The sequence below is a fragment of the Eleutherodactylus coqui genome, chromosome 3 (assembly GCF_035609145.1).
Source record: "Eleutherodactylus coqui strain aEleCoq1 chromosome 3, aEleCoq1.hap1, whole genome shotgun sequence".
NCBI classification, from domain to species: domain Eukaryota; kingdom Metazoa; phylum Chordata; class Amphibia; order Anura; family Eleutherodactylidae; genus Eleutherodactylus; species Eleutherodactylus coqui.
The window spans coordinates 107,399,568-107,471,656 of record NC_089839.1 but is presented as its reverse complement, the minus strand read 5'-3'; the positions used below and the strand labels follow the sequence as shown (position 1 = coordinate 107,471,656).

At 46.2% G+C, this 72,089-nt stretch overlaps 1 protein-coding gene across 1 annotated transcript; it reads right to left on the bottom strand.

Moving 5' to 3' along the window:
* Positions 1 to 21,406: 21,406 nt before the first annotated feature.
* Positions 21,407 to 66,646, bottom strand: RAB32 (RAB32, member RAS oncogene family). Its single transcript, XM_066595946.1, has 3 exons — positions 66,320 to 66,646; positions 24,680 to 24,960; positions 21,407 to 22,543 (listed from the first exon to the last, which is right to left on the bottom strand). Exons 1-3 carry the CDS (start codon positions 66,531 to 66,533, stop codon positions 22,394 to 22,396), a joined length of 645 nt encoding a protein of 214 aa, XP_066452043.1. The 5' UTR covers positions 66,534 to 66,646; the 3' UTR covers positions 21,407 to 22,393.
* Between the last annotated feature and the right edge of the window lie 5,443 nt (positions 66,647 to 72,089).

Sequence of the window (72,089 nt, the reverse complement as noted above, 5' to 3'; positions counted from 1 at the left end):
ACAGTCGAGATATAAAAGAGGGACTGAGGAAATAGCTCTTGTTCGCCTGAGTCGCTCTCTCTCTCTTCCGCTCTTCCTCGCACCCCAACAGGGAGACGAGGATATGCTTCTGTAGTCAACGCCCGGGGTCCAGACCGTCCGCAGCTATTGTTTTCCAGTGATAATAGGGGTTATCGTCTGTTTCTGTGCTTTGCAAAGCTAACTTTAATATGCTTAGTGATCCTTCCTTGCCTATCTCCAGGGATGCCAGGTTAAAATAAAATCTTCGTGAGTGCCCCTAGCCCAACTTGTTAGCTCTTCCATACTACATATCATGTCTACTTTTTCTCTCCACTGTGAAACGGAGGGAGGTTTTTGTTGAAGCCAGTTTAGGGGAATCAGCAGTTTCACGGCGTCTAGTAAAAATGCTATTAGTTTGTTTCTCTACGGCTGGAAGTTGGGGGAGGGCTTCCAAAGGAAAACCATTTCCGGTAGAATTGTTATACTTGGCAAGAAGACTTTCAAGTCCTTTTCTATCACTTTCCAGAAAAGGGTGATTCCCGGGCATTCCCACCAAATGTGGAGATATGAGCCAGTTGCAGCATTGCATCTCCAGCATTTATCATCGGGGGCTAATTTGTAATTGTGTAGCCATTGGGGGGTTTTGTACCATCAGACTAATAGTTTGTAATGACTTTCCTGCATCAGGACACATGGGGACAAGCCATATGCTAGCTTTAAGATTAGCTTGGTGTCTGCCGTAGATAGGGTGATTTTTAATTCCTTTTCCCAGGACATTAGGAAGGTTGGTTTGTAAAATAAGGGTGGGGTTATGAAGTTCTTCCTGATATTAGAGATTCTCCTAGCGCTGGGTTTGTCTTCTAGTAAGGCCTTTTCGAAGTTTGTCTTTGGCCTAACAGATTTGTGTTTGGTTAAGAATTCTTTTATCACTTTTCCTACATGTGCCAGCTGCAGGAATGATAGCTTGGGATTGGTGGTCAGCGAGGTCACAATTTCTTCTGGTGTTTTGTGGGCCTGGGTCTGCAGTTCTTCCACTCTGCTTCCATGTAACTGTTTCCAGATACTCTGGGAGCCTGGGTCTGAGGGAATTTCTAGTAACCTACATAGGCTTCGAATAGGTGTCAGTGGGGAGGGGGTAGGGGCCAGTGATTCTCTAGTTTTATCCCAAATTTCACATGGACCCTTAAGGAGAGGGTTGAATCCCTTGGCTCTATATAGGCTCTTTTTTGGGAGCCACAGATCTTCCATCAAAGATTCCCTATGTGAGGCAGTCGCCAGATCATATAGTATTGGGTCTCTCGATGGACGGGTCAGGTCCATCCAGTATCCGATTTGAGTAGAGTAGTAATAGTCCTGGACATTTGGCAGATCCATCCCCCCTCCGATTTCCTCTTGGTCATTAGATTAAACGCCAGTCTGGGCCTTTTTTGCCTCCACACGAAGCCCGAAAAAATTACTCGTAGGGATTTAAAGAAGGCTAGCGGAAGGTGAATTGGGATCATACGAAGCTTGTAAAGTACAATAGGTAGGACATAAGATTTCAGGATATTTTTCCTTCCAAACCATGAAAGGAATGGTAGGTCATATTTTCGTAATAGTGTTTTGATTTGGGCATTTAGCGGGTAATAGTTTTTTGAAAAAAGGTCTTCAATTCTTTTCGTGAGCTTTATTCCTAGATAGTCCACCACTGTCTCGGACCATGCGAACGGGGAACCAGCTCTCAGAAGCCTGCAGTCAACTTCAGGGATTGATATGTTTAGAATCATTGACTTCTCAAAGTTAACTTTAAAGTTTGATAGAGAGCCGAAGTCTCGCAGAATTGAGACCAGTCTCGGCAGGCTCCTCTCTGGTTTAGTAATCACAAACATGACATCGTCCGCGAATGCCGCTGACGACAACGTGCCTGACTGAACTCTAAGGCTCGGGTCCTGTCTTACCCATTGTAACAATGGTTCTATAGTAAGGATATATAGTATTGGGGAGAGGGGGCAACCTTGGTGCGTCCCATTTCTAATTTCAAATGGTGGGGATAGGGAGTCATTTATTTTTAGTCTGGCATGAGGATTTGAATATAACGTCAATATAGCCACGATGAGGGCAGGAGGGAAGTTGAAGCGAAGCAGTGTTCTCTCCATGAAGACCCAGTCTACCCTATCAAAGGCCTTTTCTGCATCAGTGCTTACAAAGGCCATAGGGATTTTACGAGCCTTAGCATAGTGAATTGCATCGAGTATAGTCTGAGACAGTTTCCCCTCCCCTCTCTGCCCCTGACAAAACCAGCTTGTTCTCGATCTATTAATGTCGGTATAAACTCACCCACTCTTTTAGCTAAGAGTTTGGCCCAGATCTTAACGTCCAAATTTTTTAGCTAAGAGTTTGGCCCAGATCTTAACGTCCAAATTGATCAGCGAGATAGGCCTATAGCTACCGCACTGTGTAGGGTCTTTGTTCTCCTTCAGGATAAGAGTGATATGCGCTTCTTGGGCTTGTCTAGGTAGAGCGGCCCCCTTTACTAAAGCGTTGAAGGTTTTCGTAGGTCTGGGGATTAATTGTGCTTTGAAAGCTTTGTAATGGGTAAGTGAGAGGCCATCGGGTCCTGGGCTTTTACCATGGACAAAGGAGTTCAGAGCTTCTTCCACCTCTTTCCCTGTGATCGGGGTCAGTAGGGATGCTGCCTCTGTCTCACTCAGTTCCGGTGTTTTTAGGGATCTCAAGAACGCATCTACCCTCTCGGTAAGATTCTGTTGAGCTAGGGTGCTTGCTCTTTCTTTGAGATTATACAATTTTGAGTAAAAGAGTTGAAATTCCCTGGCTATGTCTGGTGTAGAGGAAACTCGAGACCCAGATTGTGTTTTTATTGTTAGAATAGCATTCCTTGTCTTTATCTTTTTGAGAAGCGAGGTCATGAGTTTACTGCCTCGGTTGCCATGGGCGTAGGCTGCATGTTTAAGATAAATATGTTTTTTATTAAATTTCTCTATTAAGCAGCATTTGAGGCGGTGCCTTAGGGAGGTTAGTTCTTCAAGATTCTGTTTGGTCTGAGATTGTTTTGTTGTATATTCAAGTTTGGTAATTTGGGCTAATAATTTGTCAATCTCTTTTTGTTTTTGCTTTTTTACCCTCGAGCCCAATGCTATCAATAGACCCCTAACAAATGCCTTATGGGCTTCCCACACCGTCGGCATATCTACACTTCCCTCGGAGTTATTATTAAAGTATTCCTCTAGATGATCTCCTATTTTCAGTCTCTCCTCTAGGGGGTCTAAGAGGGAGTCGTTCAGACGCCATCTCCATTCGCCTGGGATAAAGCATGGTAAATTGATATCTAAATGGATCGGCGCATGGTCCGAGACAGTGTTGGGGTCTATGCTTGCCCTCCTCAGGTGGGTCAGAAGTCCAGTGGAGACAAGTAAGTAGTCCAGCCTCTGGAAGGAGGAATGGACTTGGGAGTAGTGAGAGAAATCCTTAGTGGAGGGGTGAAGGGAGCGCCACGCGTCCAGGACCCCCAACTCCGACATGGAGCGGTGTAGCCTTTTTAATTTTACCTGTGAAGCTTGTGAGCGTCCTGTTGAGGAGTCTAAAACAGGATTTAGTGTAATATTTAAGTCTCCTCCTAGTATATATCCGATGGCGAACTGCTTAAGAGTATCCATCTGTTTTATCAGCCAGGGGATCTGTTCGGAATTTGGGGCGTAAATATTGGCAATTGTCAGCTTGAAATTATTAATGGAGCCCCTCAGAAAGAGAACTCTGCCCTCCTCGTCTTGGATCTGTGCATCCAATTTAAATGGAATTGACTTATGGAGTCCTATTGTTACTCCTTTAGATACTGAATTTGGGTGTGTGTTGTGGAAATATTTCTGAAACCCCAACCCCGGGAGTGCAAATTGTCTGTCCTTTTTAAAATGTGTCTCCTGAATAAATAAAATTTTTGTCTTACATTTTTTAGTAGGTGGGCCACACTGTGTCTCTTGTGCGGCGAGTTTAGACCCCGGGCGTTGGATGAAGTGAAGCGAATGAAGGTCATGGTGATGGCAATCTCCTACACCGCACCTATATTTTTAAAGTAGAAAAAAGAGAGCGATAAAATTAGTTCCTAATAGGCACAGAAGTATTGTTCCCTTACCAGGGAGCAGTGGGGGGGTGGGTAAATGGGTGTGCTGGGAAAGGGGGTGAGGGTGAGGGTATGTGGGGCGAAATAAGTTTGAAGACAAACCAGAGATGTGTCAGTTGAGAGATCTCCGTAGGTGTAACCGCGGTTGATCCAGTCTTGCTACCGCCACACTCAATATGTAGGCGGGGAGCGTGTTAACTCGACTTTGTAAGTTCTCAACTGAGACATGTTTCAAACAAATGAGTAAACAGTAAGTAACTATTTTAACTGGGCCTGTGCCATGTGGTTGGGCCCCATCACATATGCATAATATGCAGAGATAAAGTTCTTCTTTACTATGTCAACTGACAACTGTAGAGGTTCCATCAAACCTCATCATGGAGTCACTACTCTCAGATTGATAAGATTTACAGCTCCTTTCTTTCTCAAGTGTCCTCCCGTGGTGGGCCATCTTTGGGTTTCTTCTTTTTCTCTCTAGGAGAACGCGAACATCCTTGGATTGACTCCGCGTCCGCGCTAGGTAGTACAGAGAATGTAGGGAGGTCTGGCAACGGCAGCCAACACGGGATCTCAATCGGTTCTATCTCTAGAAGATGCCAACATTTTTGAAGATCTCCCGGGAATTGGATATTTATTCTTCGGCCTCTAAGATTTATTCCTAACCCGAACGGGAAGAGCCAGGAATATCGAATGTCTTTGGCTTGGAGCGCCTCCAGTAATGGCCTCATCAACCGGCGTTTAGCCAAAGTTGTCGGAGCAAGATCTTGATACACTTGTATGGGTGCCCCATCATATTGTAGATCTTTATTGGTTCTTGAGGCGTCCAGTATTGCTTGTGTGTCTGGGTAATTTAGAAGTTTGCATATTATATCTCTTGGTGGTTCTGAGCCTGTGGGTATAGGTCTCAGAGATCTGTGGGTGGATACGCTCTATGGAGATAGTTGATGCTCTTTCTTGACCCACAAGTAGAGTGAACAGTTCTGTAGCAATCTTTGGCAGGACTTCGGACGCCCACGATTCTGGGAGGCGTTTTATTCTTATATTGTTCTGTCTATTACGGTTTTCTATGTCTTCTTGTAGAGTAAGAACTCGATTTAGCTGCTGCTGATGTTCTCTTACCAGCTGAGCCATTTCGGTAGAGTGTTGGATAATCTTAGATGAAGAGGATTCAAGGGTCTCGACCCTTTTACTCATAGCCTTAATTTCATCTTTGATCTCTAGGAGGTCATTTCTGATTGGCCGTAGGGAGTTGGACATTAGTTCCTTCATGAAGCTTTTGGATATTTGACCATTTTCTTCTCCTTCTGAGGAGTCTTCTTTGTCTCTTTCTATGCTTTGAGGAGTAGGAGCTGTTAGAATCGGTGACTTTTTACTGGAGGGGTGCGGGGATCTTGCAACTCTCTCTTTCAAGAATTTTTGCATATCTGATTGACCCTTAGATGGTCGTGGTGTTGATAAGGAGTCGTTGCTTTTATCTCTGCTGTTTTTCCCCATTGCGTAATGGGTTAGATTTCAATCTTGATCATGCGATGGGGCCCCTCACTTAGCCTGCCTTGTTACGGGGCCATTTGGAGGGTGTGATCCCTCAACGATCCGATCAGGTAATTTGAGGAATTTAAGATGCCGGGATAATTTATATGGCACTGGTAAATCGAGTTATCTTGCAGATCGCAGTAACACCACCAGGGACGAGTGGTGCAATGAGTGCCTTGGCGAATTACTGAGTAGGTTTGATCTGGAGAACTGCTGCTTACGGTTCCGCAAAAAATTCAGGCTAGGCCTGTGTAGAGTTTAGACTATTGGTTAGATTTGCAACCAGTGTCAGGATCTGCAGGACAGCAGAAAGTCTCGGTTTAATTGAGAAGCTTTGATCCGCAGAACCGGCACTGGTGTTCCCCAGTAAAGAAAAAATTCAGGCTAGGCCTGTGTGGGGTTTGATTTTTGTTAGGGTTTGTACCTGTGTTAAGGTCTACCAGGAGGCAAAGAGTCTAGGTTTAATTGAGCAAATTTGAACTGGAAAGCTACCAGCTCTCTATTAGGGTTTTATACCCTGTATGCTTTAGTGGGTTGCTGTTTCTCTTGGTATGGATGACAAGTCAGCTCAGGGGAGTCAGGCTGAATGGGGCCTTTCTTGTCTTGGTCCTCCGTTATAGAAAACTGCAGTTCATGTGGGCCAGGGGGGAAGGGGTGGGTGCACACAGCGCAGGTGACAGAGTCTTAGGGGTTAATATGTAGTACCTTTGGTGAGCAGACCGTGTTCGGTCAGTGGCTGCTTATTATTCTTCCCCCAGTCTGTTTTGGAGGTGCTTCATCTGCCTCCCGGCTCTATAGTGCAGCTCTTCACACTTTTCCCACCTCCGGACGGACTGCCGCTGTGCCACGCCTTAAGAGTGGAGTGCCCTCATTACCTCCCACTCCAAACCTGTTCCCGGTGACCCCTCTCCAAGCTCCGGGTGAGTAGCCGACCGCTGGTACTAGCTTGCGTCTGGCTCCCCCCGCGCGCCTCCTGGTCCTCCGGAAATTTAGGTCCCGGCTTCACTCGCGGTTGTTGGCCCTGGTCGATCCCGGCCGCCCTCAGCTGCCCGGAGCGTCTCTTTCTGCTCCTTGGCCTGCAGAGATGCTAAGGCAAGTATTCAGCGGTGTCTCCCTCAAGCGGGTGAGCCTAAAAGTCAGTCTATCCGCCTGGGTCACAGGAGCTCAGCCTCTGTGCGACCGCTTCCTCTGCTGGCTAAGCCACGCCCCGGCCCTGTTACTTTTAAAGGTCACGGGGGTCTCTATTCCTTTAAAGGAGTTGGCAAATTAAATTAAACAATGTACATATCTTGCTCCTCATATATATAAATAATCATTGTATATTCACCTCTCCCGGCAGCTTAAGTGCTGTATCCTCAGATCACCGCTATGGTGCTGTATTGACATTGTGCAACAGCCTATGTATGGGTCATCACATGCGAGCACTGATGTCTGCGATTGGCTGCATCAGCCTGTGAAATCCCATAAACAGGCTGATTGTAGCCTCTCAACACGGACCTGGTGGAGAGAAGGGAGCTGGAACTGCTGAAAGCAAGGAGAGGTGCGTATACAATTATTTTTATACATGGGGAGTAAGAAGTTAAAAAAAATAAGAATTTAAACACCTCTTTTAAGGGGCAAAAAGGAACCTTTATTACTTTGTGCCTCAGAAAAGTAATAATACCCTCCTATGTTCACAAAGTGAGCATTTCTCCTTTTTTGGGGGGGTGGGGGTGGGGGTGGGGTGGGAAGGGTACAGAAGGGAATTACTACCATGTGGGGCATAAGAATTTTTTTTAATCAAATCTCATTTTATTAGAGACTAACAAAGATATACATAACAGAAAAGAGCATCACGTGACTTTTCAATATAGTTGTACAGTCATCACAAACTTCCATAAACATACGTTACAGATATTTACAGGAAATAAAAGAAGTTCTAATAAAGAATAATGGCCATAGCTGATTTTACATCCTATCTGCTAGACACTGTGCCACATATGGTTTCACCTTACGAACCATCAGACCCCGAAGGAGTTGCATATTTCCACGTCAACCCAGGTTACCATAATTTAAGAAATGCATCATGAGACCAGGTCCCCCAGCTGAACATTTCTTCTAGGCAACAAATCTGAGACACTGAGTGTCCACTCTGATCTTGTGGGTGCATCTTTATTCATAGGTATCAGTAGTTTTACTGCACTAATGAGGTGTGTATGCAGGTGTTTTTGCTAATATGTGGGGAGTTTTCTTGGATGGTCACACATCTTGACCATAGGATTTGGTTGGGCATGAGGAAGTTTTATTTCAGTGTGGGGGCACTGTTTCTTGTGATCAATACAGGGGAATTATTACTGTGTGTGAGCAGTATTACTTTGTGAGGCACGTTTACTGTAGGAGACATTGTGAGGGGCATTAGAGGTAGTGGCAGGATGGGAACATTGTGCAGAGACAGTCATAACTTTAAGAAATGTTCATGGCAGTCTGGGCCGCGTAGAGAAGAAAACTGAAAGTGGACAATACCAATGAGAGACTATATCACTTTTGATCGCTGGAGGTGATCGCATTGTAATCTCTATTACTGTGTAGAACTTATATCTACTACATGCTGAGTGCATTATGTAGAGGTTACTGTGTCATAAATGATCTTTTATAGATATGCTGTCTGAATATATATATTTTTTGGGGTAGCACACTGCCGGTAACCATGCAAAGTGACTGCGGGAGGGGAATAAGGTGGCCCTACCCTAGGGTTCACACCTGGGCCCATGAGCCTTTGGATATGCCCCTGGGGGCACACGTCTTCATACATATCAGCCCATCTATGCATCTACAAAGAAATCTGCATTAACTATGAGCTGACGTAAATTTCTGGTATAATGTACAGCATTTCTGTCAGGGTACCAGGGAAAGCAGGAGTCAGGGGTCCCTGCAACGTAGCCCACAACCCCTATCCCTGCCTACTTGCCTCCACTCCTGGCTAACCCCAGGCGGGCAACTGGGCGACGGTCCCTACACTGGCTAGGGGAATGCTGGGGAAAACCACAATCCCTGGAAACAGAACAAATGGACAGACAACCAGAGTGAAGCACAAAGGGAAAACAGCAAACCAGTCCAGGAGCAAGCCAAAGGTCAAGCACGAAAAGTCAGTCCGGAAAACGCAGTTCAGGCAGGAGGAGACGAAATCAGGTCGGGGAAAAGCCGAGGTCAATACACTAATAATCAGGAATGCAGAGTAACGCTGGTGAGTGAAAGGAAGCCTATTTAAACACTGGCAGTGTCGGGAAGCAACTGAGGGGTTTAAATGCTGTCAGACCTCCCGCCCCAGCATCTGATGCTGGGGCGGAGCACCTGACAGCAGCAGGATAATCAGAGTCCTGGGAGAACCTCCCTCAGCACTAGCAGACCCAACTAGGTCAGAGGAGATGCAGCAGGCTGCCATGGCAACAGGTACGCAGCGCCAGGCAGCAGCCGCCACGTTTCTAGCACCTCTGCGCCGTATAGGAGCCGAGTGGCCAGGAGTGGTGACCAGCGTCGGAGTCCCCGTGCGCCGCACACCCGCTGGCAGTATTCCTCACATCGCTGGCGATATTCCGCAACGACCGTGGACAGGGGGCCTTACAGAGTTGCAAACTGCCTCTGGAAGGGATATCAGAAAAGAACTTACATCAGGAGTTTCATGAAATAGTTTTTCATGGTCAAGCAGATTCATACAAACCATAAATCATAATGCGTAATGCCAAGCATTGGCTGGACTTGGGCAAATAATGCCACCACTGACTCTGGAGCAGTGCAAAGGTGTTCGCTGTAGTAAGGGTTTCACAGAGTCCGGAAAATGCTACCTACTGGAAAGCATAGTGCCTACTGCAAAATTTGGTGGAGGAGAGATTATGGTATTTGGCTTTGTCACAAGGTTTGGGCTAGGCCCTGTATTCCCAGTGAAGGGTAATACTGTACTAACATTATAGCATGCAAAGACCTTTCAAACAATTGTATGCTCGTGATTTGAGGAATTTGTTATAAAGGAGCTTGAGACCCCTACATTGAGCCCTTAAGAAACCATTGTACATCTCTGGGATTTCATGGAATGCCAATTATGAACCAGACCTTCTCATCCAATATAAGTTATATCAGTGTGTGACCTTACAAATCAGCTTTTAGTTGAATGGGCACAAATTCCTACAAAACACTCCAAAACCCAGTGGAAAGCCTTCCCAGAAGCATGGAGCTTGTTTAAGCTACAAAGGGGGATACAAATCCATATGATTGTGGCTATATAGTTTATGTACATATCAGCTAGTCAGATATACAAAGTGTCTCTAAAGTAAGTCCCACTTTAATGAATTTATCTGCAACCAATGTGTTGGTAGCTGAGTAATACATTTATTAAAGTGGGACATACTTTCAGAACACCTCCTCTACAGTCAATAGTGCAATAACATGCACATTGCAGAACAAACATGTCTCATCGTTTAGGGCCTAGCAAAAAAATCAACAAAAGATTTAGAACAAAATTAAGCAATCATATGTAAAAAAATCTCTCTTGTACGCCAGCATTATTAACTCCTGTTGGGCTCAATTAGCTGTTTAGTGGTGATCCTGGGCCATTTCCCGTAAACTAAGTGCTTATTCAGATGTAATTCCAAAACAGAAAATTTCTTCCAGCACTCATATGAAGTTAAAAACAAAACTTTAATTACAGCATCCTTAAAAAAGAAGCAGAAGGGAAAAAAAAGGGGGAACGATTTTTATATGTTTCAAGCCTTAGAAACTGGGTTCTTTATTAGATAGTGCTGGAAGAAATCTTGTATTTTGGAATTGGATCCATCCGTGGCTGAGGTGGCTTCCTTCCCTGCACCATGCTACCTAAATTCCAGGATAGTGTCTGGTGTGGGTGAGCTGGTTTCACTTTTTTATTGCTTATTTAAATGTGTCACACATTTAGCACCAAAAACAAGTTCAAGCCAGTCATGGGAATGATAGAAATCTTACCCAAAAATATCTATGAGAAATGTTCTTCACATGTGGTGATATGTATCTTACCCCTACTAGTAAGTATTAGAAAATTATAGTACCAGTGTTGCTGGTGGCGAAATGTGTCACTTACTAATGTAATATAGTGAAAGGGATTGGAGTTGTAAGAACACAGCTTAGTGTGCTAGTTTAGGACCTGTGATGACGTCACCGTCATTGCACCTCTAGGGTGTTTGATAATAGATAGCTCTGCTACATGCACGTCACACAAACACAACTCTGCTACATGCACATCGTACACAAACAATTCTGCTACACGCACGTCTGTCACACACACACAGCCCTGCTACATGTACATCACATTCAACTCTGCTACATGCATTCTTCATCTCATACAATAAAACCACAACCAGCAGAGTCCTGAACACACTGATCACCTCCTAGTCATGTGACCCTGGACTCCTCCCACTCAGGTGACTGATCACATGATGGTCACATCACAGCTCCTATAAGCACACGGCTTCTGTCCGGTATTGCAGGTTTTTAATAAACTGAAGGACCTGTGATTATGTCACTGTCATGTGATCAGGGGGGGGAGGTCAGAACCCAGGTGACTTATCACAGGTCCTGTAAGCATATTTTGTATTTCAGCCGCACTTCAGTAGCGGTGAGCGATTCCAGTGACCTGATTGGCTGTTGGGTACACACCTCCCTTTGGAGATGTGCACGAGTGGCTGGCCCGGGAATAAGAAGCAGCGCAGCCGTAGGAGGGTCGGCAACTAACCCTAACCCCAACCCTAAACCCCAAACCCTAACCCCAACCCCCAGCGGGTCTCGTGAACTAGTACTTATGCAGATCTCCAAAGGGGGGTGTGTACCTAACAACCAATGAGGTCGCTGGAATCGCTCACCGCAACTGAAGTGCGGCTGAAATACAATATATGCGTCCTGTAAGCACATGGCTGCTGTCAGGCTCTGCATGTTTTAGGACTTGTGATGACATCACTATCATGCGATCAGGGGTAGCGCATGCAAGTCACTCATGGACAGGTGGTCGTTAGTATTTTGACCAGCAGACAGAACTATAATATAACCTAGTAGGTCTGCTGTTGCAGTATGCACTGCTGCTGTTTGTAGAAAAAGAAGGTCTAATCCAAAAAGTAAAAAGTTATTCTGAAGCCAATATACGCTTTTGTGAATGCACTCTTAGGCATAATTAAGATGAGCATTTCTGGACGAGAGAACAGTAATTACATTCACTCTTCAGGAAGAGCCACAGATATTAAATTCCTTTACTTGGGTGGGAACGTTTCTGCAGTTATTGTCCCTCCCTACCAAACAATACATTTATACAATCTGCCAGAGACATGAGGGAAGGGTAGGTAAAAGCCAAATGCGTTCTTTAATACCATTCAGTGAATTATCTAAGAAGTCAAGTGTAATATCTTTTCTGGCATTAATTAGAAAATTATTAAATCTTAGGCCGCCTGCAGACGAGCGGGTCGGATCCGGCAGCGAGAAATCTCGCCGCGCGATCCGACCCCAGAGCCTGCAGGGACGAGCGCGTACTCACCCGCGCCTGGCGGCCCCGGCTCTTTGATGTTCCGGCTGCCGCGCAGCCGGCGCATGCGCAGACCGGAGCCGGCGGCCAGGTGAGTGCGTGCCCCGCAGAAAATTAGAACATGCCGCGGTTTGTTTGCCGCGCGAGATTTCGCGCGGCCAAACCGCGGCCGTCTGCATAGGAGTGCGTATTGTAATGCACTCCTATGCAGACTTTCAGCGGCGGAAATCCCGCGGGAAATCCCGCGGCGGGATTTCCGCTCGTCTGCAGGCGGCCTTACAGTGACTATGGGCAGATAAGCCAGAAACTCCCAGATTGGGCTAGGTTCACACTTACTTTCTGTTCTTTTTGGCAGTATGTTTGTTTTATTTAGCAATTGACCTTGCTTAACCAGTTTACATCAGCTCTTGTATGTGTCAGCAGACTTAATTATGAAACAAAACCAATACAGAAGTAGACGTATGACAGGGTTGAGATCTGCACTGTACCTCTGTGCAGAGGTTCAGTCGCAGATCAGGCACGAAAAAATAGATTATACCTACCCGATAATCGGGTTTCCAGTAGTCTCCACGACAGCACCAATTGAGATTGCCTCCTCCTGATAGGACAGGAACATACTGAGAGGTTAAAAGCTCCCCCCCTCTTCCCCACTTTCCTCAGTGGATTCTAACGAATTGCCGGGGTAGGAGCTTAAATTAAATTTTTTCCCCAACTGGGTTTTTTTTTTTTTGAAATTTATATTCTATAATTTCTTTTCTATCAATTTAGGGGGGGGGGGGGGGGGGGGAAGGTACGGGTGCTGTCGTGGAGACTACTGGAAACCCGATTATCGGGTAGGTATAATCTATTTTTTCCCCAGTCGTCTCCACGACAGCACCAATTGAGACGTACCAACTAAAGTCTTTTTCTAGGGTGGGATTGCTGCCGAGAGGACTTTGCGGCCGAAGGCCATGTCCTCGTCCTGCTGCACTTTTACCCTATAATGTTTAATGAACGTGTGGGGCTTCTTCCAGACTGCGGCTTTGCATATCTGCTCGACCGAGGCTGAGCTATGTTCGGCCCATGAGGATGCTACTGCCCTTGTAGAATGGGCTTTAAGAGCTAAGGGGATTTCCTTCCCGAGGCCCCTATAGGACTCTATGATGGCCAGGCGGATCCACCTGGCTATGGAGTTTTTTGCTGCTTTGCTCCCTTTGTTTGGGCCACTGAACTGGACAAACAGGTTGTCGTCCCGTCTCCAGTGGCTTGTCGCGTCTATGTAGCCTAGGACTGCTCTCCTAACGTCCAGGCAGCTTAGGGTTTTTTCTTCTTCGTTTTTAGGCTTACTGAAGAAGGAGGGAATTATGTCTTGTGACCTATGAAAATGTGATACTACTTTCGGCATGAAGGCAGGGTCCGTTTTAAATACTAATTTGGAGTCCGAGATTTTCAGGAACGGGTGGCGAATGGACAGGGCCTGCAACTCGCTAACTCGCCTTGCGGAGGTGATGGCTACTAGGAAAATAGTCTTGATCGTAGGCATTTTTATCGGTAATGCCTCGATCGGCTCGAATGGTTCCGTTGTCATGGCTTTGTCATGGCTCTCCAGGTGTTTTGTTAGGAGTTCCCTGGACTCTGCCATTATGAAAATATCGTCCAGGTAGGGTATTATTAGGATAGACTTCTTCCTCAGGTAGGCAGCTACCTCTGCCATAATTTTGGTAAAAATCCTGGGTGCTGAGGAGATCCCGAAAGGCAGGCATCTGAATTGATGGTGCTCTATTCCTTTGCCCATATCCACTGCGAACCTTAGGTATTTCTGGGACCCCTTGTGGATCGGCACGTGGAAATAAGCGTCTTTTAGATCGATGGATGCCATGTAGGCCCCTCTGGGAATCAACCTTATTGCTGAGGAGATGGACTCCCTTTTGAATTTCCACTATCATCCGCTGTTTCCCCGCAGGGTTTTCTTACTAGGAAGAGCCTGGAATAATGGCCCTGGGTTTCCTCGTTTCGCGGTACGGGGGATATTGCGTTTAGTTGTTGTAGTGCCCGAACGCTTTGCCTTAGTAGGTGTAACTGTTGCCCTGAACCTCCTGTGGTAACGAATTTCCTTCTGGGGAGGGACACCAGTTCTATCCGGTATCCCTGCTGTAAGATCCATGTGCCTTCGCAAATCGCGGCCCATTGATCCGCAAAGCTCCCCAGCCTTGCCCCTATGGGGATGGCGTCAGGGTCTCTGCTTTGGCTCCCCCTGGTGGGGGTTAAAGAGGATATTCCTTCCTCTGCCCCCCTTGGGGTAACTGCAACGTCTTTTCTTGCCCTTGCCTCGGTAGGTCTCGGGCTGTTGCACTGGGGCACGGAAGAAGGTCTTCCCTCTCTGTGGCTTTTCTTCCGGGAACCCCCTCTTTCTGTCGGCCGCCTTCTCCAGGATCTTGTCTAAGTCCGGTCCGAACAGAAACTGGCCGTAGAAGGGGAGGACGCATAGCTTATTTTTAGAGGCTAGGTCGCCTGACCACGACTTCAGCCATAACACCTGTCTGGCTGAGTTAGACCAGGCTGTAGCTTTCGCCGAGAGCTTGACTGTTTTGGCCGCTGCATCTGCTAGGAAATTTGTTGCCATCCTCAGGATAGGGAGCGAGTTTAGGATCTGTTCCCTTGGAGTTTTATTAGTTAAATGTAGCTCCAGCTGTTCTAGCCATACCCCCAGAGTCCGCGCCACGCAAGTGGCTGCGATACCTGGCCTGAGTATGTTTGCCGCTGCCTCCCATGATTTTTTTAGGAGGCCTTCAGCTTTGCGATCCATGGGATCTTTTAATTGTGCGGCATCCTCGAAGGGCAGGGTCGTTCTCCTAGCTACTTTGGCCACTGGGACATCTACTTTGGGTACCTCCTCCCAACTTGCGCAAACTTCCTCCTCAAATGGGTACCTTCTATTTACCCCTTTAGCAGAGAAGGAACCTGCGTTGGGTTTCTTCCACTCTTTTTGAGTAATTCTAGTGATGTTTTTGTGGACAGGGAAGGTATGCTTACGCCTCTCCCCTAGTCCCCCGAATATCTCATCCTGCAGGGTGCGTGGTTCCCTGGGCTCTTCCATTTTTAGAGTAGCCCTGACCGACTTAATCAATTCCGGTAAGTCGTCCTGATGACTCCTCGGCCGCCGGTTCCTCCGACCCGATTGAACTCTCAGAGTTGGAAGGCTCCTCGGGAACGTACACCTTTTTCTGGCGCTTATCTGGCAACGCCATCTGTGACGTTAAGGCTGATCGAACCTCTTCTTTCACCAGCTTCCTAACGTCCTCCATGAATCCCCCCGATTCCTCTTTGACTAGTCTAGCTTCGCACGCCTTGCATAGAGGCCTCTGGTACGTAGCTGGCAGTCCGCTGTGGCTGAGGTTTCCGCTGTCTCTGGGGCTGGAGCACTCATTACTATACCAGTGCTGCAGACACCCTGTGACCTGTAGTGCTGGTCCACCTTCTCTCAGGTTCCTTATTTTGAATTTTCGCGCTCCTGCGCTAAGCCCCACCCCCTCCATGCGTCTCCTGATGCGAGCGTGATGACGTCACCACGCTGGACACGTGACGCCCCGCCCGCCGCCATCAAAGGGCTTCCTGGAGCGCCGCGCTGTGACTATACGAGGAGGAGGGGGACTGAGGCTCCCGCTTTGTACCCCCCATTGGCCACCGCGGGAGGAACCTGGCCGGGGGGCTACCACCCCATGTGGCATCCCGGGAGTTATCTGGCTGGGAAGGGAGGACAGGCCGACCCACTGCCCTCCGATCCGCCCGTGAGTATGCTTTGGCTGGCTTCTCCACCAGCCCCTCTCAGAGATCCTGCCTCCTGGCAGGACAGGAAGACACTGAGGAAAGTGGGGGAGGGGGGGGGGGGAGCCTTTAACCTCTCAGTATGTTCCTGTCCTATCAGGAGCAGGCAATCTCAATTGGTGCTGTCGTGGAGACGACTGGGGAAAAATACCTGCAACGCTTTTTCTACCGGTAAACTATTGTACAACGAAGTGGAAACCGAACGGATCCCATTATAGTCAATGGGGTTTATTCAGCACTGTTAGGTCAGACAATTACCCTTTCCTGCTCCTCAAACAGAACAGGAAAAAGGAACTCCCACCAAAGATATGAAAGCAGCCTTAGGCCGGGCTCATACAGGCAGACTAGATTCTGCCTGCAGGAGGCCCACAGCAGATACCGGCTGGCTATCCTGCATACCCAATTTTCTCATATTGTGGATAGGTCTGTATTTCCCACGAGGTCGCTTAGCGATGACGTGGGTACCCGCAGCCCATTTGCACTATTAATTACGTATGGGCTGACTGTTTAGTATTGACTAAATGGAGGCCGTCTGCACGGAATCCACAGCAAATTAGAACTTGCTGTGATGTTTCAGACGCTCGTGGAATATGCAATTAGTTTCCGCGAGTGAGTGAAAAAGCAATTTTACATACTTTTCATTGCTCGCATTTTGCCACGGATTCTGCAATTGGAAGCCGTCCGTGTGAGGATGGCCCAAAATATACAGTTACAAGAAAGCATAACCGCTTAGTGACCGGCCTATCTTGTTTTTACGTCCTGTATCTCCAGACTATATCTGAAGAGAGATTGCTTGCCGATCTCATTCCATACATACATCGCAGCTACTGGCAATGGCTCCGATAAGCCACGCAGCTTATCTGACCGGTTAACCCTTCAATGACTGCTGTCAATTCTGATGTTTGGGAGTCCCATACAGCCTGCAATGAGAGTGCAGGGAGCTGTGTTGGTGTCATGGCAACCAGGGGCCTTCTGCAAGGGCCCAGGGCTGTCATGGCAGAATTCCTATCAAGCCATGCCCGTGGGTTGGCTTGATAGAATGCTTGCCCAATCGCAGTATGATGCAATGCTATGGTATTACAGCATACTGCAGGAGAGATCAAAGCATTGCAAGTGGTTGTCCCTGTAGGTTACAAAAAAATAAAAATCAATAAAGTTTTACGTATTATAAAAAAAAAACAAAAAAAACAAAAAAACAACTTGTTACATTTATAATAAAAGAATCTAAATAATAAAACAAAAATACATATTTGGTATCGCTGCATCTGTAAAAGGCCACTATCAAAGTAATGAATTATTTACCCCACACAATGAACTGCGTCTGAAAAAACAAAACTGAAATGCGCTTTTTTAGTCACCCTCTCTCCAAGAGGAGATGCAATAAATACAATAAAAAAAAGTGATCAAAAAGGCATATGTATTCCAAAATGGTACTAGCGCAAACTGCAGGACATCCCGCAAAAAAAATGAGCAATCGCACAACTATGTCAAGGGAAAAATTTAAAAATTATCACACGCAAAAGATGGCAGCAGAAAATACATTAAAATAATGTAATATCTTTACAAAAATATACAAGTAGTACAGCAAAAAAAAAATTATATAAGTTTGGTAAGGCAGTAATCGTAGTGACCCATAGACTAAAACTGTCATTTTTGTTGCAGCTGGTGCGCCGTAGAAACAAAGAATTTCATTGTTTTTTTCCATTTCTCTCCACTTAGAATTTTTTAAAAGTTTTGCAGTACATAATATGGTACATTCAATAGTTAAATATTTTTCATTGAACACACGAAGTAAACATACACAGTGCAAGGAGAAAAGGTAAAGGTCCATTTACACGGGACGAATGTCGGGCCAACCAAACCCGACACTCGTCCCTGGGTTTCCTCGCTCCCGTGCCCCTGCACGGGAGCTAGCAGAGCTGGCTTGTTCACAGAACGGCCAGCAAGGGGGGGGGGGGGGGGGGGCGCGGTACAGGAGATTTCTCTCATCTCAATGGAGAGGGGTGGGGGAGCGAGAGAACACAGTGGCCGCTCGATACTGAACAGCAGCTGTTTAAACTGAACGATGAGCTCCTCACAGATCTTTTATGCTGCATAAACGATGAGCTCATCGTTCAGTAGTGAGCGGCCGCTGTGTTATCTCAATAGAGATGGGCGGTGGAACGAGAGCGAAATCTCCTGCACTGCCCCACCTCCCTGCTGGCCACCCTGTGAGCCAGCTTTGCTAGCTCCTCTGCAGAAGCACAGGAGCAAGGAAACACAGGGACGAGTGTCTGGCATCATTTGCCTGACATTCGTCCCATGTAAATGGACCTTAAGTTAACCCTTTTAATGCAATAATCTGTATCACCCGCTTATCACCTCTACCAAATGTTTCCTGTAGCTGCAAATAAGAGTTTTCATAGCACAGAAGGAGAAATGTTCAACTATTCCTACCTGTAATTGTGTTTCAGTTCATCAGTATTTCTGGGATGCCTTGTGTTCACAGCTCTTTTTAGGTTATGCAATCACAGCATCTTAATAAGGTTAAAGTCAGAACTTGGGCTTGGCCATAACAGAATACGATTTTTCTTAAGGCGATTTGTGTGCTCTGGGTCGCCACTTAATATATCACTCAATGTCTTTTCAGCTTGAGGTCATGGACTGCTGCTTTTGCAGTTTCCTGTAAAATGTTTTGATACATCTTTGGGCTTATTCACACAAATCACTGCACCCTGACTCATTGCAATCAACGACACCATTACAGACACGTTTTTATTTATTTTTAAAAATCACGGAATGTTCGCACAGCGTCCGGATCCTGATGCAGCAAAATGGCTCAAAACACTCGTTCCGTGCTTTATAGTTGGGATGAAGTTTTGATGTGGGGCTGTTCTGTTATTTTTCCTGTGAGCATTGTGTTGTGCATTTGTGCTAAAAAGTTCCATTTTTGTCTAACCTCTCTATAGAACATTTCCCCAAAGTATTGTGGAGCCTCAAAGATGTCTTGGGCAAACTTAGGATGAGCTGCAATGTATTTGCGCTAGCAGCAGCTTCCTTCCATGAACAGCATGCATATTCAGTGTTGCTGTAGTTCTTCAGAAATAGATGTGTGGAGTAAAGGGAACTCAAGGCCCTTTTACACAACACGATTATTGTGCAAACTATGCAGTACTTCAAAGAGGTTGCACGATAATTGTAGTGTGTGTGTGTGTGTGTGTGTGTGTGTGTGTGTGTGTGTGTGGGGGAATCTTTTAGGGTGCTGTCACGGTCAGAATCTTCTGCATTCTGTGTCACTAGTCATGGTAAATTAAATGCTGCACGGCCCCATCCTCATTTTGATGCAGAATTAAGAGTTTAAATCAGCCCCCAATTCTGTATCAAAAGCTGCAGTTAACCCGGCAGAGGATTTTGATGCAAAATTCCACTACGTCCCCAGGGAAATATTGTGCCCAGGTGAAAGACCCCTTCTACAGATCTAAAAATCATTGATCTGCTACTGCATAGGCCTGTGTAAACAGGCAATTGATCTATTCACTGAAATCAATGGGACCAGCTTGCTTTTTATTCTGCATGCAAATATAAATTAAAACAAACAAAAACAAATAAAAAAATAAACAAACAGGTCCAGAGACGCAGGGAATAGACAGAGATTCGGTCCGTGAATATGCTGCGTAATTGCAGACCCATACTAAATGCGCTCTTTGGGTGTGTTTGTCTATACTTGTAACAATCAAATCATATTTTATTAGTAACCAGTGTAGGATTCCAGGAAATTTCAAGTAGTTGCATTACTTTCTTCCCCCTGAATATACACATTACAGTGCTGGTGAAGGCAGATGCACTTTGGTACAGGATCGGTCAATGACCTCTCCACATTTGTGAATGAAGTTATGTAACGTGATGAAATACACAGCAATCCAGTACTGATGTAATTATGCTCAGGAACCAATTACCTGATTGTTTTGTCTCTGATGGTTGTCATTCTGCGCATTGGATGAATTTATCTCAGCACATACTTCTTCCATGCTGTGTTTATGGTGAACTTGTGCTTATTCACAGGAGCCAATGTAAAGACGCAAACTTGCTGCAGGGAGGCGTCCGAGTCCAGATAAAATAGCAGGCAGATTCCAGAGTCACAATCCAAACAATGAAGCAGCGCTATAATCACTATTCATAGAGTTGGAATGGAAACCAGGTCTAAAAAAATAAAAAAAACACCCAAGCAGTGCTGACAAAAATAGATGGCATTGCACGTAAATAATTAGGGACATATGTTAACACCACCACTAGGTACTTGCTTTAAACTGGATGTAAACCCTTTATTTTCATCATTTTTTGTGGTTTTTTTAATAGCCAATTGTTTTAAAAAAAACCTTTTACACTTTTTTTTTTTTTTTTTTTTTTTTTTAGATCAGGATTTAAAATGTTAGTGACTAATTTTAGTCAGTGGTACATCTGTAGATGTTGCATGTTAGTTTTTATTACTTCCATGTCTTTTTTATAGTGCATAAAAACAAAAATAGTGTCCAGAACTGCAGCTCAATGTCATTCAGTTGAAGGTCATGTGACTAGGAAACATGATGTCACAAGCCCAAAGAAGAGGTTGCAGCACTTGCCTGAGCAACACAGTCCCTCAAACGACTAATTGACACGGGTGCTGAGAAACAAACCTCCGCCAAACTAATATTTGTGACTTTCCTTAAAATATTTATGTCATAACCCAAGCCCTGAAAACCCCTTTAAAAGGGAACCTCTCAGCTCCCTTATGCACAGTGTAGTGACGGACACCAAATTTCGGCCATGTGTTACCGTTTAACATGCAAGGCTGCTTTTACATGGGATGAGCTGTCATTCGGCAACAGATCATCCCAGCGATAATTGTTGACTGAATGGAGGACTAGTGGCCTGGGAGCATTGCGGCCCGCTCACCTCCATTCACAGCAAGCAGGCCGTAGCTCATAAGTGAACGACTGCTAGTTTACACTGAATGCTTTTGCTAGAATCCAAAAAGGGAATCGTTTCACGTAAAATCAGCTTAAGTTTTCGAAAATCATTTATCTGAATTATGAAACCAGAGAGGAGTCCAATAAGATATGGATTTTCCCCACCCCGCAGTTGCTGATCGTATTATTGTGCATAGGGAGGATCCCAACTAACCTGTTCATCAATGGCTGGAGGGATGGGGGTATAACCTCTGGCAGCACAACGCAACCGCATTCACTTACTCTACTTTGTGTTGTTGCACTACGGGATCTCAGGCCAAGCAATGTGCGTCACGGCCAATGTTGCAATGTAGCTCTACCATTAAGCAGTATCTTCCGCCTATGACAGTTACTGTGTTAATTGAAGCAAAAGATATAGTGCCATGAAGCAGAAAAATTAACCGCTATACAGGACACATATGCAACTTGAATCAACACAGAATTGTGAACTTAGAAGAAAACAAAGATGGAGTAAACTTGTTTTTGATTTTTTTATTTGGAAGATCACCAGTTAATTTACAGAATACTTTAATTGGACAATGCTTGGAAAGACAGAAAAAAAAATATATATCTAAGAAACATCAACCGGTCCAAATGTTTAATTCGTGTTGACCCATTTCTGAGATAAAGAATAGAGTGTGTCTTTATAGCACGTTTAATACCTTTCAGATACAATAATGTTAAACACTGCCATTGGAAGCAACGTCTCTACAAGTCGAATACAACCTACATATTGCTTACATAAGACGCGGCTGCATAACATTGTGGCAAGATACAGATGCCCCCAGCTTGGCTATATACTACTGAATTCATATGTACACCTATCCAAGAAAGCTGGAGTTCCAGGACATCGTATCTGAATACAACCGTATCTGCCAAGAAATAACATTGTATTACAAGGCTTAAATAGCTAATTAGTAAGGGGTCAGATATTTCTCCTCCAAGTTAAAATGGAAATATAAGTGAATGACTACTAGTCACCGCTATACGTCATTTCTACAACCAATACATTATGGAACAGGATCATATGGGCTAACAGTTCTTAACGTGGCAAGCTGTACCGTCACCAATACTGTGGATTACAAATAAATAGGAATGCTTGATACTACTAGGCAACACGATGGCAGTAGTTTTGAAACTGTGTACAACCATGCATAAAATGTGACAATAGATGATGTGCGATTCTATAAAAGGCATATAAAAAGATCTATCAAAAATGTTCTTCAAAAAAGTCATATAAAACAGGCAGTATGTGCACGGCTTTAAGAACATGCTGAGATATGAAATAACGGCTGCCTATGTTTGACAGAAGTATAGAGTTGACCCTTGCCATTCACAAGACCATAACTAAATCCTACATACAGAAGAACCCCCTGTAAACGGCACCATCATTGGGGTGAATGAGGTGATGTCTGGAGATCCGTGGGAGCAGCAGTCTTCTCAGGTTCCTGCTGGTGTTCAGTGTTAACAGCACTGCGACTTACTTTCTGCTTGCAGAGGTTCCTGATCAAGTTGTACATTGCCAACATCATTTTCCTCTACAGGAAAGTTCTTGGAGTTTGCAAGTATGTTGTCTACCAAACAGCGAGCGGCTTCATCGATGTTAACATTATCCTGAAACAAAATGCATACAATAATTTATTCATCATATATTCGGATATCTTTCCAACTATGCAGACAAATCTCAGGTTCTGGCAGTTCAACCCCTCACGTGCCACAATGATCAGCAACTGCAGTATGTAAGCAACGACAATCAGTCATGTGTAAACGGGCCAGCGATGGGCTAATAAATGAGCTACAGCTTGTTCATCAACATAAAGATGCTTGCTGGTTGGCTGCACAACTCCCCATGTGAGCCAGGAAATGCGCAGCTGACCAATGATAGCAGGTATTAACAATCATCTGTCCCCACCTGAGATTGTCAAGCAATGAAGGAGTGCCGATTGTCATGCGCAGTCAGTCAGTGCCGGTTTCGCAAGAAGCATAAACCCAAGCAAAACATACTGTATATAGTCAAGTATAAGCCGACCCGAGTATAAGCCGAGTCAATAACTTACCAAAAAAAAAGGGTAAACTTATTGACTCGAGTACAAGCCGAGCGACACGCGAGAATATGCTGGGTAAACAAAAAAACTCCATACTCCCCTCCCAGCCGGCGTCTGTGTCCTTGGTGGCAGTGCGGCAAGCTGCTAGAATCCTCCCTGCTCGGCTCTGTCATTCCCCGCTGTCAGCGCTGTAATAGGCTGTGAATGATCGAGCGCAGTGATTAGCCAGCGCTCGATCCAATCACAGCACTTCCTTTCACAACGCTGACAGCGGGGAGGATTCTAAAGCAGCTTGCCGCACCGCCGCCAGCTGGGAGGAGAGTATGTTTTTTTTGGGGGGGGGGGGGGGTTAACCTTCCCTGATTCGAGTATAAGCAGAGTGGGCATTTTCAGCACAAAAAAAAAACTCGGCTTATACTCGAGTATATACGGTAAATGTTGCCTGCTGGGCATCACGCTGCTGCGGAGAGAAGCTCAAACTGAAAATCCTGCCACCGAGCAAGTCCAGAAGAGTGCAATATGTTCAAGTCACAGAGCTGTCTTTTTGCTTTGTATCAGAAACTGAACAGAGGGCGAGTCCTAGCAGCTCCCCTTAAACAAGGCAAATGGGAACAGCGCCCTGCAGAACATCATCGTGGCCCAGTGGTGGAGATAAAGTGGCCTCAGGACACCAGGAATGGATGTGCTGGAGGAGTGGGAGTGCAGGAGCAAAGGAGAGCACGTCTGTGGCAGCCAATCAGCAGCTGTGGGCGTTCCCTTTTACTCAGGGTGGCCAACCCATGTCTGCATCCATTATTCTGGTGGAGACATATTACACTAATACCCTCAATCCCTTGGGTGAACAATTTCTGACTACATGTAAAACTACCCTAATCTAGGGCTTTAAAAGAAATCTGTTACCACCTTTTCACCCTCTTTAAGGCTGCTTTCACACAGGCGAGAAAACCGTGCAAGATTTGTGCATTGCAAACGCACAAATATAAATCTTATGGTTTTGAATGGGCTCATATACACGAGCAATTTCTTCCTCTCATCACATTGTGGGAAAAAGTTGTAGCATGTCCAATCTTTGGGCATTTCCTTGGAACACCTCGCCCATTGTTTACAATGGGTCGGGAAACGCATCGCATGGCGTGTGATGTTTCCTATTGAAAACAGTGGAAAACACTTGCCAATCCACTGCACTGGAGTGATGGGAGGAGTTTCACATAAAAACATCTGGCATCTGCAGTTTCACGGCTCACCTGTGTAAAATTAGTCGAAGGGTAGTATAATTTAGTGAAACAAGGATTACAGCGATACGTCTATGTATCTGAGAAGTAGTTTGTTAGAAGCTTCCTTTATACAATTAGTAGCCATAGAGAGGTCTGGAAGTAGTCCTCGATATTCTTTAGCTGCAAGCTAGCCCCACCTTGCAGCCACCGATTAATAGAATCCCAAGAGACAGCAGAGTCATCCAGAAGCTACAGAGCCAAGCTAGCCACAGGGGTGTCTGGTGTCACCTGCAGCTCATTAATCTTCAGCAAATCAGCATTACCTACCTGAATTCCACCCAACCCTCCAGCGCTGTAGGATTCAACAAAGCCACTTTTCTTATTTTAGACCATTGCTTACCTTTGCACAAAATTTTATGATTTTACACAAGCCCTTTAAGAGATCTTTGTGCAGTAAACGTTGCACATTTGTTACTGTTAAAATGATTTACCTTTGCAGATGTTTCAAACCATGCAACAAAACCGTGCTCTTTACAGAAGTGGTCCATATAAGTGGGATTCTGCGTGCTGTTCTCCCTTTTTTGATCACATTTATTGGCAAGAAGAATGGCCGGTATGGGACCGCCACCAGGAAGGTGCACTTTATTGTCCAGGTCAGATTTCCACTTCGTAATGGCTTCAAAGGTAGAACCTCTTGTCACATCAAAGACCACAAAAGCACCCACTGCCTCCTTGTAGTACACACGTGTCATGTTCCCAAACCGCTCTTGTCCTAATGGAAAATGAAAATAAATATTACAATCAGTTGTTTAAAACTCTATTAATTCAATTTGTTCTCAACCCAGACAGGCACTTTTTAGGAAATGCGTGTCGGGGTTTTTAGGCTCCATTTTTTTCCTCCAGCTACCAAAATTTTTGCTGCTCTTTCCCCCCCCCCCATGACATGACAGAGCTATTTTATTATATCTTTCTTTTTTCACTGACTTTCTCCCCCCCCCCGTTTTTTTAGTTTTATTGGGTGTTGGAGTTAGGTCGTTTTTTGTTTTATGTACATATCTATTTTATTCTGCAGTTTTTTTAAAGCTTATTTTTGTAACTTTTTTTTTATATCTATATTCCCCATGATTTCATACAAGACCTCTGGGGATCATTCACATTGAAAAAAAAAAAAAAAAGACACTTTTCCACTGTAGCTGGGGAATCCATGGGAGCAGCATCCATAACAGCCGCAGCTAGAGGGGAAAAACAACCCCCTTTAGTGACAATAGTCACAGGCAGGGCTGATCTGGGCCAGCTAGGACCCTCTAACTTGGCTGCGATAGGGGATGCCTGGCGGTCTGCTTTTTCTATCACGCTGACCGAGTGCTATATAGCTTGCAAAGGAGAAGGCAGAAGTGGTTAAACCTTCTCTTCCGGGTCCTCAAGTGCGACTAACCCAACCTGCTCCTGCTTGGCTGCCATTTGCTAGAACCAAGAACTGTAAACTTTACCGTGCTTGATTTTTAAAGGGTTAAAACGTTCCTGCAATTCTGTGCCATTGAAACATTGTGCTCTAGCAAGGCAAAATTAAATTTCCCACAAAAAAACTAATTTCATTTTATGTCCCTCCATACTTCGGGATTTTATAAATTCAAATGAGTCTCACCTTTCAACTAATTAGATAACACAGGATGTTCAAATGTCTTTACTGCATGATATTAAAGTAAAGTAATGGCCAGACTTTGATTCTGTACTTCTAAGAGTATGGATGACCTCCTCTATGCTTGTAATGGTCTCCTGTGACTTCTACCACAGGGCCACCCAGCCGATTTCTTTTTATATGGTTTACTAGTTGCCATCTTCAAGCATAACAGAGCGGTGACAACAGAACTATCAGCATCCAGATGTCACATACATGAAAGAACTTCAGAAATCAAGAAATCATTCACTTTTTTTTTTCTTGCTGCACTTTTTGAAACTGTAGGCTCAATCATGTGAACTGTGTTATGTGGAAGAGATGTGAAAACTGTAGTTACAAAGAACTTATTTTTACAAAAAAGCAGAACCACAACTCTGAAACTAGGATTTCTCTGTTTTCCCCCCTGTGGTCAATGGTATGGCCTTATCCCAACAAAAAGGCTCAAGTTGCAACAAAGAGCATGAAATACACACCCGTTAAAATGCCATGTTAATTAGGACACGATTCAGCTTTGCTGCTTTTTCTTTCATTTCCACCTTCAATGTGACCCGTTCTCTGCACAATTCCATTAATAGGTGGAAAAGTTGTACCCTTTGACTTTATGACAGTAGTCAGTCTTTTTGGGTAGGTGTCTATCAGCATGGCACATCTTGATTTGTCAATCTTTGCCCCCTCTTCCTTGCAAAGGCGCTTCAAATCTGTCAGATTACGAGGACATAGTGTGTAGCGTCCTCTTGAGGTTGACCCACATAATTTAATAGGATTCAGGTCTGTGCTCTGGCTGGGACATTCCAAAACCTCAACGATCTTCTGGTGAAGCCATTCTTTTGGCGTTTTGGAGTTATTCTTTGGGGTTGTTGTCTTGCTAAAAGGTGAAATTCCTATTCATTTTCAGCTTTTTAGCAGACGCCTGAAGATTTTGTGCCAGAATGGATTGATATCAGGAACTGTTCCTAATTCCCTCCACCTTGACTAAAGCTATATAATAATTCTGCCTCCACCATCTTCACTGCAGGTTGGGTGTTCTTTTAGTGATGCGCAATGTTGGCTTTGTGCTAAACATACCTTTTGGAGTTAGGGCTAACAAGTTCCCCCTCGGTCTCACCTGACCATAACACGTTCTCCCACATACTTTTGGTAGACTTGATTTGGGTTTTGGCAAAACATAGCCGGGCTTGGATGTTCTTTTTAGAAAAGGCTTCTGTCTTGTCCCCTACCCCACAGCTCAGACATATGAAGAATATAGGAGACTGTTGTCACATGCACTATACCAGTGTTCCCCAACTCCAGTCCTCAGGGACCCCTACAGATCATGTTTTCTGGATTTCCTCAGTATTGCACAGGTGATGTAATTATCGTCAGTCCTCAGACATTGCCACAGGTGTTCTCACTATAGGATATCCTGAAAACATGACCTGTTGGGGGTCCCTGAGGACTGAAGTTGGGGACCTCTGCACTATACAACCAGTACTAGACAAATTCCTGCAGCTCCTTTTAATGTTGCTGTAGGCCTTTTGGAGACTCCCGGCCTGATTTTCTTCTGGTCTTTTCATTACGGACAAACTAAGAAAGCGTCAGGAGATTCCTTCTAGAAGAGCTGAACTTTATATGCAGCAAATCAGAATCACTGTAAATAATGGCATCGTAGTACTGACTTAATTTTTGTTATTTTTCCACCCAGAAAGATTTCAGTTTATACAATCCCATTAAAAAAAATAGATAGCGGGTCACAATGAGGGTGGGAATCATCATGAAAAGATTCGTCGTCGGATTTTTTACCTGACAAAAACAAGGCATGTTAACAGGTGTGCGGTGATCCTTTATATCCACTGTATCTGTGGCCTGGTCATAGCAGAAAAATAAGTCATATAGATCTTTCTAAATTGTGAACAGAATACTGGAGAGCTACAAGAAAAGTCAAAGACACAGGGTTTGTTGCAATAACTGGCAGACTGTTCTGTGCATCAAAAACCATACAAATCGAAATAAAGATACCAACAGTTGAAAACCAAATATTATGGCACAGAAAGATATAGACTATCCAATTCTACTAGGCGCTGGGCAGAAAACAGATGGATCAACATCAAAATATAAAAATGTATACCTGCTCCCAACTACTAACACATTTGGCTTTAATGGTTAATGTTATTTTATCTACTGGAGATATAATTTAGCCTGGAAGAGATTCCGAGACATCAGAAAAGCTATGCAGATTCCAAGTAGTTTCCCAGTCATGCAGAGGTATAGTAGGCCCGATACACTTCAGCTGCTCTGTACAGCCTGGAGCTTGTACAGAGCACAAAACAGGGCTGTGTTTACAAGGCCTTTCCATCTAAACATAACATGTGGTTTTCACTTGAGGAAAACAAAAAGGTAACTCCTAGAGCAAGTAGCAATATTGCATTAGACAAAGGAGAGGCAGTACTCATCCATCCTCAATCCCAGTGATCAGACACTACAGCTCCTGTAGTCCTCCGGGTCTTAGGCTACAGTGGTCAGGTGGTAGCCATTCATAAACATGGCTCCATGTGTCCGAGCACCTGACCACTGTGGCCTGCAGTTGACTGTAGCGGTCAGGAGCTAACCATTCATACACAAAGACCAGAGGAGAGGATGGATGAGTACTGCTATTATTTAAACACATGTACAGCCATTTTAAGAGAGGTTTTCAAACTTGGACAACCCCATTAACTCACGTGAGAAAAATTGCAAAATTGTTTTGCCAACCGGAGGGAGCACCACTCTAAATTCATGGAATACATTTTAATCCATTTAGTACATGGCTTATGAATGCTGACTATGTTACAGGTTAACATGGGTCATGCAACACAGTTTCAAGAATAATCCTTTTTACTAATGCTTGCCTACATTAGTTTCATTGACCAGGGAGTAGTCTGCTTAGTAACACATGAAATGATGCAAGACCAAAATACATTGCAACCGAAGAGGGGCATCTATATTCTTCTGTGAGATAATATGGGCACTGAAGCAATTACCATGATAAAAAGTCCCTGGAAGAAAGTCTCATCTTTCCTTACTAGTAGATAGCCCATTCCAAGATGGCAACTAGTGGAGAATCCACTTAAGGGCAGAGTTCTTGTCCCAGGACACTGTCTGCAATCTATATATATATTAAATTAAAGGGGTTGTCCCGCCACCCAAACAATTTTTCCCCCCTTTAATGCCCTGTAGAGTAGAAGCATCACACACTACAGCTTTACACACACACACACACACACACACACACACACACAAAAAAAAGTCGATATTTTGCTCACCTTTATTCCTTTTCTTACCCATATAAAGCTGGCCTGAAGAATTTTTCAAAGATGGCGCCACTGGGAAGTTCCAATGATGCACTGCTGTCTCTCCTCAGCGTGCGCGCTCCCGACGACGCCGGTCACATGATTGGAAGACCGGCGTCATTATAGAGACGCACACTGTCATGGGGCGAGCGATATCGGGCTGTGAGTGACAGCCCGATATAGCTCTCCCCCTCCGGGAGCCCCCTTCACTGCTTTGAATGGAGCCGACAGCCACCCGACCCCATTCAAAGCAATGGGAGAGCAGTGCGATCTCCTGCTGCTGCTCTGTCAGCTGTAGCAGGAGATTCCTTCATCCCCACAGCACGTCTCCTCATCACTGGACACTGTCACATCATTGTCATATTATTGTCCCAGTGTCCAGTGATGAGGGGGCATGCCGGGGAGATGAAGGAATCTGCTGCTACAACTGTCAGAGCAGCAGCAGTAGGAGATTGTGATCTCTAGCATTACTTTCAATGGCAGAGGATCGCGATCCTCTGCCATTGAAAGTAATTGAAAGTGAAAACACCACAACACACACACCACCCCTCCCCCCAGTGTCCCCCCCCAAAGCACCCCTCCCCCCACATGCCCCCCCCAACACGCCCCACACACACGCCCCCTTCAAAGCGCCCCCCCAGTGCCCCTTCAAAGTGTCCCTCCCCCCACAGTGCCCCCTTCAGTGTGCCCCTCCCCCACAGTGCCGCCCCACACACATGCCCCCCGCCACAGTGGCTCACGCACATACGCCCCCCAAAGAGCCCCCCGCTGCGCAGTGCCCCCCCACACATGCACCCTTCACAGTGCCCCTCCCTCCAAAGTGTCCCCCCTCACATGCCGCCCCAAAGTGCCCCCTCTACCGTGCCTCCTCCACAGTGCCACACACACACACACGTCGCCCCAAAGTGCCCCTCCCCCCAGTGCCACACACGCCGCCCCAAAGTGCCCCCTCCACAGTGCCTCCCTTAGTGCCCCCCCCACACATGCACCCCACAGTTCCCCCTCTAAAGTGCCCCCCATCCAAAGTCCCCCCCCCACCATAAGTACACTGACAGCACCCCCACCTCTCCCCGCCAGAAGTACAGTGACACCTATATATAGATAACACAGCTCACACCCCCTCCCCCCAGCACGTCAAATTACTGTCACAGACCCCCTTCCCACCCCACACGACAAATTACTGTGACAACACTCCCAATCCCCTGGAGACAAGTCTATGTGACAGCACCCGACGGCCACAAGTCTATGTGACAGCACATGATCTCATCTGCATCGTACCGCTGCGGTAGGGGGGGGTAAAGGGTGTCTGCTGACTCACCGGCGTGGTGATGCTGGAGGCCGTATTACCTGATGTCCAGCATTGCTAACAGCTCCTAGCAGGAGATGTGCATATCGTGAGTGCCTGATCACGTGACCAGATGATGTACATCACTATTGTAATGCACTGGATCACATGATTGGAGGGGAGCTGGATCAGTCACCCATACCAATACTCATTGTACAGTATCATACAATTGAGCATGGATCCACTCTTACCTTTACTAGTAGGGGTTACCTAGACAAATCTCTCAATATATATCCATCTACCATCCTGATATAGATTAGGCATATCTATGGGGGATGTTATGTTGCCAACAAGAACCCGATAATGAAAAGGTAAAAGCCCTAGAAAGACATCATAATAAAAAAAGGTAAATGCCCTAGAAAGACATAATGTGGCAGGAGAGAAAAACATCCAGAATTCTGGAGGAAATATTACTATTACTATTGATAATTATCAATATTTCCCCTTCTGCCTAGTGATCTTATAGACTCAATACCTTGGAAATGGATTTGCTCCAAATTCCTATTAGGATACTGGCGCATATGGTTAGCGAGGGGAGTATTGTCCCCTCTCCTAATATTACTCGTATGCGCAAATATCAGTCTCCTCAGCGATTGTGTGGTTTTACCCACATCATTTTTAGGACAGAGGCATGTGGCAGTGTATATCAGATTTGAGGATCGGCAATTCAAAACGCTCTAATTTTATAAGATAGTTTAGTATGGGCACTGCTGAAAAATTCCCCCTTCATAAATTTGCACACTGAGCAATCGGCACATGGAGATGGGCTACAAAATTGGGAACAGTTCAAGCAAGAGAGTGCTCTGTCAGGAGCTAGATGACTTCACTACCCTAGCTTTTATATTGCGTACCTGACGAAAGGTTAACAAAGGCCAACCGGGAAGGATATCTCCAAGATCAGGGTCTTCCTTGAGGATGTCCCAATATTAGCATATTATGCATCTGTGGGACCTCACTATCATATGTGGCTGATAATCCTCAGTTTCTGATCCGAATCTTTTTTTCGTGTAATCAGCAGGACTATTCTGTTTGATTCCTCTGCTTGTTCAAAGACATCTTTTACTAAATCTTTGTTGTCGTTTTAAACTTTCACCCCTAAAATCCTCCCTCCTCAGAGGAGCAGTTTCTCCTTAGATGCAAGAATTGACCCTTGGGTATACCCTTTCTCAAAGGAAACCGGTGGCAACTTTCCCACAAAAGGCTATTTGCAGCCGTTGGTTTCCGGTACAGAGTGGATGTAAGTGTGCCTTTATCAGTCTTGCCAATATGAATATCTAAAAACGATATGGAGTTTTCTTGTATTTCTGGCGTCACTTTGTGGTACATCTCAACCGGAATATCAATCGCAAACTCTCCAAACTCTTAATAGCAGGTAGCCAGAATTTGAGGGGACACCTGTCTTTTTTAGATAGGCGAGGTTCCTAAAGTTGGACAATAAGATTACAGTTGATCCTACAGTTCTATACTGTATTTTTATAACATGAAAAACACTTATTTAAGAGATCATAAATTCTGTTGCAAAGCTTGACTGCTCATTGTTGCGCCATTTACTAACCAAACAGGAGTCAGTAATGTGGCAATAGTATTGCTGTTTGTCAATGGAGTGGTGTGTGGATCTAGCTCGCACTAAGCTCTACACACATCATATTATTGCTCATATGACTCTGCTCACTTGCTTCACATTCATTAATCATATTATATATGAAGAAAATCCCACATTACTACTTCAGGCAAAAACGTACCAAAACAAACATGATCTTTGTATGGAGCGACAGAGCGAAGCACGTGCTGGACTTTCTGCGATTTGTTCACAAGTCACAAGACGTGCAGCACAATGTTAATCCGCATACAGTGGAACGCACGGCCCAGCTTCAAACTAATTATAGAAGTCTTACAACGCCGGAGACTTAGTAAAACTATCAATGCTTGTTACTATATTACAGGCCTGGTAGATATAGTTTAATGGACAGTCGTACGCATTATACATTGTGTAACTCATTGAGAATATAATGACAAACGGTAAATGGAAACCAATATCAACCACCATTTCAGGTCTGGATTCCAAATCCATTCGTGTGACATTTATCCTGCCAACTTATGGTTGACTCAGTAGTGTGTATGGCCCCCCACATGCCTGTTGCACCCCAACATCTAGGCACAGTCCTGATAAGACTGTGGGTGCTGTCCTGCGGGATCCCCTTCCAGACCTGGATCAGGATGTCAGTCCGCTCTTGGCCAAATAATTATGTGACTAGAATAAGGCAAGGCTCCGAATGCTTAGAGTATTAAAAGGGATTTAACTTGAAATTTTGATATTGCTCATCAACAGGATAGGAGAAAACTTGCTGAGTGTGTGTGTGTGTGTGTGTGTGTGTGTGTGTTCCAGTGGAGATCCCTGCTAATCTGAAGAGGGGGAGTCTTATGTACCCCCCCCCTGCTTGTCACTGTAGGGGTAACCACCCCCTGTAGGGATGTTAGAAAGAATGGAGTGCAGACTAAGCCTGCACAGTAAGTGCTCCATTTATTACAATCGGGCCATCAGAAATAGAGAACTATATGCTTGGGTATCTGGGCAGTCCCGCTGAAAGCGAATGGCATGCCAGTGCCAATGGCTTACAGTGCTCCATTCAGTATCCTCCTCACTGCTGTAACCCCACAGTGAGGGCAAGGAGGACACAGGACCCTCTTTCCAGATCTCACTGCTGTGAACCCTCCGGAATGCCACCGGTGAGCAAGTTACAGTTTCTTCACATGGAAACACTAACTACAGGACAAAAAAAAAATAAAAAATGCAGCATGCACAGCTTTTCAAATTTGTGGACCAGACCATTCAGGTAAGAGGAGGGGAAACAAACACACACACACACACACACACGTGACCAGATTGATTATAGGTCTTTTACCTCAGGAAAATTTGAAAATGAAAGTCATTCTGATGTCTCTGTTGGCAAGTTTAAAGGACTAGATTGGCCCGCTGGTTGCTATGCAAATATAAAAGGTCGGGAAACGGGTTGTAAAGGTTTTTAAACCTGTGAAGCCGAGGATTCGGCTTCACGTGTTTGCCTTCCAGGTTTTGGAGGACATGGCAACAGTCAAACTGGTAAGCAGTTGATATGAACGTCGCTTAGCGACGCTTGACTCTACCTAGCGGTGCTGTTGGCTAAAGCACAAAGAACTTCGACCTGGCCTTCAGGTCACTGAATGTATCAAACGCAAATGTTATGATTTTACAGTGGTGGTTGTTTACCCACAAGACCGCTGCAGCCAATAGGAGGCCCCAACACAGATCAGTGACATCTCGTAAACAATGTGGGGCTTCTATAGAGGCTCAAGTTACTGATGAGACATCACCGGGCCAGAAGACCTGGTGACATTACGAGTCAGATGCCATGGCGCCGGAGCACAGTTTCTGCCAAGAGTATATTGCTAAAAAAAATGGATTATACCTACCTGATAATCAGGTTTCGAGTAGTCTCCACGACAGCACCAATTGAGATTGCCTCCTCCTGATAGGACAGGAACATACTGAGAGGTTAAAAGCTCCCCCCCTTCCCCACTTTCCTCAGTGGATTCTAACGAATTGCCGGGGTAGGAGCTCAACTTAAATTTTTTCCCTTAACCGGGATTTTTTTGTTTTTTTGTTTTTTAAAATAAAGTTATATTATATATATGTTTTTTTATATTATATTACATAGTTTCTTTTCTATCAATTTAGGGGGGGGGGGGGGGGAAGGTACGGGTGCTGTCGTGGAGACTACTCGAAACCTGATCAGGTAGGTATAATCCATTTTTTCCCCCAGTCGTCTCCACGACAGCACCAATTGAGACGTACCAACTAAAGTTTCCCTAGGGTGGGATTGCTGCCGAGAGGACCTCGCGGCCGAAGGCCATGTCCTCGTCCTGCTGCACTTTTACCCTATAGTGTTTAACAAACGTGTGGGGTTTCTTCCAGACTGCGGCTTTGCATATCTGCTCGACCGAAGCTGAGCTATGTTCGGCCCATGAGGATGCTACTGCCCTTGTAGAATGGGCTTTAAGAGCTAAAGGGATTTCCTTCCCGAGGGCTTTATAAGACTCTATGATGGCCAGGCGGATCCACCTGGCTATGGAGCTTTTTGCTGCTTTGCTCCATTTGGGCCACTGAACTGGATGAACAAGTTGTCGTCCCGCCTCCAGTGGCTTGTCGCCTCTATGTAGCCTAGGACTGCTCTCCTAACGTCCAGGCAGCTTAGGGTTTTTTTCTTCCTCGTTTTTAGGTTTACTAAAAAAATGAGGGGATTATTATGTCTTGGGACCTATGACAATGTGATACTACTTTTGGCATGAAGGCAGGGTCCGTTTTAAATACTAATTTGGTGTCCGAGGTTTTCAGGAACGGGTGGCGAATGGACAAGGCCTGCAGCTTGCTAACCCGTCTTGCGGAGGTGATGGCTACTAAGAAAATGGTCTTGATAGTAAGCATTTTTATGGGTAGTGCTTCGATCGGCTCGAATGGTACCGCTATCATGGCCCTTAGGGCCCAATTAAGGTTCCAGTCTGGAAAAAGATTTATGGGTCTAGGCCGTAATCTAGTTGCTGCTGCTAGGAACCTGTTGACCCATCTGTTGTCTGCGAACTTTGTGTCACATATGGCGCTAAGGGCTGCGACCTGGACCTTCAGGGTGCTTTGAGAGAGGCCCATCTCTAGGCCCTCCTGCAAGAACTGTAAGATTAGAGGGATGTCCGGGATAGAATCCCCGCGATCCCTTCCCTGTCTCCATGAGGAAAATCTTTCTCCAAACTTTCTGGTAGATAAGGTGGGTAGTCTTTTTTCTGCTGGACATTAACGTTTCTACTACTCTGAGAATCCCTTCTCTTTTAGTGAGGATTCCTCAAGAGCCATGCTGTTAAGTGGAGATTGTCTAGGCTCGGATGGCTCAGTGGCCACTGCGATAGAAGATCTGTCCAGGTAGGGATGACGACTGGGTCCTGGACGCTCAATGTTGCTACGAGACCGAACCAGCTTCTTTTGGGCCAGAAGGGGGTCACCAGGAATAGTGTGCATACCTGGGTTCTGAAATGTTGTAAGACTCTGGGGATCAGTGGTATAGGAGGAAAGGCGTACACCAGCCCCTCTCCCCAGTCTTGGCCTAGGGCGTCTACTGCTGTCGGACGATCTCCTGGCCGGAGGGAGAAGAAATTGCTTACTTTGGCATTTTCCCTGGTTGCGAACAGGTGCAATTGTGGGGTCCCCCACTGGTTGATCAGGATTCTGAATGCTTTCAGGGAGAGAGACCGTTCTCCTGGGTCTATTTGCCTCCTGCTGAGAAAGCTCGCTTTTTGGTTTAGCGTCCCCTTCAAATGGGTTGCCGTGATCGAGAGGATCCGGCCCTCTGCCCAGTGGAAAATTTTCTGTGCGATGTTTTGCAGAGCGGGAGATCTTGTGCCCCCTTGGTGTCGTATATGGGCGACCGTGGTGATATTGTCTGACAATATCTTTATATGCTGGTCCCGTAGCGAGTTCCCTAACTGCTGTAGGACCTGCCATACGGCCTGTAGTTTCCTGTAATCTGAGGACTGTTCTTTTGTCCTTTGAGGCCATGGGCCCTGAAAGAACTGGTTCCCCACATGCGCTCCCCATCCCCAGGCGCTTGCATCCGTTGTGATGTGAGTGGCTGGGTTTTGTAGCCAATGAACCCCTCTCCGCAGATTCTCTGGGGATGTCCACCAACACGGGGATGTTTTCACCATGCTTGGGATGTACATTCTTGTCCCTAGGGAGGACTGCCTTTTGTCCCACGTGGATAGGACTGAGGCTTGCAGGGCTCTGGTGTGAGCCTGGGCCCATGCCACTCCTGGAATGCACGACGTCAAGCTTCCCAGGAGAGACATGGCTTCCCAAACTGTGCATAATCGTCTCCGTAAAAAGGTTTTGACTAGCCGTCGGATTTTTTGTATTTTCTCCTCAGGTAGGCAGGAGCATTGCGATTATACCCAGAAACGTTTTCTGTTTGTCGGGATCTAGGCTGGATTTTTCCCAGTTTATGATCCATCCTAAGGATTGGAGAAGTTCTAGCACTATCCTCAGGTGTTCCGTTAGGAGTTCTCTGGACTCTATTATTAAAATATCGTCCAGGTAGGGTATTATTAGGACCGACTCTTCCTCAGGTAGGCGGCTACCTCTGCCATAATTTTGGTGAAGATTCTGGGTGCTGAGGAGATCCCGAAGGGCAGGCATCTGAATTGGTGGTGCTCTATTCCTTTGCCCATATCCACTGCGAACCTTAGGTATTTCCGGGACCCCTCGTGGATCGGTACGTGGAAATAAGCATCCTTTAAATCGGTGGATGCCATGTAGGCTCCTTTGGGAATCAACTTTATCGTTGAGGAGATGGACTCCATCTTGAATTTTCTGTATCTGATGCGGGTGTTCAGAGGTTTCAGGTTCACTATCATCCGCTGTTTACCGCAGGGTTTCCTTACTAGGAAGAGCCTGGAATAATGGCCCTGGGTTTCCTCGTTTTGCGGTACGGGGGATATTGCATTTAGTTGTTGCAGGTCCCCAACGCTTTGCCTTAGTAGGTGTAACTGTTGTTTGGAGCCTCCCGTGATAATGAATTTTCTTCTGGGGAGGGACACCAGTTCTATCCGGTATCCCTGCTGTAAGATCTTTGGGATTCATGGGCCTTCAGAAATCGCGGCCCCTTGATCCACAAAGCCCCCCAGCCTTGCCCCTACGGGGATGGCGTCAGGGTCTCTGCTTTGGCTCCCCCTGGTGGGGGTTAAAGAGGATGTTCCTTCCTCTGCCCCCCTTGGGGTAACTCCAGCGGCCTGTCTTGCCCTTGCCTCGGGGCCCGGAAGAAGGTCTTCCCTCTCTGTGGCTTTTCTTCCGGGAATCCCTTTTTGTCGGCCGCCTTCTCTAGAATCTTGTCAAGGTCCGGTCCGAACAAAAATGGCCGTAGAACGGGAGGGCGCATAGCTTGTTTTTTGAGGCTAGGTCGCCTGACCACGATTTCAGCCATAACTCTTCTGGCTGAGTTAGACCGGGCTGTAGCTGTCGCTGAGAGTTTGGCAGTTTCGGCCGCGGCATCCGCTTAGGAAATTTGTTGCCATACGCCGGATCAGAAGCGAATTTAGGATCTGTTCCCTCGGCATCTTATTCGTTAGGTGTAGCTGTAGCTGTTCTAGCCATACCCCCAGGGTTCGCGCCACACAAGTGGCTGCGATCCCTGGCCTAAGTATGTTTGCCGCTGCCTCCCCCGATTTCTTAAGAAGGCCCTCAGCTTTGCGATCCATGGGATCTTTTAACTGTGCGGCGTCCTCAAAGGGCAGGGTCGTTTTCCTGGCTACTTTGGCCACTGGGACGTCTACCTTAGGTACCTCCTCCCAGCTTGCGCAAACTTCCTCCTCGAATGGGTACCTCTTTTTACCCCTCTAGTGGAGAAGGAGCTTGCGTCTGATTTCCTCCACTCTTTCTGGATTATTTTGGTGATATTCTTGCGGACAGGGAAGGTATGCTTGCGCCTCTCCCCTAGTCCCCCAAATATCTCATCTTGTAGGGTATGTGGTTCTCTGGGCTCTTCCATTTTTAGTGTAGCCCTGACTGACTTAATTCCATTAAGTCGTCCTGATGGAATAAGTATTTTTTGTAGTCCTCCTAATCTGAGGACTCCTCGCCGCCTGTTCCTCGTGCTCCGACCCGATAGAACTCTCGGAGTCGGAAGAAGCATACGCCCTTTTATGGCGTTTCGCTGGTGGCGCCAGGTGTGACGTTAGGGCTGATCTACCTCTTCTTTCACCAGCTTCCTAACGTCCTCCTGATTCCTCTTTAACTAGCCTAGCTACGCATGCCTTGCATAGAAGCCTCTGGTACGTAGCTGGCAGTTTTATCCCGCATTCCACGCATTTTCTGAGTTTTGTTCTGGGGGGGGGGAATGTCTTTTTTTAACCCCCTGACAAATAAAGCATTTTTGCGTGTAAATATGCAATTTTTCCATACACAATACACTGGATGTTTGCATTGTATTTTTTGCGGGTAAATATGCAATTTTTCCATATACAATACATTGGATTTTGCATTTTGTATTTTTTGCCGCACTGGCTACTTACGGCCGCTGAGGCTGAGGTTTCAGCTGTCTCTGGGGCTGGAGCACTCATTACTATACCGGTGCTGCAGACACCCTGCGACCTGTAGTGCTGGTTTGTTCTGGCTTCTCTCAGGTTCCTATTTTTTTTTTTTTTTTAATTTTCGCGCTCCTGCGCTAAGCCCCGCCCCCTGCGCTCCTGATGCAGACGCGATGACGTGCAGGGAGGACGAGGGGGACTGAGGCTCCCACTTTGTACCCCCCATGGGCCGCCGCGGGAGGAACCTGGCCCGGGGGTTACCACCCCATGTGGCGTCCCGGGAGTCTGGCTGGGAAGGGAGGACAGGCTGACCCACTGCCCTCCGATCCGCCCGTGAGTAGGCTTCCGGCTAGCTTCTCCACCAGCTCCTCTCAGAGATCCTGCCTCCTGGCAGGACAGGAAGACACTGAGGAAAGTGGGGAAGGGGGGGAGCTTTTAACCTCTCAGTATGTTCCTGTCCTATCAGGAGGAGGCAATCTCAATTGGTGCTGTCGTGGAGACGACTGGGGGAAAAGATTGTTTTTTGAGGCGGTTTATGTGGGGCTCCAAAATTATGTGACATTTGAGTTGGACAACCCATTTAAATAAGGTGAAAGCAATGACAGAACAAATGCATAACTAAAACCAGGCATAACTAAAACATACAACATGAAAAAACATTAGTGCTGAAAATACTCAACTAGTGTGAAATCTGAAGCGAATGCTGGTGCGAGGGATAGTACAATTCTGCCACAACAATACAGCGCATGGCAAGATGAATATATAGCATTAGGATTGTTTCACAATTAACGTACTTCATGAGCATGTCCAGCCTGCTACCTCGGCACCCTAGCAGTGGATCCGTGTGCCGCTAGTTTAGCCATGAGCTGTTGCCCCGAGTAACTTTTGCCTCATTCAGGTATGGCATATATGCCAGGAAAAGCCCCCCAAAATATACAGGGTGGTGCAGTAGTAGTTAAATCATTTTTAATGCAAATACAAAAACACTTCAAAAGATGTAAAATTTTAACAGATGGAAATGGAAAGTAAACTTTCAGAAAGTTCCGTTAAGGCTCTGTCACATCTGCGTTTGGGCTCCCTTAGGACTTGGCAGTTTCTCTCTTCTGCTTTTTTGAACAGGAAACTGTAGGGGGAATAAAAAAAAAAAAAAAAAAAAAAGACTTCCCTTTTTTCTTTTTTAGAGGATCAAATCGCACACTAAACTGCGCTTTTTGGTCATGCAAAAAAAAGAAAAAAAAATACCCGGTAAGGATTCCAATTGAAATCAATGACAGATAGAAGAACTGGAAAGGTTTCTATGGGGAAAAAAGTGAATCCGTTTGAATTCAGTTTAACTTCAGTGTCTGTTCCAAAAATGGAACTGAGAAATGGAAAGTCCTAACGCAGTCCAAATGTAGATGTCAGTTTTTGACATAAGGATCAACCATTGCACCCTCAAGGTCGATGCAAGCTTGGAAACGATAAGCCACACGTTGCCATACACGTTTGAATTGAAACGGTCTTGAATTTCTCAGCGATAGCAAGCTTCAGTTACAAGGAGGAGTGCTGTGGACCGATGAGCCCACTCCCCAGGTGTCCGGAGGCTTTAGGGCCCCAACACAGGTGGAGTTTTTTTTGCATTCCATAACTTAATCTGCCACTGCGAATTCCGCACTACAATCTGCAAGTCTTATTGCGGATTTTGATGCAGAATTACCGGCAGAAGCAAGCAATTTCAATTCTGCATCAAAGTCTGCATGGAGTCGTACAGATCTTGGTGTGGAATGCTATAAGATTCCGCCCGTGTCAAAGCGTCATTAACGGACAACAGAGTTTATAGGGGACCTGAAAACCCTGAAGTGACAATTGAAGTGGATAATAGCAGTTTAGGTGTGATGTCTGGGCAGGACTCATTCAGGGATTGATAGGCCCGTTCTTTGAGGGATGTGTAAAGCCCCATTTAGAAACGGATTATCGCTCAAAAGATGGCTTTTGAGCGATAATCGTGTCTAAACGGGCGGCCATTGGGCACTGTTCATGCACTATGCGTTCATGGTTGATTTTTAGCAAGCTAAAAAAGTCAGTGATGAGCCTCATCAGCACCGTGTTCTCAGCGGGATACCAGCTGATAGCATTCTTTAAGCCGGTATCCTGCATGGAGCTCTCAGCGATAGCTCAGAGAACAAAGCAGCCGTCAGCACTCCTGCTGTTCTCTGAACTATTAGTTCAGCAGGATACCAGCTGACAGCTCAGAGAACAAAGCAGCTGTTTGCACATACAAAGCAGCTGCTGTTCTCAGAGCTGTCATCAGTGTCTCGCTCCGCCAGCATTTAACTCTTAAGTAGCTTATTAGCTACTTAAAAGTTTATGCAAAAATGATCGCTCAAAACGGTTACTCAAACTGTCTAAATAGGCCTTAACAGAAAACAGTTACTTGGACCTGGTTTATCTCATTATCCAGGATTGGCATATTTTGAACACGATGTGGTGGCAGCAGGACAGGGCCCCCAAGTCATTATGTGCTCTGTTCATGACTGGTTAGACAACATGTTGGATATGCACATGTGGGCGAGTGGACTGGCCGACTAACTCCCGGATCTTAGCCCCAAAGAAAAAAGTTAGGTGGGGTATCTGAAGTATACACGCATCCCATTTTAACAGTCGATGAATTGAAGCTTGCTATCAGTGACGTATTGAATATCATTCCAGTTCAAATGTGTAGGGATGTATGCATTGATCTTGAGGGTGTGAGGGTTGATCCTTATGTACTTTGAGTGCATAATGTGTGTTTCCATTACCATACTGTATTTCTATTGACAGCAATCTACAACTTCCATGCGGTTTTCTTTTTTTGGAACATGTACTGGCGCACTAATAGTCTATGGACAAATGTAGCTTATACATCATAAGCTTTCTCGGCATACAGGCTTTACTTACATCAATTTTTTTTCCTTCTTTCGTAACGGTTGCAGGGCACACTGCCCAACAATGGTATTTAGAAGGCTTTAGATCCAGTGTGTTTCATACTAGTCATTCCATAAAGTCTTAGATGAAACTGCTTCCTATGGCAAATATCTACAGTTAGAAACATGCCTTTTGTCTATACACAGACAAACCCCCCCCCCCCCCCCTCTCAAATTTCAAATTCCAATTTTCAGTCGAGGCGTGAAACTTCAGTCCGGTGTTCCGTTAATAACTCCAGACATTGTATAGCTAAAGTTGGGTTATTAATAGGACTTTTCTGCATAATAGTAACTATTTTTTTTTTCAATACAAAGTACTTATTACAACTTAATACAACTGATACAATTTATCTCTACGGGCTACAAAGGCTTTTCTTCATCGTGCCACTGAAATGTCTGCAAAATTCTTTTCGCTCTTCTAAGCGCAAGTTCTGCACACGAGACGCGTTTCTGGCCCTATTCAGACATCAAGCACCATATAATTACGTTTTTACTGATTAGATAGCAGCTGACGTTATTACATCAAAATGACTCATCATTTCTGCGATTCTCTTCCTTTATCCGTGCCTGCTCTAAGTAGAGTTAATAACAGAGGCTGTTTTAATTAAGTGCTGATCTTCTGAAGCTTAACGTACAAAAGGTGCTATTTACAGTATAAAAAGGCCCGGCTTCTGCAGAGCTAAAACTGGCTTTATTCAGGCTCTATTTTGCTTATTTGAACATATTTTTTCCATGAATCTGCAGGAAAAACAATCTGCAAGCTTGGCATGTAAATACAGTTACCAACTGTCCCCATATTCTAGGTCTAAAAACAGCATTACCCTGGCAATGGCCACGAGCACTGGCACCGTAAAAGTACACAACAACAAGACACAAAAAGTGCAGTACGTGGACCCACAGTATCACATCTCTGGAGCCATGAAGGGGTTTCTAGTCAATTTTGATTCTTCTAATGTATACAAATTAAATCAGAATTATAAAACATCACCTTCATGCAACATTGTACAAGTGTGAATAGTAAATCAGTTCCAGTAATCTAGTCCAAAAGGAAGAGAAAAAGAATAGGACAGAAGCCTATCCAGTTCAAGTTCAGCCCATTATTCTGCAATATTGGCTCATGCCTTTTATACGGCACACACATTTGTCCGATCGGGCCATGAAATGTGCCAACTAATAGCAGAAGGGACAGCAAATGCTCATTTGTCAGCTGATTGCTTCTTTTATGCTACAGTAAAAAATACATTGTATTGGCAGGACATCTCCCTGTGTGAATGAGGGATGTGCTGCCAACAATGAGAATATCCACAGAACCAACAGTAGTTATAGAGCCATGGTTCTGTATCAATATTTAGCTCAGCAAGAACCAACACTTAAAATATATCTCTAAGGCCGGTCTCTCACAACCGGATTTGAACTGTGGATTCCGTAATCTAGGTCTGTGTGGACTTTCTGTGATAAAATTTGAGCGCTGCAAGGCAAGCATTTTCGCATTTTCCTTCACACTCTGATACAAAATCAATGGACAGCCTCCATTGATGTCGCTTGAGGCATCCAAACCGCAGCCTATACACAATGGGTACACCAGTCATCGGTAAGTGACTGCGTGGAAAATACAAAAAAAAACAAACTGCAATGCGCATGACCACTTGCGAGCCTCCATTTGCAATGCCACCTACTGGGCTCACAGCCAGAATACAACCGGGTCGTGTGAGCCCGGCCTAAGGGTGACTACCCACTACAGTTCTTTTTCACTGCGAAATTCGCAGCATTTTTTTTCCTCCAGGGGTCTACGGGACTTGTTAAAATCGCATCGCGCAAAATCGCGATTTCACGGTAAATTGCGATTTTGCCATGATGCGTTTTTAACATTAGATAGCCCCATAGACACCTGGAAAAAAAAAACGCAGCAAATTCACCCTAAGGGTGGTTTCACATTTGAGGCAGGGGTTCCGCTTTCCTGCTCTGTACAGGGAGAAGGAAAGGGGAATCTTGGCGGCAGAATGGCACTGTCCCGTTCTCTCCAGAGACAGAACCGGACGGTCCCCACTGAGTGTAACGGGGTTCGCCAGCTTTGCACCCAGCTGCCTGCCTTTTGTATGAAAGAAAAAGCACTACATGCAGTAATTTTTCTTCTGGTATGTTGAGCCAGATCTGCGAAAGAACTTCTGTCCGAAGGTTTCAACGCAGATGTGAAACTAGCCTTATTTCCACTTTCTAAAACGCACGTTGAAGTTTCAAGATTAAGGCTGGGTTCTCTCAGGGCGGATTTGCTGCGGCAATTCCGCCTGCGGACGCTAATTTCGGGATTAGCCAGCCATGTGGACGAGATTTCTCAGAAATCTCGTCCACACGGGACGGCCAATCCGCTGCGGTAAGTCAGGCTGGAACCGCGGCTGCGGCGGCCGCAGCTTCAGAATATGCAGCATGTCTATTTATTTTCTATTTCCGCCGCGGCCGCGCTCTCCTCTATGGGAGCGCCGGCCGCAGCGGAAGAGCGAGCGTCCGGGCCGCTTCAAAGCCGCCGCGGTTCTCCCTGCGGAAATCTCGCGGTTTTTGCTGCGGCCAAACCGCGGGATTTCCGGCGGGAATCCGCCCCGTGTGAACCCAGCCTAAGACATGCACTGAATATCCCCAAATGGTTTTAGCCTATAGGGCAAATTCCAAGCAGAGTAACCGCCATGACAAGAGTGCCTCCACTTCTCAATGACCGAGCCCTCAGAATTGTCCACTACTAATCCTTACTAGTTGAAAGCCCCAGCCCAAGACGGCGACTACATTCTAATATTCATGCTCAGGATCATTATTCAGTGAAATCAGGAATAATAGTTATAATTCAAAGGAGTCAGCTATATCAAAAGTACAAAATACAGCAAACCAACGTGGAAGTCAGTTTGCATGTTGCCCCGCTGGCTTACTTTAGTAGACACAAGTTTTTCTTTTATTTTTAGCACATCTAAAATATTTCCTGGTAAACTCATTGAAGTTCCTTGTACAGGGTGGGCCACGGAAAGTTAGCGCTAAAATATATTATATACGCCTTCTATGGTCCACCCTGCAGAGGAGATGAGGAGGACGTGCGAGGCACAGCATGTGGTTACATAGTGGACACTCATGAGGCCAGAGTTTTTGAAACAAACCGTACCACATCAGGCTAAACAGAGATTATAGAATATATATATTATATTCTAAGATAGCCCAACAAGGCACCACATCCGGACATTTCCCCCACAAGATGGTCTAGCACCAATATATTACCTGAATTAACTACCGTATTTATTATGTCACCTTACCAAAAGTTTCAAAGCCATTCCTCTACCTTCTTATAAAAGTAGTAAATACCCAGACTTGGGTTTCACCGACACCTCTCATCTCATCGGGCAACAACAATATTTCATCACTGGCAGTCAAAGGCAGCAATTTCTGCATCACCCCATGAAAGACATGACAGTGCTCTATAAATGTACGTCACTAGTTGAGCTTTTCGCCTTCCCAGACGATACTTCCCATTCTTTTTGATTCTATGAGATAGCGATTCGTGCCCATCTTATCTCAGAGAGAAGTACAAGCTGTCCAGCAAAATGGATTCAGCGTTTGAGGACTCGGGAGAGGAGTGGCGGTGTACCCAAGCGGTAGCAAATTTCTTCATCCATAACACAATCCTGGCAAGTGACCTTGAACAGGCGATGAAGGCATCATTGTTGGAAACCATCGAGTCACCGTTGATGCATGTGGTCGCCTTCCGTGTTTCAGATGCATATAGTGCAGTTGAGCTTATGATAGCGTTCAGAAGTCTTATCTTTTATGTAATGGAAGCGAGGTGGAAGCCCATATATGGCATAGATATTGAAGTTTCCCACGCCTTTCTGATACAACTACTGCATATGTAACATATGAACAAGGTATGTGCAGAATATCCTTATGAAATAGGAAGTGCTGTTACAACTTGCAATTCTATGTACATTCAGCAGCTTCTCTGTACATTGTAAGAGGAAGAGGTTAAAACGTGGAAAGTGTCAACATTTTCTCTCTGATTCATCTGGCACTACGCCACAAGATCTGCAGAAAACATATGTACCGAAAGTAACTCTACGGAACAGATTGAGATTAAGGGATTTTAAAATAAACTTTCAAAACTGTAATATTTATTAATTATATTGGAAAGGTGTCCAGGAATGTAATTAGGACACTGGTATCTACTAAACCGACAGTACAGGGGATGTAGCATTCGCTGGTCTGTTACCTTACATCGTGCAAAGAGACAAAACTGATATCGAGAGGGACAGGTACCTTCGCTCATCGTCATACAAATATGCATACACCAGTTGATTGCAGCCATGGTTGGGCCGCGGTGTTCTTATTAGTTACACCTATTGCTATAGTCTTTTTTTTTTTTTTAGACTATCGATTTAGGCCGGCTGCACACGGCCGTGACGGAAGCCCGTCACGGCGCCCCCCAGAGACCCCATACTTACCAGCGGATTTGGCGTTCTCGCTCCCGCATGACGCTTCCCCGCCCACCGCCGCCGTGCCACATGACACACCCACCGCATCACATGACACGGCCGCCCGTGTCATATGATGCGGCGGCGGTAGGCGGGGAAGCGTTTTCACGCTATCTTCCGCTGTGCTACAGCGGAAGATACCGTAAACGGACGGCTTCCATTGACTGCAATGGGAGCCGGCCGCGCGTAAACCCGCGGCAAATAGAGCATGCCGCGGGTAAGGACGGGAGATTTCACGGTGCGGAATTCCGCACCGTGAGCATTGTGCTATTATGTTCAATAGAACCTAATAGCAGCTGGCAACGCAGCGGATTTTCGCCACGAATTACGCGGCGGAAATCCGTTCGTGGGAAGGAGGACACCGTTTAGATACTCCTATTATTTCATAACTGCTACATTTAAATACAAACGGCGCTTTTGTTTTTTACAAAATTACCTTCTTTAGGATCCTTTTGCTCATCACTAGTCATGAGCCACATGTGGCTCCCAAGCCACTGATTGGGGACCACAGATGTGAAGTATACAATGGAGCAAAATTTATTGCAGATGTACATCATTTTTAATCCTAAAAACCCATCAGTTGCACGCTTTAAAAATGTTTTGTAAAGTTCAGCACATACACAAAAGGTCACTTTCAAAACAGCAGTATTCTTTATAAGCGCAAACTAGGAGCAGAACCTAGAGAGAACCCTAAAATGGATGCTCCTCTTCCATGTTTTGGGACTCCACCCAGGAACAAATAAGAGTACACACCGGTGTAATCGCTTAACTTGCCAGTTCATTGTGTATCCAGCATACATACGTATTTCAAGGCTGCCGAGCCTCTTCCTCAGTATCTAAGTCAATGGCAGAGAGTAGTGCTCTGATGTCATGCCTGCTGAGGAGTTTAAAGGGGTTGTCCCGCGCCGAAACCTAAAAATTTTTTTCCCCCCACAGACCCCACCTTAGCAGACAGTTAAATTCCATCCATTTGTTATTTAAAAAAAAAAAAATTTGCTTACCTGGATCCCCGATCTGCAGCTTTGAAGATTCTTCTTTCAAAGTTGGCGCCGCTGGTCTTCTCCCACGGTGCACGATGTTCTTCTCCAGTCTGCATTCCACTGCCGGTTACAGCCACCTCATTGGCTGATCGGCACCACGTGACGGAGGCGGAGCTACGATGACGCGGAGAAGAGGGAGGAGCCAGGACGCCGTTCGTGAGCCCGGACACAGCCAGCAGAGGATTCTTATCTGCGCAAGCGCCGACTGTTGCGGCGACCAGAGAAGAAGGCTTCAGTCGTCGCCATGGAGACGCGGACACCAGCACCGGAGGGGGTAAGTGTATAACTTCTGTATGGCCAATATTTAATGCACGATGTATATTACAAAGTGCATTAATATGGCCATACAGAAGTGCATAACCCCACTTGCTGTCGCGGGACAACCCCTTTAAGTGCTTAATATATGCTGGTTATACAATAAACTTACAAGGTAAGCGAATACAGCATTGTGTACCATTATATGCTGCTGGGTTGCACCTTATACCCAACTGTTTGGCATTTGTTGTCCACACGTCCAACCTTAAGGCTGTGACGGGTCACTAGGGTTGGCTGCATATACTAGACAGAAAAACAAATGTAGCGCTTTCAACAGTCAAACCTACACATTCCTATGAAGGACAGTCCACATGGCCTTTCTTTCAAGCTGCTCCACTTCCTTCACTCTACTGTCCAAGTTTTGGGTCTCTATGGAATTTCATGTAGAAGGCAGTTCTCCTTTAAATATTGTGCTAGAAATGTATCAGCTGCAACATGTGACATACCAGCTGCATACTTTGTTTCACATGACACTCTTAAGTACAAAGGAGCTCTAACAGGAGTTTGTAAGGCTGGGAGCAGATATATCAGTTGTGCCCAGCCAGTTTTTTTGCATCGGTCCCGGCATCCACAGCCTGAACTAGCCGGACAGAAAGATGTGGCATGCTGCATTTCTTTTCAGTACAGGGAAACATCAAAACTGATGCGCCAGAAACTATTCCATAGAGGACAACGGGACCAGTTCTAGCATCCGTTTTTCTCTAGCGTTCCTTTACCATGCCAGAGTGAGAAGCTAGGCTGGATTGGTGGACATATGGGAGCCCAACATCAATTAGACACATTTTAATTGGCTAATAAAATGTGTCTGACTGCCCAGACAATGTAGGTCCTGGTAAACCCAACATTAGACATTAGCGTGCAACATTTTTTCCGAAACAGAATTTGACTATTCTAGCTGCTCTGGCAATTTAAACATATTAGAGAGGATTTTCGCAGAAAATCCTCCCAGGGGGGGGGGGGGGGGGCGGGAGCTCAGTTCCTGCTCCTGGCTCTTCCATCCCCCCCCCCCCCTCCCCCTGCAGATGAGGACACCGTATATCGGCTCGGCATGAAAACCGAGCCGATATACAGTTGTCGGAATCCAGCCTTATCGATATATTAGCAGCAGTTAAAAATCAAAATCTGCTAATTAGTTTCATTAAGGGCTTATTCACACGGACAAGAATCTTGCGCAAGTTTTATGTTATGTGAGACGCACGAACAGGAAATTAATTATTTTGGATGGACTTCTTCACATGAGATGGAGGGAAAAAAAAAAATTAAATCAGCAGCATGCTGTATTTTTGGGCGTCACCCATTGTTTTCAGTGAGGCTTTAAAAGTCATCGCAGGGCACTGGCATGTCGTGTGATGTGAGGTTTCCCAATGAAATCAATGCGAAACACTTGTGATCCTTTGTTGCAGATTAAACATGCGCCCAAGGATTGCTAGCTCACAAAACTGATGTGCGAAGTTTTTAAATAAAAACAGCCTCACAGAAGCGTGAAATATGCACGTTGGCAAGCGTGATATCGGGCTGAGAAACTGGGCCCAATATCACGCTTGCCCCGTGAATGTAGCCAGAAAGAGATATTGGGTTTAAAAAAAAATTAAAAATCCATTGTCATACATTGTATTTGGGAATTCTGAGTTAATAAAGGGGTTCTCTGTATAACAATACAAAGGTTGCAGTGAGTGTCTGCCAGAACATAATATATCAGCAGCCCCAGTATGAGGGAGCTTCACACAACCGTAGGCTCCTGCCTCAGTGATGCATTAGCGCATGAAGAAGGCTGATCAGGTTGATTTGCGCGTTTGTGCATAGTACTGTACGATTTGGGCATGCAGGGCCAGTTCACACCCCTTCCGTGGTATAAAAGGCTATTTAGTTAAGGAAGTCCAGATGTGTTGTGGCCCCCGCGGTTTTTAGTGTTTCATGCATCCCCGTGCGCATCTCCCATAGTCTTTTATGGGGCCCTTTGTGCGCAAATACGTAGAAAAATAGAGCCCATTTTTGTATGTGCAATAAATGCAGGCACAAAACATGTACCAGAGCGAACCCATTGAAATCAATACTATTCTGTGTTTTGTGCACAGAAACGGACGCAAATACGGTTGTGTGAAGAAGCCCTGACCTTGAGAATAGCCACCAATTTTTGAAATAGAATGCAGGAAACTAAAATACAGCGTATCATCTGAAGCTTTATGGCAATATTTTAACCCCTTAACGCTGCAGGGTATACATTTACATCCTGCAGCATCGGGGTATGTATGAAGGGAGATCGCGGGACAATCTCTCTTAATACAGCGCAGTTGCCGGCTGTTTATTACAGCAGACATCCAGCGGCAACAGCTCCGATCAGTAGTATGGCTGATTAGAATGATTAACCCTTTAAATGCCACTGTCATTTCAGGCAGCGGCATTTAAAGGGGTTGTCCCGCTCCGAATGGGGGGGCTATTGAAAAAAAAAAAAACCCCGTTGCAGGGGTTTAAAAAAAAAAACACGGATAGTACTTACCCGAATCCCCGCGCTCCGGTGACTTCTTACTTACCTTGCGAAGATGGCCGCCGGGATCTTCACCCACGGTGGACCGCAGGTCTTCTCCCATGGTGCACCGTGGGCTCTGTGCGTTCCATTGCCAATTCCAGCCTCCTGATTGGCTGGAATCGGCACACGTGACGGGGCGGAGCTACGAGGAGCAGCTCTCCGGCACGAGCGGCCCCATTCAGAAGGGAGAAGACCGGACTGCGCAAGCGCGTCTAATCGGGCGATTAGACGCTGAAAATTAGACGGCACCATGGAGACGAGGACGCTAGCAACGGAACAGGTAAGTGAATAACTTCTGTATGGCTCATAATTAATGCACGATGTATATTACAAAGTGCATTAATATGGCCATACAGAAGTGCTGAACCCCACTTGCTTTCGCGGGACAACCCCTTTAAATTAGATCGCAGGGAGCCGTGTGGGTGTCATGGCAACCGGGGGCCTTCTGAAAGCCCCCAGGGCTGTCTTGGCAGAATGCCTATCAAGCCATTACAAGTTGTTGTCCCCACTGGGAGCCAAGAAAAAAGTAAGTGTTTTACTAATTTAAAAAAAAACAAAAAAAAACAAAAAAAAAAAAACATTTGCCATATTTACAATAAAAGAATCTAAATAAAAAAAAAAATACATATTTGATATCTCTGCGTCCATAAAAGTCCGATCTATCAAAGTAACGCATTATTTACCCCGCATGGTGAAAGTCATCCGGAAAAAAAGAAAAAGTAAAGAATACTAGAAATGCACTTTTTCGGTCACGCTGTCTTGAAGAAAGAAATGCAATAAAAAGTGATCAAAAAGTTGCATTTATTTCAAAACTGTACCAACACAGACTACATGACGTCCCACAAAACAAAAAAAAAAATGTTATTGCACTCAGAAGACGGTAACAGAAAATAATTTTAAAAATTTTAAGATCTTTGAAAAAAAAAAATAGAAAGTAGTAAAGCAAGAAAAAAAGAAAAAAAAAAAAAAAAAGATACGTTTGGTATCGTAGTAATCGTACTGACCCATAGAAAAAAGTTATCAGGTCATTTTCGTTGCAGTTTGTGCGCCGTAGAAACAAGACGCACTGAAAGATGGTGGAATATCTTTTTTTCCCATTTCACTCCACTTAGAATTTTTTTTTTTTTAAGTTTTTCAGTACATTATATGGTACATTAAATAGGACCGTTGAAAAATACAACTCGTCCCGCAAAAAAACAAGCCCTCAGGCAGCTACATCAATGGATAAATAAAAGGAGGATTTACGATTTTGTAAAAGAAGGGAGGGGAAAAAAAAAAAAAAAGGAGGACTGCGCCATTAAGGAATTAAACACCCATTGTGGAAGCGGAGCAGCGGACATCCGGGAGGAGACCAAGTGGAAAGTTGGTGTTGCATGTGTGCGCCTGCCTACTGAAGGCTACGGGTGTTACAGAAACGGCTGAGCATCAGGCAGGACACACAATTATGGTGGAGGTGGCAGTCCCAATCTGAGGTACAGTTAGAAAAATTGTAATCCCTACCAAATTCTCTCGTAAACGGCTCGTGTCCACAACCGTATTTTCATCGCATATTACGCAAGCGTTGAATGGACACAAGCTACACGGTGAATGAAGTCAATGGACTTTTGTTGATACATGCACATGTGAGTGTAGACACTTCATATCGATATGCACGAGAAATAGACTGCAGCATGCTCTATTTCTCTGTATGCAACGCTGTCCATACACTATACATTGCTCATGAGCAGTATTTTTATATACATCCCCATTATGAAACTGAGATTTTAAAAAAGAAAATAAAAAGTTTTACTGATACATCTTGAACCTGGGCCGTAGGTGACTGTTATAATAGGATCCAGTTTGACTACACTTAATTAGGAGGGTTGGCATTCACTCCCTTTTTCTGACACTCAGCACTCCAGTGTCAGATCTGCTTTTTGTAACAAGTTCTGTGTTCTAGGTGATTGCAATTTGATGCAGCCTAAATAGAAAAACTGGGAATTTAGGGGGTTTCACAACTGCGCTGGGGATTCTGCTTTCTTGCTCAATTCGGGGGAACATGAAAGGTGAATCTCTGTGGCCGAACACTTCTGTCTCTGGACGGGTCCAAGCAGCGCCGGTTGGACTCCATTGCCTATAACGGGGTCCACCCACTTTCCAGTGTGCTTTTTCTTCCGGTATGTTTAGCCGGTACTGCGACAGAATCTGTTTGGAGGTTCTGCCGCAGAAGTGAAACCGGCCTTCATCATGTACATGTAAACCGGCCTTCATCATGTACATGTATGTAGGTCAGTGACTGTAACACTTTGTTTTGCTCAATTATTCCTTTAATAAAAATAAAAGTTTAATTTAATGTCTCTATGAAAAAAGCCCATTACACACTAGTCTCATCGGTAACATGAATGCCGTACATTCGGGTCAATTATTAAATTGCCCACAATATGAAAGCAAACTAGCAATTACCGCTCGACGTAGAACAGAAAGCAATAAACCAGGCCAGAATAAATCACGGCTAATTTGCGTTTACTTGCAGTGACCCTTGTGCCCATTTCATGTCAACAAAAGAAAGCACTTTTGTTTCCAGCGCTAGTTTTATTAGGCAAAAGTTATTTAAACTCTAAAGCCTATCAATTGTAACATTTCACTAGAATGTCACGAATACACAAGGCTGCAGGCTACAACTCTCTACAGAGTGAGGTTGTTGGGTGCTGCAGGCTCACGCCAACTGCCGTGGCACTGCCCCAGCCAGGCTAGTAGTATATTGGCCAAAACTGCAACATCCCACTGCTAAGTCTGCAGTACTGAGGTCACTTGTCCAGGAAAAATACTATTGATGTTGTATCCTCAGGATAGGTTATCAATAGTTGATCAGCTGGGGTCCGTCGCTGGGGAACCCGGCCGATCAGCCGATTATGCGCCTGCTGACAGCACATAATTACAGAGATCAGAGCAGAAGTCTCCCTCCGACCTCTGGAGTGACCGGCGCTTGTAACTGCAGGAGCGGCTCGCGTTTATTCTTAATGAGAGCTGCACTTGCAGTTACAAGCACCGTTCACTACACAGAGGTCGGAGGGAGACTTCTGCTCTGACCCTTGTAATTGAGGCGCTGTCAGCGGACGCAGTCAGCTGATCGGTCGGAGTCCCGAGCGATGGATCCCAGACGATCAACTATGCATGACCCATCCTGGCGGATAGGTCATCAATAGTATTCTCCCTGGAAAACTCCTTTAAAGGAATGCCCCTCCAACAGACTTGCTTGTATTTTCTTACTAGACAATTGAAGCACTGGAGGTAATACCATGCATACACTCCAACCTTTCCATGTGTGGAGCCATTTGGTCCTTTGATGAATCTACCGGGGAAAGTGTGGGAATGTTGAGATAACCGCCAGAGTGCACGAGGGCTAATCAAGTTCCAGTCAACCGTGGATGGGGACACATTTTTGGAGCTATACCTCGGCTATCAGGTAGGAGTACACCTATAGGGACATTTGGGGCAAGATTGTTGACCAACTACCTGTCTTATGCTGATGCCGCATGCTTTTAACTAATATAAAACTGGGCCTATCAATGACACATTATATCTAGAATAGGATAATCCATGTCAAAGCTCAAATATCATATGTTGCCTTCAGGTTTATATAGATAATTATTGCTGAATTTTTTGAGCCTTGTGTATTAATTCATATAGAATGGGTTGATGAGCTTATATGTGACAACATAGATGTCACAGCCGCGGTGTCTAATGCCCTCATATGGGTGTTACCTCAGTGCAGCTGCGTCTAGAACACAAGATACAGGGGTGCGATTAGTAACACACACAAGATGGACATATGTGAACACAGGAAGAGGAGCAGAGAGAAGCATTTTGAGGATCTTTGGATCCAAGTCGCTAACCAGGTGTCATTAGTCACAACTTCCTGTAGTCAAATACATCACAGAGGGGTGGATAGCACAATCATGTGAAAGTAGAAAAACTTGTTCCAAAGAAGATGGCGAAGAAACAGACAAAATACTGCCATCTGTCTGGACATTTACACTCAGTCCTTATAAATTGACTGATCAATGCCACTTTCTACTAGTATAATTGCTTTACTAGAAATGGCCAATGCACGTTAGACAAAGTTGTTGTCCAGTTGTAAACTACTAGTGATCTATCCTCAGGATAGGTCAGCAAGAGTAGATCGGCAAGACCCCGTTGATTAGCTGTTCACTGGGTCCAGTGTTCTTGGGCACTGAGCTGATTTTTGCAGGAAGTATATAGCTCTGTTCTTACTGCAGTGGCCAGGCTTGGTATTACAGGCAGTTTCCATTCACTTCAATGGAAATTTTGCCTACAATACCAAGCTCTGTACACAAGCGCACTGCCTCAGCAAACAGCTGATCATTGGGGGGGTCACTGGCAACAGACCCAGCTAATAGGCCATCAGTAGTTTACAACTGGATAACCTCTTTAAGGCTGCCATATACCGTCAATCAATGTCTATAGCTGGGACTAGAGAGCACAGCTGATGAAGCATCAAAGGTCAGGTGTACCTCAAGCTACAAAAATGTATTCTGGATATTTGTGTATCTCTCATAGGTCATGAAAAAGGCTAAACATCAAAGACAGGGATAAAACCTGAATATACATATAAATGTGTACTAAGATTGACTGGTAGCGCGAGTAGATGAGTAGGATTTGCTTAGATAGGTAAAAGGAACAAGAATGGACAATAAAACGGATTTTATGCCCAAGGGTCACATGTAGTAAGAGGGTGTAGCAAAGACTATGTGTTCTATTACCATGATTGTAGTCCTACAGTATATTCCAAAAACATTATTCATAAGTCAGTTGCTAGGCAACTCTGACAGGCTAAAAAGTACAGACTTGGCACTGCTGTCTAGTCCCAGCTTTTCAGACATTCTTGGCATACATGGCGCCGATTCATCTCCCAGGACCGGGCAGAAACAGCAGCCAATACTACACGGCCTCCCACATGTTACTTGCATATCTCCAAGATCAACACAGTAGCTACTACTGTAACTTTTCTAAACTAGCCATCCCAATAAATTCTACACAATGGAATGACAGATTTTAGATGGTCCCACCGAAAATCAACATGTTCGAGAGAGGTTCATGTAACTCAAAGGTGTAGAACCCGTGGCCCCTGCCCTGCTGAAGGAAATACAGCCAATTGCCCAGGGCTTCAATGAGCACTGTCCTTGGCATGATCTGACTGGCAGATTTTAGCCTGGAGGGCAAGAACACAGCACTGACCCATGAATAGAAGTCCACCCTAAAGATGGAAACATACCATGTGGGTGCTGCACAAAGCCAAAATTATGCTGACCTGCTGTGGCCAATTGTCAGCAAATTTGCCAACATGGGTGTAATACAGCCAGTGCATTGTGCGTTTCTACCCTTAACCTATCAACTACAACATAAGAACTAACCTCAGTACAAACATACAGCACCAGAACCAAGCTCTTAAACAGTAGAAGAATTAAAGGGGTTGTCCTGCGAAACAAAGTGGGTCTATACACTTCTGTATGGCCATATTAATGCACTTTGTAATGTACATTGTGCATTAATTATGAGCCATACAGAAGTTATTCACTTACCTGTTCCGTTGCTAGCGTCCTCGTCTCCATGGTGCCGTCTAATTTTCAGCGTCTAATCGCCCGATTAGACGCGCTTGCGCAGTCCGGTCTTCTCCCTTCTGAATGGGGCCGCTCGTGCCAGAGAGCGGCTCCTCGTAGCTCCGCCCCGTCACGTGTGCCGATTCCAGCCAATCAGGAGGCTGGAATAGGCAATGGACCGCACAGAAGACCTGCGGTCCACCGAGGGTGAAGATCCCGGCGGCCATCTTCACAAGGTAAGTAAGAAGTCACCGGAGCGCGGGGATTCGGGTAAGTACTATCCGTTTTTTTTTTTTAAACCCCTGCATCGGGTTTGTCTCGCGCCGAACGGGGGGGCTATTGAAAAAAAAAAAAAAAACCTGTTTCGGCGCGGGACAACCCCTTTAAGCTCCTACTATAAATATGGCACCAAAACCAAGAACTATATTCTCTCTGGCCAGTTTCAGACTGGGGTATAACAGCTGTATTTTTGCGCTCATAGTCTAGATAAGCACCAGACCAACTCTGGGGCTACTGACCTGAACTCATGCATCAGAGGCACATCCTAATTGGAGTGGTTATACGAAGATGGATATTACCACCACACAGTGACAGATAGCCGCTCTACACAAGCTACCTACAGACTGTAAAAGTCATTACAGTAAGCCATTTAGTGACTTGCAGGTAAAATCCTCTTGAGGTAAAGCAACCCTTCGTGCCCAAGGAAACAAAGGGGAACACACCGCTTCTCTGACTACCTGAAAGACTACATTCTAATGCACAGTGCACATCAGGTAGTCAGGGAAGTGGCGCGGCCATCTTTGTCCAGGCCCAAAGGGTAACTAACTTTTTCTGCCCTTACCATGTGGCCCAGACCAACAAAGATTTTTTGCAGCCACAACTCACCTCTGTAAAGATTGCAACACATACATCTTTGGATCCTCGCTTTTCCAGCACCCCACTAACCATTTCCCAACTTAGAGACTCTGCCACTAGCCCAATTCTGTGCTTGTTGTTGCCCTATGGGACCCCAGTACTGTACCTGCTATGTTGCATAGTACTTGCAAATACTGTGCTTCAGAAATAACTATACTTGTCATAGTTCCAATTACCTACCCAAAAATGCAGTGCCATAGAGACAATAGCTCTGGAAAAACAATAGTGTCAGTTAGACAGTGCCAAATAGCTGGTGTTTGGTTCTGGGCCACAGACTGATAACCACACAGTAAAAGTGCAGTTTTCTGTACCCCACACAGTACTAGTGCTTCTTTTAGTGCCCACACAGTAGGATTTCCCCCTTTGTGTACTCGCACACAGTAGTAATATTCCTTTCGTGTCCCATATAATAATGCCCACAGTCCTGACCCTTACAAAGTATAGCACCTCCAAGTTCCAAAAATAAACCCCTAACCACGACAAGTGTAGAGTCCTCTTGTGGCCTGATGCAGGCGGTGCAGTGGAATGCCATCATTTCACCTGTGTCCCAGCCTCAGACTCCGCAGGGCTGACTGACATGTTACAGAGGAAAGCGGCCGCAGTGCGAGACAAGTCGGGACAGAACAAAGCAAGTAGCCGAAGCATACTGTAGGTCAGAAGCCAGCAGAGAAAAGCTAGGCGACCCTAAAATATCTGTGGGGGATCCAGCCAGTCTCTGCTCACTGGATAATACTGGCTCGGTTTGTGTGGCAGGCACCTGTATTAACCAATGAGCACTATCCCCTGCAGTGATGGAGCGCGACCCTATGATACACAGGTACACCTATTCGTATGAGGGTCTGCAGGGGAGTGGCATTGCTGCACAGTAGGGGAATAGACACTGAAGGCAGACATGGTTTCAAATACCACACCAAACACTGTAAAGTGTCTCCATTGATTTCAAATGGGGCTTCACAGACTTGTGTCCAAATAAAGCATTGCTAATACCGCAATTTTCGAGCGCTGTGTGTTCTATGTTCGGCATTTAAGCATTTTTTGACGCAATGCATCACCCACTGAAATCAATAAGGAGCATTTTTTGAATGGAGGAGCGTTCTATGCCACCAGGAGGGAAAGTGAAAGCGGTGACATCATCGGGTTTATTTACCTGCGTCGTTACAGTTCTAAAAGCACAGTAACAATGCAGGATAATGCTCACACTAAACGCTGCACAAAGCAGCTCTGCCATACTGAAAATGCGTTTTTACTTACTACCACCTGTGTGAGAGCGGCCTTAGGCTGGGTTCACACAGGACGGAAATCCCACAGAATGACTGCAACAAAAAAATCCTGAGATTCCCGCAGGATAAGCGCAGCTTCAAACCCCCCAGCCATTAGCCGTGGATTTTAGAGTGCCTTCACCACCTGCATTTCTGCTACAGCCATCTCTCCCCATAGAGAGGAGAGAGGCCGCTGCGTAAATGAAAAAAATTGACATACTGCGCTTTTGTCTTCCGCGCTGCATGTCCGTTTCCGCACGGCTTGGCCATAGCACGTGGATGAGATTTTTGCAAAATCTTGTCCACTTTGCTGGCTAATCCCGGGATTAGGAGGCGCGGGCGGAATTCCCGTCTGAACATTCCACACGAAAATTCTGCGGCAATGCTGTCCCGTGTGAACCCAGTTTTACACTACAAAAAACAAATTTTTTTTTTTTTAATCTAGGTAAGTAAGGCTGGCTGTCCACGGGCGATATTTTATAGCGTGATCCACGGCGATAAGTATAACTATGGAAAGTGCAGCCTGATGTACACGAGCAGGAAATCCATAGCGATTTTCCACTCGCGTCTAACAATTGTGGCATGCCGTGATTCTCTGCGATGAACCCATCTTTAAGATAGGCTCATTACAGTGACTTAGTGCTGCTTTCCCCCTTCCCAGCGGAAAATTGCTTGCGATATGGACAGGCAGCCTAAGCGTATATTCTCTCCTTGGGGAGACCAGCTAGTGAGGAGACCTATAAGGCCATCCATGCTCCTCTGGGAAGTCTGTCCAAATGGAAAGATGGAACAATACCTATACTTCCATCATTCATTTGAATATTTCTCAGGAGGAGCATGGATGGCCTTATAAGTCTCCTCGCACACCTTCTAGGTGCTCTCCTTAAGGAGAAACAATATCCTTCCTAAGCAACATCATAGATCTCTTCTCCAGCCAAGCCAGAAACCTACTGCACGCTGATGAGGAGGGAAAAGCCTAAAACCGTCTGTCTGTACATGGCTATCCTTTCCTTCTGGAGAAGATTCTGGTTTATAATCCCAGCCATTTTTATAACGCTTGTTAAAAGGTCTGACATTGCATTGCAGGAAATCTGCCTCCAATAGGCAGCACTATAGAAGCATTGCTCCATCTTCCAATTTGTATTATTTAGGCTATAGACATGGTGCTTCAAACTGCCTCGGGCAATTCATAGTGATGGAGTCCGGAGTCTGCATCGTGGGACGCCAGTCTCTCCCTCGCTGACGTGTTGATCAAGCGTCGGGTGATTGAGTATGACGATACGGTGGAGTTACGCCATTTACGTAGCTACGTATAAAGCGACGCTTGATCAACACGTCAGCGAGGGAGAGACTGGTGTCCCACGATGCAGACTCCGGACTCCGTCACTATGAAATGTAAGTAACCCTATAAATAGTGATGTTTGTTTTAATTTGTCATGCTTGAAAAAGGCACTGATATTAGTGCCGAAACGCGTTGCAAGACTTTTTACATGTTATATATGTTTTTTTATGTACAATTAAATATATTTTCCCTATTGTGGAGACTTTATAGTTTCCCTTATTGGATTGCAAAAACCCCGAAAAAGAGCGCAGGAGGATTTTTCTATTATAGTTGTATTTGCTTTCTTCCCCATTTGTGTGGTGCAATACCCACTGGGGTTTTTTCCTACTGCTGCATCTCCTCTTTTTGAGGATTCTTGGGGATCTTGCACAGGAAGAACATCTATAGTTCTACAGGTGACCTGGGATCATCGGTGCAAGCGGGTCATTCTCCCTGAGGTGGAGATCCCGCTTTGCACCAGGTGAGTAAAAAAAACCCTTATTCTCCATTTCGGATCCCTGTGTGGTGGCGCGGATCTACTCTGAGATTTGTGCTGCATTGCACTGCAAATGCAGTTTTGCCGCAGTGCGGATATGCAAAGGCAATCCGCGGCAAAACCGCAGCAAATCTGCCTCGTGTGAACCCAGCCTATTTGCTCTGTTAGCTGCTCCGTTTTTCAGGCCAAAAAAAGAAAACAAAATAAGAAACCTGACGTAATGGAAGCAAACAGAAGCTTTTCTGGGTATTAATGTATCTTGACGCCACCAAAAGCTAGGGGTTTGACAGGAGGAACGCCCCGCTCGCGATAGAGTCAAAACATAAAGGTCCTTGAAGGAGCAAAAGTGGATTACTGTGGGAAGTGGCTTAGTAGGTACTACATGAGCAGGCATCCGTCTATGTTATGTGCTCTGCTTCCCCGCTGTTACTGCAGCTCAGCGCCTGTCCCCCGCCCTCCCAGCTGTCCTGGTTGTGGTGTCTGGGGCTGGTGGCTAGATCTCTCATGCTGCTGTACTGCAGCACTCCTACCGCAGGCCACCGGCTGTCCCCCGGTCTCCCAGCGGTCGCCGTCATTCTGCTGTGTGCAGCCCCTGGCTCCAACTGTCAGTGGTCCTTATGCTGTGTGGGGGAGGGAAGTCTGAACGTCCAGCGCGCTGCCGCCGTCTCCCACTTAGTGGAACACTGTCGCTCTGCCCTCCATGCAGCCAACCGCTATGTCATACACAGCTGTGGGATGGGGCCAGCGGCACCCTCATAACCACCCCGCTTTGCGCATCTACACAGGGCTGGGGTTCCGCGTTCACGGCCGGTGGAGGGGGAAGGGGCTTTCATCTGCAGCGGGGGCCGTAAATCAAATCTGCTGCAGGCCGCCTGGTTTGCTGCCACCATATTACTTTTGTGGGGTAGCAGGACCTGCAGCCAACACAGCTCCCCAGCCAATCAGCATCAGGGGGCGTCACCCCCTGTCAATCTTGACTACCAGGAATTCCTGGTGGCGTCAAGATACACTAATACCGCCTTTCTGTTTATTTGAAACCCCATTGAAAATCAATGGTGGGAGGGGAACAGATCCGTTTTGTTTTTTTCAGTTTCTCACCTTGACAAAACAGGCAGAGATAGAAACCCTGAACTGGCCCAACGCAGGTGTGAAAGCAGCTTTATACATATAGATCAAACTAATGGATATTTTACCACTTTCTGCACTACATTCCCATTTCATCTTGTAAAACAACGGCCAGGTTCCCTTTTAATTCACATTCTAGAGAGGGAAAACTGAGTGGCAATAGAGGAAGTTGTGTGCGGTCGGTCTCATTCCTGTAGTGACTGCCGGATGATCTGATCACGATGACTATTTAAACAGAGAACTTCCTTCTGGCCACAGTCTGAAATAGTGACATTAAAGAAAACAAAACTTACATAAGTTAATTCCTGTTTTGCAGGTGTTTCTCAAGAGCTTCCTTCAGTACTTCTGCCAGGCTTCCCCATCACACTGTGGCTACAAGTATTAGCAGAACTGTCAGACATCTCAGGAGACCACGGTGAGATGTAACGGTCTACGTCCTGTGTGACATAACCACACATTCCAAAAAACCGTCCAACAGTACAAATTATCGACAATCCATCCCTTCAGTCATGTTCCATGGCTGTTCTGCAATACTAGGACTCTGCCTTCTAAGAGATGTTCATTAGATACAAGCAAACCTCAGTGGAGTCCAAAGGCAATAATGTAACAGGAAAACACTACAACTATAAACTGGAAACCCACCTTACACCTCACTTGATGTTCCTCCTCCCTCAAGAGTCACAGCATAGCCATACTAACCCTTACAGGGTATTCCCATCTTGAACTTTAATCCAATATACAACACTGATCACAGCACACACTTCACCTTCAAATATGCAGGGAAGACAGTCCTCACCAGCTGGTGCACGCTCATCAAAGATCCTGGATCACAATTTCAGCAGCAAAGTATGTATGAGAGCAGAACTTGATAAAGACCCTTGGATGGAGGGTTGAAACGTTGTGTGGGCACAATAAAGATTTATTCTTTTATTTAACCCCTGGAGTGCTGCTCTCATACATACTTTGCTCCCATCTTGAACTTTGATAGCATATCCATAAGTCTGAAAGGTGCAGGTCCTAAAAGCGGGACCAGCATTCATCAGCCGCTGAGTGGGCTGCACTATGCAGTTTCCCAAAATTGAATACTCGTTTAACAATAGGCACAGCCATAATCCTCATAGTATTACAGGAGAAACCCCTAACAGTAATCAGAGTGATGGCCCTCTACCTTAAAGGGGTTGTCCCGCGCCGAAACGGGTTTTTTTTTTTTCAACCCCCCCCCCCCCGTTCGGCGCGAGACAACCCTGATGCAGGGAAGTAAAGAAAGTTTACCGGAGCGCTTACCTTAATCCCCGCGCTGCGGTGACTTCAATACTTACCGCTGAAGATGGCCGCCGGGATCCTCTGTCTTCGTGGACCGCAGCTCTTCTGTGCGGTCCACTGCCGATTCCAGCCTCCTGATTGGCTGGAATCGGCACGTGACGGGGCGGAGCTACACGGAGCCGCTCTCTGGCACGAGCGGCTCCATAGAAGACTGCTGAAGACCCGGACTGCGCAAGCGCGGCTAATTTGGCCATCGGAGGCCAAAAATTAGTCGGCACCATGGAGACGAGGACGCTAGCAACGGAGCAGGTAAGTAAAAAACTTTTTATAACTTCTGTATGGCTCATAATTAATGCACAATGTATATTACAAAGTGCATTATTATGGCCATACAGAAGTGTATAGACCCACTTGCTGCCTCGGGACAACCCCTTTAAGAAGTCATAACTAGTGTCCCCATCTCCCACTTTCAATTAGTGCCCCCCGCCCAAAAATAACCAAATCAATGCAGGGGAGCATGTTTACTGGGAAGTTATTGCTTACTTACATAAGATTTTTTAGTGCAGGTGACGGCGGATATGAGACAACAGCCATCAACAAATATGGTCAATATAGACTGTCTATATGAACAAAAGGCTAATTATTCCCCAAGTAGGTGCAGTCCAATACATCTACTCTTTGGTCCTATTTATAAGGCTTTGTTCACAGTAGCGTTTTTTCAACCAATTCAGTTTTTTCTTTTTTAAACCACAAATTTCAATGAATGTGGCTCAGTGGTTAGCACTATTGCCTGACAAAGCTGAGGTCCCAAGTTCAAATTTCATCAAAGGTAACATCAATTTTTGATTTCCAGCCAGGAGTTCAGCATCTTGCCAGAGTATATAGGACAAAGTAGTGCAGTTAGCCGCGCTATTCCATCCCGTTTCCTAGCAGATAACATGCAATGAAGGTTTCGAATGGAAACTCCAACACTGATGTGAACAAACTAAGGGCGGTGGCTGTATGGAGTCACGTTAAGGTTGCCCTTCATGGGATTTGAACTTAGAATCCCAGCGTTGCAACGGAAACTAGAAACGTAGAACAGATTGGTCTTCCAAGTTCCATCCGCCTCCTATTGAGTACAATGCAATTAACAGGATCCATCCGTGATCAGTTTACGAAACTGGAAACAATAGTGCAGTGGTCTGCACTTTTGATCGAGTGCAAAAAAACGGAATGGAGGAAGAAAATACAGAAACTAATTGAAACTGAAGACCTTCCGCTGCAGTGCATTTCTATCGGCTTGAAAACTGAAATGTTTTTCCGTTTTGCTGTTCCCATAACAGAACGGAAAGCAAAATGTTAATGTGAAAAGTCATCTTTTAAATCTGCAATCGACATGGATGCATCTCCAGTCCGCCAAATGCACGACAGCAGGTGAAGGACGGTTACACATAAAACTCATTTATACTATTAAGGCAGGGCTCACACAACTGGAATCCGGCTGAGAGTCCGGCAACTGACCCTGCGTATGGCACTAACCTGTATTGCGTATGACCGCGGAGGCGAGCAGGTAGTCATGCACAGCACAGGGGTTTTTTTAAAGTTTTTTTTGTTTCCATTTCCCACGTTGCTTAACGAAGACAGGGGTACCCACAGACTGTAGGCAATGTTAATTGGATTCCGCACGAACTCCATTGCAAAATAGAGCACGCTGCGATGTTTCTTCCACTCGCAGAGTACGCAGTTCGCATCCGCGAGTGAGAATGAAAAATGCATGCCTTTCCATTGCCGCGTTTTACTGCAGATCATCCACGCCGACGGTGATCGTGGAATCCGCAATACAAATCCACCTGTGAGAGCCTGGCCTGATCCATAGGTCACTTTGATAAATCTGGCCCATCGGTACCTGCAGGTCACCAATCACCTCTTTATCCTCTCCCGTTCTGTAGCGATGAGATGTTCTCGGGAAGGGACAGCTTGCTTCTAACTCTTTTATTAACTGCCTTTCTGTTGGCTCGGAGAGTCCCATTATTACTCAATTATCTTGTTTGCCAACATTTATATTAACCTGAACCAACTATTTAATACGTGTAGAAGTGCTTTTGCCTTTCAGCACATTTATAGTGTCTGATCACAATCCAGACGACTGCTAAGGGCCATATGTTCTGTAGTGCATGCAGTAAGCGTGCAAAGGAAATATCTGCATGGCGATTCCTTATGAGAACTGCAGATTTACCATCATAGCCTCTCCACCAGCCAAACCAGCTGCTGAGTTCTCACAGGGCGGATTCCTGGCGGAAATCTCGCAGTTTGGCCATAGCGAAAAACTGCAAGATTTTCACCTTGAAAGCGCTGCTTCAAAACCCGCGGCACTTAGCCGCTAGTTTTGAGGTGGCTTCGCCACACGCTTTTCCGTTGGGGACGGCGCTCCCATAGAGGAGATCGTGGCTGCAACGGGAGGGGGGGGGGGGGGGGGGGATGGACATCCTGCGGCTGGCGAATCCAAGCCGCAACACTGGCTTAGCCGCGATGAATTCGCCGTACCGTGTGGACGAGATTTCTGAGAAATCTTGTCCACTTGGCTGGCTAATCCCGGGATTAGCGGACACAGGCGGATTTGCCACGGCAAAATTCCAGAAGGAATATCCACGGCGAATCCGCCCTGTGTGCACCCAGCCTAAGGGGCAAAGAGGTGGCGCTGTAGACGCATTGCTCCATCTCCCATTTGCATAGATTTCCCAGCATGTGTGGCCTTATAGGTCTCCTCACTAGATGCTCTCCCCAAATAATCTGCAGTCCTTGGAGCTCTCCAATCTGTGCCCACCAACTGTCAGAGTCCTGAAAGGTAAATCTAAGCAGATGTTATGTAGGACCCTGCCGTAAGAGGGGCTCACTAGGGCGGGTTCGACAATACACTTTGTAAAAGCATTGCTGATTCCACCTTCCATTCGGAAAACTGCATGATGGAAAAATGGAGGAGGGAGAATATGCGCAATAAAGCTTGTTGGTCCCTGCCTGACGTATTTCGGCTGCACCCTGCTTTAGGTCCTCATGCAGTTTTCTGCATGTAGGATGAAACCAGCACTAGGTTCACAAAACCTATTTCACGGGCATATGCACATTTACGCCACATACTTCCTCATAGGGCGCTGCGTTTTGGCGCTTGCCTCTGCATTTACTGTACTTTTTGCGTGCAAAAAAAACCCAAAAAACACGCAGCCCGCTTCCAGCCACTCAAAAGGCCAATTAGTGTCATTAGTGCCATAGGTTTCATTTCTCTTCAGACGTGCAGGAAAATAGTACATGCTGCATTTTTAAGCGTTGCAATAATGCACACAAAATACATGTTTGTGAACAGATCTATTAAAATTAATGGGTTCTCTTCACTGCGTCTGCATCCGGCTTTAAGGCTTCGCACGGTGGGACTCTGCTGTATCATCAGCACCCAGTTACCTGCAATGGGAATCCGTACTGTAGTCTATAAAGTAGCGGCACACCACTTGACGCAGATTCCGCACCATACCCACATTGGGAAGTCGCTACAGCTGGATCCATGGAGCTTACATGTGCCTAGCCGCGGAATATAGAGGGCAAATCCAATCGCAAAAATCCGCATTGGAGTCTGCTGTGTGAACATACCCCAATGCTCAGAGTGTAGCTGACTCAACACACCCCGCTACAGGGGTGGGGTTCCCCTGTAGACCCCTGGAGCCAAGGAGTGAGGTGGGGGGGGGGGGGGGGGCGGCACACTACATGGATGGGGTTTCCCTGGAGCCAGGAGTCACACACACACTACAGGGGTAGACCGCTGGAGCCGGAGGGAGGGGGTGTCACGCATACTGCATGTAAGGCTGGGTTCGCCAAACCGTGAGATTTCCGACGGGGAATCCGCCCTGTGTGAACCCTGCCTTAGGGTTTCCCTGGAGCCGGGACACACACACACACACACACACTACAGAGGTAGACCGCTGGAGCCGGAGGGAGGGGGTGGTCACACACACTACATGGTGGGGTTTCCCTGGAGCCGGGGGTCACACACGGTCACACACACACATACTCTCTACAGGGGTAGATCGCTGGAGGGAGGGGGTGTCACACTACATGGTGGGGTTTCCCTGGAGCCAGGGGTCTCACTCACTCACACACACACTACAGAGGTAGACCGCTGGAGCCGGAGGGAGGGGATGTCACACTACATGGATGGGGTTTCCCTGGAGCTTGGGGGGGGGGTCTCACACACACTCTACAGGGGTAGACCGCTGGAGCCGGAGGGAGGGGGTGTCACGCATACTGCATGTTGGGGTTTCCCTGGAGCCAGGGGTCACACACACACTGTACAGGGGTAGACCGCTGGAGCCGGGGGGGGAGGGGATGTCACACACTACACGGTGGGGTTTCCCACAGACCACTTACCTGCGATGTCCCACAGCTGCAGTCTGACCAGGGTCTGGTTGTCCCAGTTGATGACTTTTAGGGCGAAGTCCACGCCGATGGTGGCCCGGTAGTGCTGGGAGAAGAGCTGGTGCACGTAGCGCTTGATGATGCTGGTCTTGCCGACCCCCAGCTCCCCGATCACCAGCACCTTGAACAGGTGCTCCCTGCGCTCCTCCGCCGGCTCCCCCGCCATGTAGTCAGCGCTGCTCCTAACTCCGTCTGGCCGGGCGCCCCGTGGAGTCCCCGCACGTCATGGCCGGTCTGGCAGGAACTACACTTTCTTTTCCTCACAAACTTCTTCCTCCTCCCCTTCAGAGAAGGAACCAACCGGCGGCCGGCGGGTCACAAGACGGGAGGCCGGGCGGGAGAGGGCGCGGTGTGAGGACCGGCGGCACACCTGTAGAACCCAGTGATAGTAGATGTCGGCGGGTCACAGGGCGGGGTGTGAGGATCGCCGGCACACCTGTAGCGCCCCAATGATAGTGGCGGCCGCCGGCACACCTGTAGCCCCCAAGTGATTGTGGCGGCCAGCGGGTCACAGGACGGGTGGGAGAGGGTGCGGTGTGAGGACCGCCGGCACACCTGTAGCCCACCAGTGATTGTAGCGGCCAGCGGGTCACAAGACGGCAGGGTGCGGTGTGAGGGACTGCCGGCACACCTGTAGCCCCTGAGTAATAGTGGCAGGGGGGATGCCCCAGCAACCAGGGGGCTTATCAATAGGCAGAAAATGTGGCCGGTCTGAGGGGGCTGCAGATGGCTGCTGTCCCCTCAGTCTTCCATTGGAGCCGGGGTCACACCAGCATATTCCACCGTGTATTACGCAGGTGGTACCCATTGCTTAGTGTGGATCCATTCTCATTTGCATATATACATGGCGTGTGAAAAAGAGCGCAGCTTGTTGTATTACAGGCGTACAGCCCTGGTGTTCTCTATGGGTTGCGTATTGAATGCCGTACATATGCAATATGTTGGTACGGACGGCATTTATATGCGTTGTAGCGAAGCAACCGGGGAATTTAAAAGAATCCAGGAAGACCGCGTACGTGAGATACTATATCCTGCGCGATCCTGCCATATGTGGTGATAGGTCGGTCAACAGCAGTAAAATGTCACGTGGCACATGCAGCAGTTTAAGCTTACCGCCGTGTGCGCTCAGCCTAAGGCCACTCTGGCGCAGCCCGCTTTATACACTAAATGGGGTAGTGCTAAGGAAAAGTGATATGGAAGAAGATCTGGGGGTGCTAGTGGATTGTAGACTTAACTGGAGCAACCAATGCCAGTCAGCTGCTGCAAAAGCAAATAAAATCTTGGGGTGCCTTAAAAGAGGTACAGGGGCGAGAACATTATCCTCCCACTATATAAGGCACTTGTTAGGCCCCACATGGAATACTGCGCACAGTTCTGGTCACCGGTGCTCAGGAAAGATGTTACAGTACTGGAGGGGGATCAAAGAAGGGTAACTAAACTAATACATGGAACAACGGGACTGGAATACCCAGAGAGGCTATCCAAATTGGGACTATTTACCCTGGAAAAAAGACGGCTAAGGGATGATCAAATGACTATGTATAAATACATGAGAGGCAGGGGCGTAACTATAGAGGATGCAGGGGATGCGGTTGCACCCGGGCCCAGGAGCCTTGAGGGGCCCATAAGGCCTCTCTTCTCCATATAGGGAGCCCAGTACTATGAATAAAGCATTATAGTTGGGGGCCCTGTTCCAGGTTTTGCATTGGGGCCCAGGAGCTTCAAGTTACACCTCTGATGAGGGGACAAGACAAGGATCTCTCCCATGATCTGTTTACACCCAGGACTGCGATGGTAACGAGAGGGCATCCGCTACATCTAGAAGAAAGCAGGTTTCATCACCAACACTGAAAAGGGTTCTTTACTCTAAGAGCAGTGAGACTGTGGAACTCTGCCTGAGGACGTGGTGATGGCAAAATCCATAGAGGAGTTTAGGAGGGGATTAAAAGTTTTTCTAGAGCAGAAGGATATTACAGGATAGAGACATTAGGTGACCAGCAGCGTTGTAGTTCCGGGTCTTACAGTCAGGTGGGAACTATTAGGGGTTGATCCAGGGATTAGTCTGACTGCCATTATGGAGTCGGGAAGGAATTTTCCCCCAAATGGGGTAATTGGCTTCTGCCTCCTGGGGTTTTTGCCTTCCTCTGGATCGACAAGTGGGTAAAAAGGCTGAACTTAATGGACATTGTCCTATGGGGACCTTTTGTGCGCAAATGCACACAAAAATAGAGCATGCCACGTTTTTGTTTTTCGTGCGTACAAAATAGAACCGTGAGAATGAACCCATTAAAATAAATGAGTATCTGTTCACTGCGTATTGTGCGCAAGAATTGCCCACGGAAATACACCCGTGTGCGCGAGCCCGTAGGATCCCCTCATATGACCGTATTGTGTATAGCGTATTCATGGAGCGAAGTACGCTGATTCCCTGCGTGTTTCTGCCTGTTGGCAGTTTTTTTACATGTTTAAAAAAAAAAACCCCACAAAATCCCGTTACTCTCATTGGGCGTTTTCGGTGACATGAAAAATACGCAGCTGTAAATGAATCAATTGAAATCAATGGCCCCTTCTTGCTCGTATAGTGCATGTAATACGGTGTGTATTTACGTTCGTGTGAATGAGCCCTAAGGCCTCCCTTACACAGGGCGCTTTCAGCAGCGTTTTCAGCACTGCGCTAAACACTGTGCACGGCTCCCATTCATTTCAATGGGGCGGCTCACACAGGGCTGAAAACGCTGCTTTGAAAAGCGCTGCATGTTCTATTCTTGGGCGTTTTCAGCTGAGTCTCCCATTGAAATGAATGGGCAGCCTCTTCAGCTGGGCTGAAAACACAGCTGAAAAGGCAGTGTTTTGCAAACGCCCTGTGTGAGGGAGCCCTAAGGCCGGATTCACACAAATGGATTTGCGCAGTATTTGAAGTATAAAAATATTTTGCACACAATACACAGTGAATAGAGCCCATTAATGTCAATGGCTTCACATAAGCATATTTTGTGCACATTTTGTTCATGCAAAGAAATATGCAGCACACATTTGCGCAGGGTAAGAGCACGCATTGAACTAATCACTCTAATTGCCCATTTCAATGAATGGAAGCGCGGTTGTGTTTTTTTTTTTTTTTGCGCGCACAAAGAGTGCAGTAAAACATGCGTATGGGCACGGAATTATGCAATGTTCATTGCGCAAATGTGCTTACGCCTGTGTGACACTGGTCTTAGGCCTCATTCACATGGGCATATTTTCACAGCATATTACACACATGTATATCGCATGCATAATACACAGTGAGTAGAGTCAGTGAAAGTAAGTGGATTTTCATTGATCCGTTCAAACTTGCATAGTCATTGTGTTTGTCATGCGCCTAAGAAATATCACTGCATGCTCTATTTTATGCATGTTACGCGCGTAACAGCTCTTTTGTTCTCTATGGGGGGGGGTGAACGATGCGCTATGCCAACGCAAGTACTAGCATAGCTCTTACGGTTTTCACGCATGTTGCAAGAAAACATACTAATGGTTAAAAAAAACAGGAAAAACATAACTCCAGGCTGTTTTCCCTTCTTTTTTTTTGCATGCGTAATATATGCACGTTGTAGTAGAGTGAGAGGTGAAGTGTGGGACGGGAAGGTACATATCACGGAGACTACTAGCATCCGTGATGTAAACCTGGTCCGTCCCTCACTCCAGTACTCAGTTTCACCTGGCCCAGACAGGTGAGGTGCATAAATTAGTGCAAGTTGCAGTGTGAATGGGGAGTTCAGAGCTATCTGGTGTGAGAGACACAAGCTGCAAGTGAGCAGAACTGCAGATACCACAACACACTGCAACAAGGGTTTGCTGGGCCTTTGCCACGCTTATTTAAAAAGGACTTTGGTGGTGTTACTTTGCTGGACTGTTGATGTGAAAAAGGACGTTTTCTGCCTGTTTTTCTGTTATCTGGAGATTACCAGTGCATTTATGTTACATTCAGCCAGTGAATAAAAAGAGTCACGGTATTCTGGTTGTGGCCTGAAGTGTGTTCCCCTGCGTTGCTACAATTGGTGGAGAATGCGCTGGCAGTAAAAGACCTACGGGTACATGTCCTGGGGAAATCAGCGGTGAGCATGCAGGCGACCAATACAACCATAGAGGAGTTGATAAAGCAGCTGGTGCAAATGAACATGCAGCAACAACAAACGTTTGCTCAGCAGCAACAAATGATGGCCCAGCAACAGAAGGCTCAAGCAGAGGTAATGCAAGCGCAACAGAAAGCAGTCGCCCAGCAGCAACTAGCACAACAGGAGACAAACCAACTCCTGGTAAGGCAAATGGCCATGCTAACCGAGGTGGTGCAGGCCAAAGAGACTGTAGATTCCTCTAGGCAACATGCCCCTATAGACGCTTTAAAAACAGTAAGAGGGACATTAGAAAAACTGACGCCACAAGATGACGTGGAGGCCTTCCTTGCCATTTTTGAATGGGTGGCAGAGAGGGCGCAATTGTCTTAAGAGCGGTGGACGGAGGTGTTGGCCCCGTACTTAAATGGAGAACCCCAGAAGGCGTATTATGATTTGGCGCAGCAGGATGCCCGAGTGTACGCCAAGTTAAAAGCCGAAATCCTTGCTCGCCTGGGAGTCAGCACGGCAGTCAGAGCACAGTGGGTGCATAATTAGAAGTATTCACCAGAGAAGCCGCCCCGTTCTCAAATGTTTGACCTGCTACATCTGGCTCAAAAATGGCTTCAGACGGAAACCTCATCACCTGCTCAGATTGTTGAAAAAGTGGTGATGGACCGATTTGTGCAATCCCTGTCTAGGCCCATGCAGCGTTGGGTTGTCCAAGGAGATCCCAAGAATGCAGATGAGTTGGTGGGCCTTGTCGAGAGATATCTCACAGCGGAGGAGGCGCTTCCCAATGCAAGAGCTGCATCTCGTGATGTCAACCCTGGGTTGGATGTCCGGAGGAAGAAATCCCGGGTCAGCATGGAGGAGAAGCCACAGAAACAGCGGGGAGCGGTGCCCGTCCGGAGGAGCCAAGTCACCCCGCTGCAGTGCTGGGAGTCCCAGGAGCCAGGACATATTGCAGCCCACTATCCAGCGAAAACAGAGCCCATGGACTGTACATATGGTCGGCGATGTTCGTGGTTTGCACATCCGGTATGCAGCGCAACGCCGGCCAAGGACCCACAGCCCCAGAGGTGCCAGGTAACGGTGAACGTGGTCAAGGTGTCCACCTTGCTCGACTCCGGGAGCTTGGTCACGCTGATCAGGGCCTCCCTTTCCCATGTGTTGCTACAGGGGGAAAAACTGGGGGTCACTCGCATACATGGGGACACCAAAGGGTACCCAGTTTCCCAGGTATCCATAGACACTGACTCTGGAGTGTGTGCACATAAGGTTGGGGTGGTGGAAAATTTGATCCACCCTGTTGTCCTTGGGAGAGACTTCCCCCTGTTCTGGAACTTGTGGATCAATTTGTTACCACCGGGTAACCAGGGCAGTGAAGTCCCTAATGATGAGTTGCCTTGTGCAGGGGTAACCGAGGAAGAGGAGCTGTCAGAACCACAGATGATGGATCTTGAGGTGGCACCGGGTAATTTTGGATCTGCCCAGATTAATGACCAGACTTTGAAATATGCATTTGAGAATGTGTCCGTTATAAATGGTGCACCGCAGAGTACAAGGGCGGCAGAGAGCTTCCCTCACTTTGCCATTAAAAATGAATTATTGTATAGAGTGACCAA

Bases quoted from the DNA above. Each gene is read 5' to 3' on its own strand.
- RAB32 (XM_066595946.1), bottom strand. From the start codon at position 66,533: ATGGCGGGGGAGCCGGCGGAGGAGCGCAGGGAGCACCTGTTCAAGGTG. The intron at 24,961-66,319 runs GTAAGTGGTCTG...ATTTTCCATTAG, and splicing joins GCAGCTGTGGGACATCGCAG to GACAAGAGCGGTTTGGGAAC. The intron at 22,544-24,679 runs GTAAATCATTTT...ATTTTGTTTCAG, and splicing joins GGTTTGAAACATCTGCAAAG to GATAATGTTAACATCGATGA.